This window comes from Pituophis catenifer, unplaced genomic scaffold (assembly GCF_029215685.1).
Source record: "Pituophis catenifer annectens isolate HBS135680 unplaced genomic scaffold, rPitCat1.0.hap2 SCAF_3, whole genome shotgun sequence".
Taxonomy (NCBI): domain Eukaryota; kingdom Metazoa; phylum Chordata; class Lepidosauria; order Squamata; family Colubridae; genus Pituophis; species Pituophis catenifer.
This window is the reverse complement of record NW_027256883.1, coordinates 210,504,609-210,569,800: the sequence shown is the minus strand read 5'-3', so window position 1 is coordinate 210,569,800 and position 65,192 is coordinate 210,504,609. Positions and strand designations below refer to the sequence as shown.

Genomic DNA, 65,192 nt, shown 5'->3' with positions numbered 1-65,192 from the left:
TTAACCCAATGAGCAGGCTCAACCTTGTGTAACCGAGGTTTGGGAAAATAACACACGATTTGCGTTCAGTTGAATATGAGGCAATACAATCGGCAGTTCTAAGGTGATTTGTCGCCTCAGCTGAACATGGTTTGAAATGTCCCAACGGGAGGATCTGAAACCATGAGTGAGAGGGAGAAGGCCAGGATGGAGCCCTTGTGTGCTGCCTCATTTTAAGCCAATGTTTTTTAAACTTGGCCACTTTTAAGATGGTTGGACTTCAACTCCCAGAATTCCCTAGCTGGCAACCAGCCGAAAGCCAGACTGACATGGCCAGCTGGGGCATTCTGGGAGTTGAAGTCCACCCATCTTAAAGTGGCCAAGTTTGAAAAAACGCCATTTTAAGCCATCAGATATGAGGAATGTATGAAGAGAGCTAAAATAATGTTTTCCTAGAGTTATATTTTCTTGTAGAATTTTTTTCCCTCTGACTTTTTTGACCCAGCTGCCATGTCAACGTAGCAGTTTGGCGGTTGTAAAAATCCCTCTTTCGGAAGCCAAGTCGAATATCAAAACATGCCTAGAAAAAGGAAAACGGATGGCTAGATTCACCCAATGTATCCATTTAATCCAATAGGAGCGCAGTGGCTCACATGGCTATGATGCTGGGCTGCCAATTGGCGTTCGAGACCCGGTTGCTGCCATGTGGCGGACGAGCTCCCATTACTCGCTCCAACTCCCGCCAACCCAGCAGTTCAAAAGCAGGCAACCTCAAGAAAAACAGATGGGTGCCACTTTGTTGGGCCGCCCTGAGTCTCCAGAGAAAGGCGGCATATAAATTGAACTAATTAAATTAAATTAAATTAAACTTAACGGGGACATGAAAGGAGCCCCCGTCTTGGTGTCCCCCAGAGAGTGATGTCACCAGCAAATTCTTTCAACCCGAAATTCTTCAATGCTCCCGACACAAATCTAGTAGTAATATCCAGTTCAATGAAGTAATTTACGCCAAAAACTAATTTAATGAGCAGCGGTGGTGCAGTGGTTAGAGTGCAGTACTGCAGGCTACTTCTGCTGATCACTGGCTACCAGCAGTTTGGCAGTTCGAATCTCACCAGGCTCAAGGTTGACTCGGGCTTCCATCCTTCCGAGGTCAGTAAAATGAGGACCCAGATTGTTGGGGGCAAGATGTTGACTCTAGAGAGAGAGAGGGCTATAAAGTCCTATGAAGCGGTATGTAAGTGCTATTGCTATTGCTATTAATTAAGGTGAATCTCGGTTAGATTTTGGGGGATTTAGTGTGTTATTCCCACACAGACTGTTTGATTAGTCACCAGTGAATATATTATGTGGGTCAAGGAAATAATTTAACTCGGTACAGGAAGTCCTTAACTTACAACCATTCAGTGATCCAGGTTATAACAAGAAAGTAATTTATATCCATTTTCTACACTTACAACCATTGCAGTATCCCCATAGTCACGTGATCATGTATTTATGACGGTTGCACAATCCCACGGTCATGTGACCTTATGACAAGCAAAGTTCCATGAGGGAAGACAGATTCATTTAACAACCGTGTCACTGACCTAACAACTGCAGTGATTCACTTTCCAAATGTAGCCAGAAAGGTCATAAAATGGGGCAAAGCTCAGGTAGCAGCTGTCGCGCTTAGCAACCGAAATTTTGGGTTCAATTAGGGTCATAAGTTGAGGACTGCCTGTATATTCAAACCTTCCCTTGCCTAGAGTTTCAGTGGTGAAATGAAAAGCCATGGGAAATATACAAGAAACGTACTTTTCCCAAGATAATTTTCAACTCAAAACTACAATGGATGCTCCATTTGTTTGAGTGGAAAAACTCTTAAAAAAAAAAAAAAGCTGAAATCTTTGCAGAAGGAAATATTAGGGAGGAAAGGATTTGATATTACGAATGTCCACACACAAATTAATCAGTAGAACAACTTGTCTCCAGAAGTTGTGAATGCTCCAACACTGGAAGTTTTTAAGAAGATGTTGGATAACCATTTATCTGAAGTGTTATAGTGTTTCCTGCCTAAGCAGGGGGTTGGACTAGAAGACCTCCAAGGTCCCTTCCAACTCTCTTATTCTAAATCACCAGGGCCACTGTTGGATGTGTATGTGGCCAGATTTTGCTAGCTATTTGGTCTCTGCGCCAACGTGAGAAAATGCCGAATATGGCTATTCCAACATTTCAGTCTGCAGCAGATCCACTCTCAAATTCACTGTTTTATATATTTTGCAAATTAAATAAAAAAATATATTTACTGTATCCAGAAGCATTCTCATTCTTACCGGAGCTATTCAAGACGGGGAACTGGTAGTAAATTTTTTTGAATCCTACTACTGGCCCGTGGGGTGCTTAAATCTGACCTACGAGGCCGGCCTGGAAATAGCAAAGGACTGGCCCACATGTGCCTCTGGCAGCCAAAACAGGGCAGCCTCCCCACACCCATTTTCGGCCTGGACGGCCTCCTGCAGCACTGGGCTGGCTAAAATGGGGCAGGGGGGGGGCATTTGAGCCCCTCACGCCCCATTTTGGCCGGCAGGGTGCTACAGGAGGCTTCGGTCCTATTTCTCTCCCTCCCCCACCCCGGCTGGCTGAATTTTATTTATTTGTTTATTTATTTGTTTAAATTTCTATACCGCCCTTCTCCAAATAGGACTCAGGGCGGTGCACAGCCTAAGTAAAAACAAAGCATACAAAATTTAAAAAACAGTATTAAAATAATTAAATATTCTGGCCGTAAATTAAAACAACCCAATTTAAAATCAATTTAAAATTAGCTCAAGCCAGCCCAGCTAGTTGAAATAAATAGGTTTTCAGGGCCCGACGAAAAATCCGGAGGTCTGTTATTATACGTAACTCTGGGGGAAGGTTATTCCAGAGGGTGGGCGCCGTCACAGAGAAGGCTCTCCCCCTGGGGGTCGCCAGCCGACATTGTCTGGCGGACGGCACCCTGAGGAGGCCCACTCTGTGCGAGCGTACTGGCCGGTGGGAGGCTATTGGTGGCAGTAGGCGGTCTCGTAAGTACCCCGGCCCTAAGCCATGGAGCGCTTTAAAGGTGGTCACCAACACCTTGAAGCGCACCCGGAAGACCACCGGGAGCCAGTGCAGCTCGCGCAGGAGAGGTGTCACATGGGAGCGCCTCGTCGCCCCCATAATCCCCCGCGCGGCCGCGTTCTGGACCAGCTGGAGCCTCCGGGTGCACCCCAGGGGGAGCCCCATGTAGAGAGCGTTGCAGAATTGACTGAATTGTGAAAATACCCTGTATCTGTAAACTGTATTCCCCACCATCTTTGCAGCATTAAGGAAGCTGGTCAAATTGCTGCAGTCAATATTCTAGAGAAGGGTTTCTCAACTTTAGCTTAAACCTTTTTAAGATTTGTGTAAGATCAAAGCGTTGGTTTTCCCAGTCGTGATATTTGGCTGCCAGAGTTGGATTATAAGGAAGGTTGAAAGCCGAAGAATCGGTGCTTTCCAATTGTGGCGTTGGGAGAAGACTCTTGAGAGTCCCTTGGACTGCAAGGAGATCCAATCAGTCGATCCTAAAGGAAATCAACCCTGGAAGGACAGATGCTGAAGCTGAAATATTTTAGCCACCAAATGAGGACTCCTTTTAGAAGACCCTGATGTTGGAGAAGATGGGAGGCAAAAGATGGGAACAGTAGAGGAAGAGATGATTAGATAAGAGTCATTGACGCAATGAACATGAATTTTGGCAAACTCTGGGAGAAAGTGTACCGGGGGCCTGGCGTTCTCTGGTTCATGGGGTCAGATGCAACTTAAATTTGTGGACTCCCAACTCCCAGAATTCTCCAGCCAGAGGAATTCTGGGAATTGATATCTACACTTCTTAAAAGTTTCCCACGGTGGGAAACACTGTTCCAGAGCATGAATTTTCAAACTTTTTAAAGCTATAGAGCCAGTTTTATTTTAAAAATTCCCAGAATCCCAAATTACGAGGGGTGGGGCTCCAGAATGTCAGCTGATGAGCCCTACCCTTTCTGCTCAAGTTTACAGAAAAATGCAATGGAAATCCCTGTAGCTTCAAAGCAGGAACTTAAAAAGCTGAGTGTATTCAGTGTTGTTGTTTTTAATGCTTAAGCCCCTTGCAAAGTTTCTGATTCCCACAAAACCCTGTCAAATCCTTTCAGAGGAGTTTGCAAAACCCCGTATAAAGAAACAACAACTCTATTTTTACAGCATGCCTGTCGATATTCCTATCATCTTGGTAGATGTAAACAAAAATGCTTTTGATTTTACTCAATTGGCCCTTTATTCCTTCCGGAGGCAGAGAGCTTCCACAAAGTCATAAAAAGTATGTTTAAAATAAAAACACCTCAGCCCTGTGGATCCACCTCTTTATGTAATTCAAAAGCAGTTTTCCAAACTATAGGAATGCAGTAGTATCTCAGTATTCAACTGTTTTGAAATTTATCAAATTTGATGCCCAACACATTTTGATGTGAAAATTTTGTCCTGGTACTCATTGATACTCAACACATTTTGATGTGAAAATTTTGTCCCGGTACTCATCGTTCGTTTGGTACTAAACACACCAGCTAGAACTTGTCAGTGTCGGCTGCCCTGTGACTCATTACGTTATTCCTCATGGGAAAAAAATGTTTGGTATTCATCATTTTTGGTACTCATTGCGCCTCCTGGAACCAATTAACGATGAGTATTCAGTTACACCTGCATGGGAATTAAGAAGGTATCGGGCAAAGTTTCCATATTTTACTGGCCACAAAACACACGAGTTTCTAGAGACAAAAAAAAAAAAAGTTTTACTAGGCAGGCCAGGAAGATTTATTGGGGTGACCAGTTTTTTGAAAAGTGCTTTCTATAACTCATAGAAACCCCTTTAGAAAAATGCAAGAGGGGGGAGGGGCTGAGATGGCTTGAGGTCCCTCCCTCCTGAGCAAAGGAACACTAACCCTGAGATTTATCCTGTCCTTAGCACCTCCTACCATGTTTTCCTGAAAATAAGACCCTGTCTTATATTTTTTTGAACCCCGAAATAAGTGCTTGGCCTTATTTCTTATTATTTTGGGGCGTGCGGAGCAAGACGGGGATCCTCTTGCTGTCTTACCTGATTTCCAGCTCTGTCTCCCTAACCCTAACCAGAGGAAATGGCGGGGACTGGCTGTGCATGCCCTTAAATATTTCCGTGGAGGGCTTATTTTCAGGGGAGGTCTTATTTTCGGGGAAACACGGTTATCATTTTAGCCTTCAAAACCAGACAGCAGAGAAGCATTATGAAAAGAGGAAAGACGCCCCACCATCCCGATGGCACTCTTATAGAAGACGAGACAGGGAAACCTTAACATTCAAGAGCGAGGGAATTCGTCGAGAGCATTGGCCCAGTGGGCAGCGGCTGAGAAATAACATGGTTTTGGGTGACAACCTCAAAAGCAGAATAGGGTGGACTTTGCACCATCCAGGGATGTCCTATCGTTTTGCCTATTGTTGGAACAAAGGATTTGGAGAGAGCATATAAACAGGGAGACCTCTTAACAGGAATCCAAACTATAACTACAATGGAGTCAGTGATGGTATTCAGCCGGTTCAGACGAATCCGTAGTAGCGACTACCCCTGCCCAGGTGCTATGCCGTCCTATTTAGCCACGTTTTCTAAGCTGCACGCATGCATGCAAGAAAGCACGCATGCATGCGAAGGTGTGTGCATGAGTGAAGCGAGCATGCGTGGGAGCTCACACTGTTGGTGCTGGGCGAACTGGTAGGTACATTATATGAATCCCACCTCTGAATGGAATGTAATGGTTCTGGAGGCCAGGCTGTCCACCAGATCCAGCTACCCATTCTTAGGCCATCTTTTCCTTAGGATTATCAATAGAAGATTAGTAACAGAGGGTGGAACTGTGGTTTTTTGCTGTTGTTCTGAGCTTGGCTGTTTTCTCGTAGACATTTCATCACCCAACTAGGTAACATTGTCAGTGCAATAAGGAGTGGGGTTTATGGAGAGGAAGAGGGCAACAATGACTATGGTGTCCTCGGCGCTCTCTGAATTTGGTTGTTTTCTTGCAAACATTTCATGACCCAACTAGGTAACATCATCAGTGCTTGAAGGGAAGGGGTTTTTCTCTCTTTTATTTACCAGTTTTTTTCCCTGTCAGTGTTGGTGGGAATGTCTTTGGTGACTCCTTGATTAGACTATTATTTATTGTTGGGTGGTTGTTGTTGGTAATTCCTTGACGTCACTCCCTTTTAGCACTGATGGGGTTACCTACTTGGGTAATGAAATGTCTGCAAAAGAACAACCAAGCTTAGAGAGCATCAAGGACCCCACAGTCCTTCTGTTCTGTAACGCATCACTCTCCCAATATGCTGGCACTGGCAGTTGGAACTACAGAACATCTGGGACAGCTATCCAAAACTTATGGGAAGCAACCAAGTGCTCACGCCTTCCACAGGATCATAGATTTCTCTGGAGATTCTCAGTCATCCAGGTCATGGTTGTTCCAAAGGCGCTTTTTCAAAAAGGACTTTCTTTGTTTTTGCTTGAAGACGTTTCGCTTCTCATCCAAGAAGCTTCTTCAGTTCTTCGGAAGCAGCTTCTTGGATGAGAAGCGAAACGTCTTCAGGCAAAACAAAATCCAGTTGCCCTTTGAAAAAGCACCTTTGGGGCACAGGATGAGAGTGTTGTGGCCTGTCGGATGCCAGTTCGCCCAACAGCCACTCAGAGGAGGAGACAGTATGGGAATTAGGGTCAGCATCAAGGCAACCTGAGAGCTGAGGGGGAAGAGAAAATGGAGCTGTCAGAGAGAGAGAGAGAGAGGTGGAGCTTGGACTGTCCATCAGCCCTCAGATGGAGAGTCAACAGCCCCCAGGTCTGGAGGTGGCTGATGAGGAAGAGGAGGAACAGCTGGGTCCAGTGCCTGACGTGCGGATGCGCAGAAGGCAGTGGAGAGGAGAGCAGTGGAAATCTATGGGCCAGTCCTTGGGACAGAAGAACCACCGCTGCTAGCAAAGCCCCACCCTAGCTCTGGGGATAAAAGGCAGGGGGTGGAGATGAATAGGTGTGGCAGACAACTATTCATCTCCCTGCCGGACAAACTTGTTAAGCCTGCGTTGAGAAACTTTTTGCCGGGGCTGCTGGCGCTCCTAATAAGGGAATAATTGATTTAAACAGAGGGATTGTTGTGTTTGGGGAGCTGGGTCAGAACAGTTTCCAGCGGAGAAGGGACGAAACGTGCATCACGGGCCAACTCCACTCCGTACGTACTTCCAGGGCGATGTCACAACTCTTTAATAATTTGGGCATGGATGGGACCACAATGGGAAGGATCCACACTTCTCCAGTGAGTCGGTAAGAGAAAAAGCTGCTTTGGGCGTATCCATTCGATTCTGGCAGCTCATTTAAGGGAAAAGTTGTTCAGTCAGACTAATGGTCCACCTAGAACAGAACGATCAAAGAGATGCTTCCGATAATCTCACCAACAGATTATGAAGTACAGGTAATCCTCGACTTATAACAGTCCACTTAGTGACCGTTCGAGATTTCAAGGGCACTGAAAACAGTGACTTATGACCGTTTTTTCACACTTACGACCGTTGTAACATCCTCGCGGTCACATGATCAAAATTCAGAGGTTTGGCAACTTGCTCGTATTTATGACGGTTGCAGTGTCTCGGGGTCATGTGATCCCTTTTTGCGACTTTCTGACAAGCTGAGTCAATATGGGGAAGCCGGATTCACTTAACAACCATGTTACCGTGTTTTCCCGAAAATAAGACCCTGTCTTATATTTTTTGGAATCCTGAAATAAGTGCTTGGCCTTATTGCCATGCGCTCAAAAGCCCGACAGGGCTTATTATCAGAGAAGGTCTTATTTTGGGGGAAACAGGGTAGTAATTTAACAATTGCAGTGATTCACTTAACAAGTGTGGCCAGAAAGGTCATAAAACGGGACAAAACTCACTTAATGAATGTCTCATTCAGCAACAGACATTTTGGGCTCAATTGTGACTGTACCTCAAGGGCTACCTTTAACATCAACTGAGTGAAGAAGGCCTCATTCTGGTTCCTAAGACATGAAGATTATGGATCCTACTAGTGCCCAATAGGAACTGGAGAACCTACAATCAGATCTATCAGAATAGAACTGGAAGGGGCCTTGGAGGTCTTCTAGTCCAATCCCCTGCACCTTCTCCGCCCAGTTCTCCTCCCTCCTGGGAAGAGAAGTCCAAAGCTCAGCCTGCCTAAATTAGGAGACCCCATCCACTTCTTGAGTTGGAAGACTAGTCATTGCTCTTGGGTGTTCTTTCCCATGTTCCTGCTAACTAGAGACATCATAGCTGTAACCTATCTTCTCTCTTCATCAGTGGGTACCATTCTTAGCGACATCTCTTGGAGATGTCCTTCAAAGCATCTGGGGTAAAAGGGATACAGTGGTTGCTGGTGGAAGGTAGATACCATTGCTACCACCATAGGGCAGCCAAAACTGTAAACTATTCCAGAGAGCCACAATACAGGTAGTCCTTGACTTACAAACAGTTCATTTAGTGACCGTTTGAAGTTATAACGGCACTGGAAAAAAGGGAATTAGGACCATTTTTGGCAATTACAGCTTTTTGCCGCATCCCCATGGTCGTGTGATCAAAATTCAGACGCTTGGCAGTTGTTTCATACTTATGGCCATTTTATACTTATGGCATGGGCTTCCGTCCCATGGGGAAGCCAGATTCACCTGGCAACCGGGTTACTTAACTTATCAACTGTGGCGATTCACTTAACAACCGAGGCAAGAAAAGTGGTAAAAAGGAGGCAAACCTCACTTAACGTCTCACTTAATAACAGAAATCTTGGGCTCAATTATGGTTGTAAGTCGAGAACTATCTGCAGAGCAGTTGCTCCAGATGGGGGCTGCTACATTGTGCCTAACGGCAGGGTCATTCATTCATTCTTCTCTACAGAAGCCTGGTAGACCCACAATTCCATCTGCAAAAGAGCCCCTTAGCTTTTAAAGAAAGGAAGAAAACTGGAATTCAATCTGAAATCCACAGCATGGCAGTCTTGAAGGACCCTCTTGGTCATTTAAACCCCTGTAATCCACACACAGTCATATTTTGGCACCCAGCTGCTTTAAAATGCGTCGAATTCGGTATCCGACATGTTTTGAAGCAGAAATCTTGTCCCGGCACTCATCTTTCTCCTGGTAGCCAATGTGTAAGAACCTGCCAACGTTGGCTACCTCGTGTCTAGTTCTTGAATAGTTGGTCACGTGGTTTTCTCAGTACCTGTCAATTTTCGTGTCTCTGGAACGGATTACCAACAAGTACCGAGGAACCACTGTACATTGGAGATGGGTGGACAATGTGACCTACAACGATGGGGAGATTTTTGGCCTAATTAATATTCAAGTTGGCTTTCTCACAGAGCTTCCACATCAGAGCTAAGTACCAGCTATCTTCTCTTTCCCTTGAAGAGCTCCCTGCTTCTTCTCAAACTGAGGTGAGGGAACCCTACCTAGAATAAACTGTGAACGGAAAGCATTCGAGATGCAGGAAACCTGAACGTACTTTTTATAACATCTGAACTTTTCTTAATTCCATTAACATTGGCCTAACCTCAGTTTCCACTCCAACCATCTGAGATCGTTGTGTCTACAAGAACACCATGGAAATAATTCTTAATAAACATGGAAGGAATTTAAAAAAACAAACTAAACACAAATCCGTGAGGGAGAGATCAAATCGTCCAGGAGATGTGGAGCTTTGGCCTGGTTTCTTCTGCCACGTGGCCCCAGAGGTCTAACCTCCCAATCCGTTGCTGGTTGGTTGCTCCGTTCTGCATTCTCCATCTCTAGGCTGGGGGCTAATCCAGATTCTGTAATGGAAGTAGAAGCCTGAGTCCTTGATGGCGGCTGGCATAGGCCCTTTTCTGAGGGAAGAAAAACCGGGCAGGAAGTTGTGGAGTGACCTTTCCAACGACTGGACTATTGTCTGTGATCAGAACTCAGCTGGGTTATGTCTTCAGTCTATTTTGTTCTGTAAGCTCATGTGGGAGTTGTTTTTTTTTAAAGAAGAAGAGGGGGGGGGGGAAACCAGTAACACCTGTTTGTAGGAAAGGAAATCCTTCACTTGGTGTCTCTTATCAATGGTACAGAAGGGCTTAAGACTCCGAAGATGACCGAGAGACACTCTGGATCAGAGCTTTGTATATGGCAGAGTTCAGGAAACGGGGGTAGGAGTCTCTGTGCATAAGCGTGTAAATCTGTAGCTGCGCATCGTCGAAGGTGTGCGAGGAGGGCTCCTGCATCTTGCGGTTGATGCCCTCACGGACACGGGAGTCCAAGCTGACCTGAGAAAAAGGGAGGATGGGCAAAACACAAGAAGGAAGATGATTTCGGTGGACTGTCAATCAAGGGAGAGTCAGTTGGGTCTAGAGGTTAGGGTTAAGAAGCCAGGAGATGGTGAATTCTAGTTCAGCCTTAGACATGGAAGCTGGCTGGGTGACTTTGGACCAATCACCAGGAGACTGGGAGTTCTAATCCTGCCATAGACATGAAAGCTGGCTGGGTGATTTTGGACCAATCACCAGGAAACTGGGAGTTCTAGTCCCACCTTAGGCATGAAAGCTGGCTGGGAGATTTTGGACCAATCACCAGGAGACTGGGCGTTCTAGTCCCGCCTTAGGCATGAAAGCTGGCTGGGTGATTTTGGACCAATCACCAGGAGACCGGGCGTTCTAGTCCCGCCTTAGGCATGAAAGCTGGCTGGGTGACTTTGAACCAATCACCAGGAGACTGGGAGTTCTACTCCCACCTTAGGCTTAAAAGCTGGCTGGGTGGCTTTAGGCCATTCCCTCTTTTTCAGCCCATCACAACTCCTAAGGTAGTTGTTGTGTTAAAAATAGAGGAAGAAATTTGTCAAGAATTTTCTGCTTGGTCCTAGGTTAGATCTCTATTTAATGACCTTCCACCTATAAGTTCTTGTTCTGCCCTCAGGTGCTTTGGAGAATTAAGTCTATCCCCTCTTCTTTATAATAGCCACTCAAATATTGTATGACAGCTATCATGTCACCCCTAATTCTTCCCTTCATGTCCAGTTCCCTCAATTGTTCATCATACAATTTGTTTCTGGATCCTTTATCATTCTTGCTGCTCTTCTCTGCACTCTTTCTAGAGTCTCAACATCTTTTCTCTATTACAGAGACCAGAACTGGAGGCAGTATTTATCTCGCTGTTGATGCAGCCTAGGACTGCATTGGCTCTTTGAGATAAACAGATTTAGCCTTATGGTGACCGAAAATGTGTACCCACTAAATTAATAAGTGATTGTACGATCAAACGTGAAGGAATTTACACTGTGTGCACAATTATTAGGCAGTTGTATTTTTGAGGATTAATTTTTATTATTGAACAACTACAGTGCTCTCGGTCAATCCAAAATATTAATAAACCCCAAACCTGAATATTTAAGAAAGTAAAAGCGAGGTTTTGGCTTCCTTAATCTACGTGCGCCCAATGATTGGGCAACTATTAGTGTGCAGAATTATTATGCAACTAAATGAAAATGTTCCCATCTCACTCGTTTATTTTCATCTGTTTAAAGTGAGGATAATAAACAAACAACTAAAAATTTACAGATAAACATTTCTGACATTTCAAAAAAAGCCATCCCTGTTGACTATTTGCAACAAAACGTTTTGATGGTTCTGGGATCACGCCCCAATATTTTAGCAATTTCAAGGGTGCTGCATCCCTCTGAAAGACGTTTTACAATGTTTGACTTTTCAGAGTCAGTTAAATCTCTTTTTTTTTGGCCCATTTTGCCTGAGGAAAAGAAGCTGCCTGATAATTATGCACACCTTGATAAAGGGTGTTGATTTCCTTAGGCCACACCCTTCCTCATTACACAAACACACATCAACTGATCTGTTTATATCCACTACGCATTCCACTTTGGGAAAAACAGAATAACAGAGTTGGAAGGGACCTTGGAGGTCTTCTAGTCCAACCCCCTGCTTAGGCAGGAAACACTACACCACTTCAGACAAATGGGTATCTAATTTCTTCTTAAAAACTTCCAGTGTTGGAGCATTCACAACTTCTGGAGGCAAGTTGTTCCACTGGTTAATTGTTCTCACTGTCAGGAAATTTCTCCTTAGTTCTAAGTTGCTTCTCTCCTTGATTAGTTTCCACCCATTGCTTCTTGTTCTGCCCTCAGGTGCTTTGGAAAATAACTCGACTTCCTCTTCTTTGTGGCAGCCCCTGAGATACTGGAACACTGCTATCATGTCACCCTCGTCCTTCTTTTCATTTATACAGTTTATACAGCTTGGAGGTGGAAAATATGCATAAAAATTATGATATGGTCAAAATACTCACTTGCCTAATAATTGCACACACAATAAGTCTTCAGGTAGAATGAGAAAACATTGGAAAAGTTTCTGGACTGCTAAGGTAAGAGAAAAAGAGCCCAGGCACTATCATTTACCAATTGAATGAAAACTGGAATCTGAATTTGGTTATCTGAAACATTTTGGGGTGCTGGAATAAAATAGGAAAAGATATACCTCCTTGGGAGAAAGGATGGAGATGTAATCTTCATAGATCATCCGTGCTTTCTCGTCGATGGCACGCTTGTTGCATTCGCTTTTGAGCTCCTCGCAAGCTAACCAAAAGAGCATATTTTCCTCGCTGTATTCAGTCCGTAAGAATTCCCGAAACACGTTCCTGCCAGCTGGGTTTTTCATCAACTTGTCAAACGACTGAGACCAGACCTTAATTTCTTCGGTGGTGGGTTTGGTGCTGAAGGCACAGGAGCCGCGATCCAGCAGAAACAAAGCAAGGTAGAGTGAGTCACAGTGGGAAAAAAGAGGAAGAGGAGGAGAAGGAAATGTGTTATTGGAATGAGATCTTGGTAATTCTTGCACACCTTCTAAAGCAGTGTTTCTCAGCCTTGGCAACTTTTAAGTCCTGCGGACTTCAACTCAACCAGTTGAAGTCAACTTCAACAGGTGAAGTCATCTCATCTCATCCCATCTCAACTCAACCAGTTCAACTCAACAGTTAAAGTCAGTTTCAACTACTGAAGATCACACAACTCAATTCAACTCAACCAGTTCAATTCAACAACACAACTCAACCAGTTCAAGTCAACAATTGAAGTCAGCTTCAACAATTCAAGACCATACAACTCAATTCAACTCAACAGATGATCCCATCCGTTTGGTTTTAATTTGAAATTGGTTTTAACTGGGTTGTTTTAAATTGTGGGCCGAAATTATTTAATTACCTTTTAAACTGTTTTTTAAATTTTGTATGCTCTGTTTTATCTCGGCTGTTCACCGCCCTGAGTCCTGCTGGAGAAGGGCGGTATAAAAATCAAATCAAATCAATAAATAAATAAACGAGTTCAAGTCAACAGTTGAAGTCAGCTTTAACAACTGAAGACCACACAACCCAACTCAACCAGTTCAATTCAACAACACAACTCAACCAATTCAACTCAATAGTTGAAGTCAACTTCAACAACTGAAGATCACACAACTCAACTAGTTCAATTCAACAACACAACTCAACTCGACCAGTTCATCTCAACAGTTGAAGTCAACTAACCCACAATTCACCACCACTGTCAAGCTTGCAAGTAGTAAGTCCCCAGAATGAGTAATCCAAGGCAGTCATATTCAATCAAAGTCCGTCTATTAGGAACATATGAACAGTTCAACAACACAACTCACCTCATCTCACCCAGTTGATTTCAACAGTTAAAGTCAACTTTCATAATTGAAGCTCACATGTCTTAAAGCTGACAAGGTTGTGAAGCAGCGCTCTAGAGCTTTCACGCTCCTTTACTGGAGGCTTTCAAAAACAACTTACAGGTAGTCCTCAATTTACAGCTATTCATTTAGCGACCACTCGAAGCTACAATGGCACTGTAAAAAGTAGTTTACGGTTGGTCCTCACCCAATCATCACAGTATCCCCACAGTCATATGATCAAAATTCAAATGCTGAGCAACCAGCCTGTAATTCATAGTGACTGCAGAGTCTTAGGGTCATGTGATCACCATTTGTGATCTTCCCAGCTGGTTTCTGACAAGCAAAGTCAATGGGGAAGCCAGATTCACTTACAGCAGTGGCCAAAATTGTGAAAACCTTTTGGGAAAAGTGTATTTTCTAAAACTAGCTAACAACACCACTTTTTTGGGGAGTAGTACCATAAAATTATATATGAATGGGAAGATCATTTAATCAAGGATGCAATGCAATAGCTTTTATGAAGGATTTGCTATTAGAATAACAGGTACAGGATAAGAAGAAAAGTGAAACACGTAGACAAAATGAGATAGACAAAAATTATCACCGTAGAAAAAAATGAGATATACAAAAATGATCACCATGTCAGTTAATAGTTAGTTGGGTAACCTTTAGCATGAATGACTGCCTTACAACGTCTTCCCATGGAGTGAACCAAGTCTTTGAGTTCTGCAGCTGCTATCATGTGAAACCAAAATTGAAGGACTGCTTCTATTAACTGGGTTTTATTGCTGGGCCGCTTCTGACTAACAAGTTTCTTTAGTCGGTTCCATAGATTTTCAATTGGGTTAAGAACGTCTGGGCTATTTCCAGGCCATTCCAGCAGTGGAATAGGAATATCTTGAAACTCCAAAAAAAAAAAAAAAGTGGTGGCCAATGAAACCTCAAAAATAGACTTTTCCCCAAAGGTTTCCACAATTTTGGCCACTGCTGTTAACAAATGCAGTGATTCGCTTAACAACTGTGGCAAGAAAGGTCACAGAATGGACCTTAGCAACAGGGTCCAACTTAGCAACAGGGTCAATTGTGGCTGGAAGTTAAAGACGACTGTATCTCCTTAGCTTTTAGTAATACAAGATTCACACCATACAATGAAATAAGGAAGAGAATATCACGAGTGGAAACCCACCCACCCACCCTGTTTCTCTCCTTTCCATGATGTCCTCCCAACCCTAAGCTATCTCTTCCCAAAAATTAGCACACCTTCCTTTTTTGGAGCGTGAATGAAAATTGATTAGATCAGGGGTGAAATGCTCCTGGTTCGGACCGGATCGCCCGATCCGGTAGCGATGGTGGCGGGTGGTTCGGAGAACCAGTAGCAAAACTCCCTGTGCCCCCCCCACCATGCCCAGCTGAGCTGCGCGATCACCAGAGGCTTTTTTTTACTTTTAAAAGCATTTTTTCTACAACCTCTTCTGCCGAAAAAAATGCTTTAAAAAAAAAAAAGCCTCTGATGATCGCGCAGCTCAGCTGGGATCGTCAGAGGCTTTTAAAAGCATTTTTTCTACAACCTCTTCAGCCGAAGAGATTGTAGAAACAATGCTTTTAAAAGGAAAAAAAGCCTTTGCCGATCAGGCAACTCAGCTGGGATCGTCAGAGCTTTTTAAAAGCCTATTTTTTACAGAAAATATGGCAGAAGGCAGAAGGTGGCAGAAGACGGTCTCGAAGGTACTCAGGCCCAATGCCATGGAGCGCTTTAAAGGTGGTAACCCAACACCTTGAATCGCACCCGGAAGACCACTGGGAGCCAGTGCAGCTCTCGCAGGAGGGGTGTCACGTGGGCACAACGAGTTGCACCCATAACCACCTGTGCGGCCGCATTCTGGACCAGTTGGAGCCTCCGGGTGCTTTTCAAGGGGAGCCCCACGTAGAGACCATTACAGTAGTCCAGCCGGGAGGTGACAAGGGCGTGAGTGACCATGCGCAAGGCGTCACGATCCAGAAAGGGCTGCAACTGGCGAATCAAGCGAACCTGATAGAAAACCCCCCTGGCCACGGCTGTCATATGTCAGATGCACGTCAAGTACTTTGAAGTTCCGTTGAGGTCAACGATGAAATTTAGAGTTGGTTTTGAAAGCTCAGCTCTTGGTTTAGGTCTCAAATGGATGATATATCCTTTCTTTATGAGACTGAATTCTCTTCTACAGCACTCCAAAGGAGTCCTTTGAGCAGAGAACAACAGAAAACGGCAATCCATCAAGGGGTCCAAAAACACGCTCCTTAAACAGTGCAGCTAAGTTCAACCTAATTGTTCTGGGTTTGTAGTCCCAATGGTGCTTTTTCTCAAGAGGCAACTGGACTTTCTGCTTTTTTCTTTGAAGACGTTTCACTTCTCCTCCGTGAAGCTTCTTCGGCTCTGATTGGATGGTGAGAAATGGAAGGATCCAGATCAGATCTGAAGAAGCTTTCTTGGATGAGAAGCGAAACGTCTTCAAAGAAAAAAAAAAACAGTTTGCCTCCTGAAAAAAGCACCTTTGGGACAACCTGGATGACTGAGTATCTCCGTAGACATTCTGGGTTTGCACAACACATTTCTGTTGTGACCTAGGCTTCCTGAGTCATTAAAACACACGAGTAGTTCCAAAAACCTCTTTTATTGCAACAGCTGTGAATTACGTTCATTCACAGCTGAGTCCCAATTAGTTGCAAAAAGTCTTTCGGGACAATCACCAACTTTTATCTCCCTTGACACTCTGCCAAAGACCTACTTGGCAAAGCCACAAAGAGTCAAGAATCAAACAGAGATGCCGACTGGGAACAGAATTAACAATGTTGCTTTCCTGCAAAGGGCCCATGTGTCTTTGCTCCTCTTTTAAGCCTTAAGGGAGGGGCCAATCATCTCCAAGCCTTCCTCCCGAGTTGTCCCTTTAGTTTTAACTGTTCTTGCTTTCTGGCAGCTCTGCGCATGTGTGCACTAGGAACAGGCTCCTTCTGTTCCTCTGCCTCTCTGATGTCGACTCTGGAGGCTCCGGAGTCCGCGCTTAACTCCCAGACGCCCTGACTCCATCTCTGCCTCCGACGCAGAGCCCTCGTCCGAGCCTTCCCCAGACTCCAGGACTGGCCCATGTTCCTCCCCAGCCTCCTCACTGTCCGACTCCACTGCCAGTTCTGCAGGCTGCCGGCAGACCACAACAATTTCAACCCACCAAACAAGCTGAGTTCACACAGCACAAGAGGCCACCTTAAACCTCGAACCCTGAGTCAAACCAACCAAGCTTCTTGTTTAGTTGTACGCCGCCCCACAAAAAGACTCACAAAATCAAACCCCAGTAAAAGCTTAGCATGTCGTGCAAACCCCCATCTGGCCAAGATCTTCAACTGGCCTGGTTAGGATTGCAGTGTGAATGCAGCCCTGATCTGCAGCCAGATTCAAGCAGGTTTGTGCGAATGCCCATCGGCCAAGCAGAAAAAGAGTCTCACCAGGATTCACAGTTTGGAATGGTCTCCAATTTCGTTTCGCGAGATGCTCTCCAGGCCCTTTCTCGGTCTTCATTCCTATCGATAGAAAAAAAATAAATAAAGAGAGAGAGAGAGAGAGAATAAGATGAGAAACAAAACATCTTCAAAAGAAAAAAAACAGAAAGTCCAGTTGCCTCGTGAAAAAAGCATTTTTGGGACAACCATGACCTGGATGACTGAGAATCTCTACAGACTTTTCAGAGAAAATAAGAATTTTTGAAGAAGATCTGAATCAAACACCGTTGCTTTATCAATTACAGGTAGTCCTTGATTTACAACCTTTCACTTAGTGACTGTTCGAAGTTACAATGGCACCGAAACAAGTGACTTTTGCACACTTAAAAAACCATTGTAAAATTCCCAGGGTCAGGTGATCAAAAGTCAAGACACTTGGCCACTGATTCATATTTATGACAGCTGCGATCTTCATGACAAACCAAGTCAACGGAGAAAGCCGGATTCACTTAACAACCGGGTTACTAACTTTATAACTGTAGCGATTCACTTATCAACGGTGGCAAGAAAGGTCGTAACATTGGACGAAACTCGCTGAACCACTGTCGTGCTTAGCAATTGAAGTTGTGGACTCCATTGTGGTCATAAGTTGAGGACTAACTGTATGGCTATATTTTAAAGCATTCAAGCAAGGCAGTTTGGTGTAGTGATTAAAGCCTCAAATTGGAAACCAGGAGACTGTGAGTTCTAGTCCGGCTTTAGGCTGGTTGCTGGCTGGGGAATTCTGGGAGTTGAAGTCCCAAACATCTTCAAAGTTGCCAAGTTTGAAAAACACTGGCCTAAGCGAAGGATTTCTCAAGCAATTGCGGACCTCAGGAAAGAGAAAACAATGTTGTCACTGGCACTTCAATTTTCTCGGGTTGATTAATAGCAAGATCAACCACAAATGTTGAGTCTGTGCACATGTCATCCTTAGTGAAGTGTGCAAACCAGCGTCTGCATTTTCTGCGTCGGATGAGGAGAGCAAGCTCTCTCCTTCTGTCCTGGTCACTTTTTACAGAGGCGCATTTGAGAGTGTTTTAACAAAGTGCATCACTGTTTGGTTTGGGGGCAGCAGAGCCTCAGATAGAAAGTCCATACAGAGAGTGGTGAGGACAGCGGAGAAGATTATAGGAATTATAGGAAGTTCGCTTCCTGTCATTCAGATTACTGCTTATAATATATAAGAAACAGACTGCGAAGTGGGTGTGTGGTGGGGAGGTATATATACATCCGAACTAGATTGTGCTGTTTCTCCGTGTCATATAATATATGTGGGTACATGCATAATTTTGTATTTATTTATCTTGTCCTGTTTGTGTTTATATAAACAGGTGGAGACCCTTTGAGAGTTGTATGCAATGAAATTTCATTTTAATGTATGCCGATTAGTGTACATTCAAAGTGACAATAAATATTCTATTCTATTCTATTCTATTCTATTCTATTCTATTCTATTCTATTCTATTCTATTCTATTCTATTCTATTCTATTCTATTCTATTCTACTCTATTCTATTCTACTCTACTCTATTCTATTCTAGTTGCAGAACCAGTTGAAAATGAGAGCATCAAATTCAACGGAGGCCATAAGAAGTTGCTCAATTACCAAAGAGAAACCAAACCTACAGTCATAGCCTTGATTATACCCAGATCCCCAGATTGCTAATTGGACCGATGAAAACGAACTGCAAATAATTAATTGTCTACAAATGGAATCCGAATTAACAAGATGATGATGTGGCTCCTGGGTTTTCTGCCTGAATATTTGAGTCTGGTCTGGTTTGATTTGGCCAGTAGATGTCAGGTTACCCTCAATGTTTAGCCAGCCAGAAGAGGAATCAGAAGTTGAAAGTCTAGAGATAGGACGACATTTCCATTTGCATTGTCAAGTATAGGTAGCCCTCAACGTTTAATGATCATTCGAAGTTAGCAATACCGCTTTATAAAGCCTTATAAAGCTTATAAACTCCTACCCTCAAAACGATGCTCTAGAGCACTGCACACCAGAACAACTAGACACAAGGACAGGTTTTCCCCAACGCCATCACTCTGCTAAACAACTAATTCCCTCAACATTGTCAAACTATTTACTATGTCTTCACTACTATTAATCTTCTCAAAGGTCCCACCACCTATCTCCTTCCACTTATGACTGTATGATTTTAACTTTGTTGCTTGTATCCTTACGATTTATATTGATATGGTTTCCGGATTGTTTATTTGTACCCTATGACTATCATTAAGTGTTGTATCTTATGATTCTTGATGAATGTATCTTTTCTTTTATGTACACTGAGAGCCTATGCACCAAGACAAATTCCTTGTGTGTCCAATCACACTTGGCCAATAAAAAATTCTAATTCTTAGTAAGACCACACTTCGAATACTGAACTCAGTTTTGGTTGATGTAAAAAAGATGTGGAGACTCTGGAAAGGGTGCAGAGAAGAGCAACAAAGATGATTAGGGGAATGGTGGTTAAAACATATGAAGAACGGTTGCAGGAACTGGGTATGTCTAGTTTAATGAAGAGAAGGAGTAGGGGAGACTTGATAGCAGTCTTCCAATATCTCAGGGGCTGCCACAAAGAAGAGGGAGTCAAGCTATTCTCCAAAGCACCTGAAGGCAGGACAAGAAGCAATGGGTGGAAACTACTCAAGGAGAGAAGCAACTTAGAACAAAGGAGAAATTTCCTGACAGTTAAAACAATTAATCAGTGGAACAACTTGCCTCCAGAAGTTGTAAATGCTCCAACACTGGAAGTTTTTAAGAAGATGTTGGATAACCGTTTGTCTGAAGTGGTGTAGAGACCTCCAAGGTCCCTTCCAACTCTGTTTTTTCTTTATTAAAGCAGTATACTATTTTTCTCCTGGGCACCTAAGTGACGTGATATTTTTGGAAGGGTTGAGAATTCTTCAGGATAGATCCCTCACACACCCTGGTCATCTCTTGGTAGATTACCTGCCCTATATGGCTCAGGGCCAGGTTATCTTCGAGACTGCCTTGTGCCGCATAGCTCCCAGCGACCGGTAAGATCCCAGAGAGTTGGTCTCCTCTGGGTCCCGTCAGCTAAACAATGCCGGCTGGCGGGCCCGCGGGGGAGGGCCTTCTCTGTGGCTGCCCCAGCTCTCTGGAACCAGTTACCTCCTGAGGTCTGGACCATCCCCACCCTACTGGCCTTCCGAAAAGCGGTGAAGACCTGGCTTTTCCAGCAGGCCTGGGGCCGTTGATCTTGCTTTGCGATCCGACGAAATCTGGCCATGAATGGTGTCAATGGGTTTTAATGTTTTTAATGTTTTTAATTTTTAAGTGTTTTTATAGTGATTTTTTGAGTGTATTGTGAGCCGCCCTGGGTCTTCGGAGAGGGGCGGTATATAAATTGAATGAATGAATGAATGAATGAATGAATGAATGAATGAATGAATGAATAAATCTTTTAAAGTTTTTAAGAAGAGACAGCCACGTGTCTGAAATGGTATAGGATTTCCTGCTTGAGCAGGAGGTTGGACTACATAACCTCCAAGGTCCCTTCCAATTGCTATTCTGGAAAAAAAATAAAAATTATTACCGTTTTTCACACTTATGACCGTTGTAGCATCTCCAGAGTCACGTGATCAAAATTGAAAGGTCGTAAAATGGGGCAAAACTCGCTTAAAAACTGTCTTTACCTTGACTATTATAGATTTAAGAGACACTGCAATGCCTGAACTGGATGATTCCTGTAACCAGGATGAACACCAATAAAGGAGAATATTTGTAGCTCAGGGTTGACATGAGGGGTCCTTGGTGCTCTCTGAGCTTGCTTGTTTTCTTGCAGACGTTTCATGACCCAACTAGGTAACATCATCAGTGCTAGTAAGGAGTGGGGTTTGCTCTCAGTTTATATTCTGGTAACTTGTGGGTGGGAGCGGTCTTAAAAGATTCTTTGGTTGGGCTATTTGCTGATGGCTCCTTTGGCAATTTCTCGATTGGGGTATTGTTTGCTTGATTGTTGGTCTGACATTAACCTTGACGATGTTACCTAGTTAGGTCATGAAACGTCTGTTTTCCTTTACACCAGGGTAAGATCATCTCTGGCCTTGTCCGTTTTGGCAACTTAAGAGCTCCGGCCATTTATGGTTGCTGGGGATTCCATTCTAGCATTCCTCTGCTGCGGAAAAAAAATCCTCGCTATTTATGAGTATTGAGTCTTAAAAGCCAGGGACGGATTAAATGCACACTGAGCTAGGAAATGAGGGCATTTCTTAGAAAAACCCTCGGACAAATTAGCCAGTAGGGAATAACTCTTAAATTTAAAACACTTAAGACCCGGGAGCACGCAGAGAACGGGACGCGTTTCGCAGAGTGCAAATAGGAGACGCCATCTGTGCGCGACATTGTTTAGAATCACTCTGAGAAATGCTCCAAGCGAATAAACGCCCCTTAAGCCCAAGGTAGATGACAGAGGAGAATAGAGGGACAAGTTATAATAGAGGAACAGAACTGAGCTTTTATTTATGGCCAGCCTTGGGCCGAAGCTAAACTAAGAGCCATTCAGAGGTGGTATTCAGCCGGTTCAGGTGAAGGGATAGTGGCGACCTGCGGGTGGGAGTGCAATCCCGTCCTATATCACTGTGTTGTTTGACGCTGCGTGCAAGTGTGGATGGCGTGTGCGAGCGAATTGCCATGTTGTTTGAAGTTGCACGTATGTGGACGGTGTGAGCGAGCAAATTGCCGTGTTTTGTGACGCTGCACACATGCTCACATTTCCGGTGTTGGACGAACCGGTTGTAACAGTATGTGACTCCCATTTCTGGAGCCGTTCCTTGCAGCTTGTATTTTGTGCTATGCACATCAGGTGTGCAATGCTCCCGGTTCAGACCGGATCACCTGAACCGGTAGCGATGGGGACGGGTGGTTCGGAGAACCGGTAGCAAAAATCCCTGCCGCCCCCCCCCCCCCCGATGCCCAGCTGAGCCACGCAATCATCAGAGGCGCTTTTTTTTTTTTAAAGCATTTTTTCTACAACCTCTTCGGCAGAAAAAATGCTTTTAAAAGTAAAAAAAAAAAGCTTCTGATGATCGCGCAACTCAGATGGGATCGTCAGAGGCTTTTAAAAGCATTTTTTCGACAACCTCTTCGGCCGATATGGATAGTTAGATAGCGATGGATAGAGATAGATGGATAGATAAATAAATAGATAAGATAGATAGATAGATAGATAGATAGATAGATAGATAGAGAGATAGGAAAATAGAGATAGAGATGGACAGAGATAGATATAGATAAATAGATAGAAATGGATAGAGATGGATGGATAGATAAATAGATAAGATACATAGATAGATAGATAGATAGATAGATAGATAGATAGATAGATAGATAGAAATGGATGGATAGATAGATAGAAAAATAGAGATAGATAGATAGATAAGATAGATAGATAGACAGACAGACAGAAAAATAGAGATAGAGATGGACAGAGATAGATATAGATAAATAGATAGAAATGGATAGAGATGGATGGATAAATAGATAAGATAGATAGATAGATAGATATAGAGATAGATAGAAATGGATGGATAGATAGAAAAATAGAGATAGAGATAGATAGATAAATAGATAGATAGATAGATAGGAAAATAGAGATAGAGATGGACAGAGATAGATAGAAATGGATAGAGATGGATGGATAGATAAATAGATAAGATACATAGATAGATAGATAGATAGATAGAAATGGATGGATAGATAGATAGAAAAATAGAGATAGATAGATAGATAGATAGATAGATAAATAGATTAGATAGATAGATAGATAGATAGATAGATAGATAGATAGACAGACAGACAGAAAAATAGAGATAGAGATGGACAGAGATAGATATAGATAAATAGATAGAAATGGATAGAGATGGATGGATAGATAAATAGATAGATAGATAGATAGACAGATAGATAGATAGAGATTCTGGCCATCAGAATCACATCGTAAGTACCCCCAGAGAGGGTTCACTAAGTGACCGTTATAAGCCGAGGACTACTTGCAAAGCCCGCAGAGCCCTGGTGGAGTTGTAAAGCCGTGCACGTGGGCACGTCTCCAACTATAGAAGAGCAGGCCAGATGCTAGGAAACAGCAGAAACCCCTCCCCCCCGCCACAACCGCCACCTGCGGGAGGCACCTACCAGGAGCAGCTGCAACAGCAGCACCAGCACAAGCAGCAGGGGTTGCCCCGTCGGTGGTTGCTGGCCCTCCGCAGTGCAGCCGGAGAAGTCTCATGCTGGGACATTGGAAGGGGTCTGTCCGGGTACGGCGGCTCTGGGTACTGCAAAGGAGAGGAGCCAAACAGAGAGGGTGAGGAACACGGCGTCTCTGGCTAGGAAACTCCTCGGGAGGCCCTGCACAGAACATTCAATCCTTCCTTCCTTCCTCACTCACTCACCGATTCATTCCCTCGCTCATTGACTGATGGATGGATTCATTCATTCAACCAGAGGTGGGTTTCAGCAGGTTCGGACCTGTTCTGGCGAACCGGTTGCGGAAATTTTGAGTAGTTCGGAGAACCGGTAGTAAAAATTCTGACTGGCCCCGCCCCCATCTATTCTCTGCCTCCCGAGTCCCAGCTGACCGGGAGGAAATGGGAGATTTTGCAGTAACCTTCCCCTGGAATGGGGAGGGAATGGAGATTTTACAGTATCCTTCCCCTGCCACGCCCACCAAGCCATGCCACGCCCACCAAGCCACACCCACAGAACCGGTAGTAAAAAATTTTGAAACCCACCACTGCATTCAACCCATCAATAGATGTTGAGCCGTGGTGGCGCAGTGCTTACAATGCGGTATTGCAGGCTGACTCTGCCCACAGTTGGGAGTTCGATTCTGACCGGCTCAAGGTTAGACTCAGCCTTCCAGTAACAAGCCTGCATTGTTCCTATTATGGCAGTGAATTCAATACTAAACCGGTGACTTGTTAAGAATAAAATAGTTATAAAATATAAGGTCCGCTTTGTCAGAGTTTGTTGTGCAAAAATCAAATCCGGAAAGCACACACTGCCTGATTGATGCAGCAGGATTCATTAACTTCTTTATATACATAATAAAACATGAAGTACATTTACAATACCAATAGCAGATTCTTCCAATGTAGCAGTTACAAGCAAAACACATGGCAGGAGAGAACAGTTAGTTTAATTTCAACAGAGCAGGCTAGTTTCAGTTCCTCTGCACAGACTCAGAAGCTGCAGACTAAGACATGCCCTGGCTCCAATCTGTCTCAGCTCCCAAACAGCCCTCATTGGCTGACTTAGTTGCTATGCCTATGCATTGGGTGACACCTTGTTACCACGTCTTCCCAATCATGAATATTCTGACACATTTTTTTTCTTTTCCTTCTTCATTTGTATTTTTAATTTGTACTTTTCATTTTCTTTTAAAAAAATATTTTAAAAACTGTCTTGCTAATTGTGCATAACTAACCACCTAAGTACAGGTAGTCCTCGACTTACAATCATTCGTTTAGCGACCACTTACAGCAGCACTGAAAAACACGACCATTGCAACATCCCCATGATCAAAATTCAGATGCTTGGCAACTGACTTGAACTTATGACGGTTACAGTGTCCCTGGGTCACATGATCACCATCTGTAACCTTCCCAGCCAGCTTCCCGCAAACAAAATCAAAGGGAGAAGCCAGATTCACGGAATGACCGCATGATTCGTTTAATGACTGCAGTGATTCGCTTAAGAACCGTGGCAAAAAATTATCTTAAACCGAGCTGAAAGTCACTTAACAACTGCCTTGCTTAGCAATGGAAATTTTGGGGTCAATTGTGGCCGTTAAGTCGAGGACTAACTGTAACTAGAGTCTTTTCTTGGGTCAATGTGAGTTGATGTCCTACAACCCCCTCCCTCCCCCTGGGTCCATGAACTGGTCCCAGTCTGTGGCCTGTTGGAACTGGGTCATGCAGCGGGCGAGTGAAGCTTCTTTTACATAAATAAACCAGGAGACTGTGAGTTCTAGTCCTGCCTTATGTATGAAAGCCAATTGGGTGACTTTGGGCCAATCACCAGGAGACTGTGAGTTCTAGTCCCGCCTTAGGCATGAAAGCTGGCTGGGTGACTTTGCACCAATCACCAGGAGACGGTGAGTTCTAGTCCCGCCTTAGGCACGAAAGTCAATTGGGTGACTTTGGACCAATCATAGGAGATCTGAGTTCTAGTCCTGCCTTAGGTATGAAAGCCAATTGGGTGACTTTGGACCAATCACTAGGAGACCTTCTAGTCCCGCCTTAGGCATGAAAGCCAATTGGGTGACTTTGGTCAATCACCAGGAGATTGTGAGTTCGAGTTCTTCCTTAGGCATGAAAGCTGGCTAGGTGACTTTGCACCAATCAGCAGGAGACGGTGAGTTCTAGTCCCGCCTTAAGCACGAAAGTCAATTGGGTGACTTTGGACCAATCACTAGGAGACCTGAGTTCTAGTCCTGCCTTAGGCATGAAAGTCAATTGGGTGACTTTGGGCCAATCACCAGGAGACTGTGAGTTCTAGTTCTGCCTTAGGCATGAAAGCTAGGTTGCATGTGTGAAACCATTCCCCTCCTCCCTTCACCCCCTACTGCCACTGGGCTATGGGGCCAGAAAGGTTGGGCACCACTGCCCTACAAAGGGACCATTTGAAACGCTAACCTGGTTTTGTGACTGACCGGAGTTCAGATCAGCAACTTACCTGCTTCCCCACTTCGCAAACGGTCGGCATGGGAAGCCCTCTTCAGCCCTTCTGGCCCACGCTGGGTACTTATTCTGAGCCCAAAGGCCAGCCAGACGTCCCCGTGGCCCCTGCCCGGCCTAGGGGAACTGCAGCTTAGGGAACAGCCCCTGCAGAAAGCAAAAAATATTGTGGTGGTTACAAGGAAAACTCCCTGTGCTGGTTTTCCAAGCCTCCATATCCAAATTAAGCCTCGCATTAGAAAATTAGAATAAATTGGAAGGGACCTTGGAGGTCTTCTGGTCCAACCCCCTGCTTAGGCAGGAAACCCTACACCACTTCAGACAAATGGCTTCCAATCTCTTCTTAAAAACTTCCAATGTTGGAGCATTTACAACTTCTGGTGGCAAGTCGTTCCACTGACTAATTGTTCTCACTATCAGGAAATTTCTCCTTAGTTCTAGGTTGCTTCTCTCCTTGGTTAGTTTCCATCCATTGCTTCTTGTCCTGCCCTCAGGTGCTTTGGAGAATAGCTTGACTCAGGGGTGGGTTCTAAATTTTTTTACTACCGGTTCTGTGGGCGTGGCTTATTTTGTGGGCGTGGCTTGGAGGTCATGTGACTAGGTGGGCGTGGCTAGCTGGTCAGAGTCATTTCTGGAAGGTCCTCGCACTTACGACCAGTCCTCGCACTTACGACCTGACTCATTTGTTTGCTTTTAACACTGATCAGCTGTAGGGTGGTCCTTTGAAGCCCCAAGTTTAAACAGTTTTTTTCCCTCTAGTCATCAGCTGGGACTCAGGAGGCAGCAATAGATTGGGGGTGGGACCAAATAAAAGGTAGGAATAACGTGGGGTGGGGGGTCGGGGGGAGGGCAGGGGTGGAGAACCAGTTTGGTGATGTCATATCGTCACCGCTACCGGCTCGGCCGAACTGGACCGAACCGGGAGGAACCCACCACTGGCTTGACTCCCTCTTCTTTGTGGCAGCCTCTGAGATATTGGAAGACTGCTATCATGTCTCCCCTAGTCCTTCTTTTCATCAAACTAGACCAATGATGGAGAACCTTTTAGACACTGAGTGCCAACCTGCGTATGCACGTATGCCCAAACTGAAAGGCGCTTGTGCGTGTGCATGAATATGCACAGATGTGCGCATGCGTGGACATGCGCGCATGCGCAGCAGAGACCCGAAGACCAGCTGACTGGCAGGAGGCCGGGCATCCCAACAGTGGCAGCGCGGCAAGAGGTAACATCTTTTTCTTTCGTGAGCTTCTGTTTCGTCGTTTGCAGTGAAACAGTAGCTCACGAAAGAAACGCCACGGAGATCTGACCGGGGCGATGGCGCGTGTGCCAGCAGAGAAGGCTCTGCATGCCACCTCTGGCACACATGCCATCACGGAGCTAGACATACTCAATTCCAGCAACCGTTCTTCATATGTTTTAGCCTCCAGTCCCCTAATCATCTTTGTTGCTCTTCTCTGCACTTTTTTTACTGTCTCAATATCTTTTTTACATTGTGGCGACCAAAAATCAATTCACTGTATTTTAAAGCAGGGATTCCTCAACCGACAGTTTGTGAACTAGCACCATGCCACGGCATGCCAGAAACCGGGCCACGCAAACAAGCAAAGCCCCATCCACGGGATGCAGGTAGCATGCAAAACCACGCTCCCTTCTGCCTGCTGCAGGCTATATATGTCTTCATAGCTGCTGTGTTATATACAGCGGCTGGTCCTCTCAGAGCTGGTGAGACTGTTCTTTGTAGCTCCTTGATTAAGGAAAGCCAGCTGTATAGAAAGAGAGAGCAAACCCAACTCCCTTCTGGCTACTGATGACGTTACCTAGTTGGGTCATGAAATGTCTGCAAGGAAAACAACCAAGCTCAGGGAGCACAAAGCAGGGGTGAAATTCGCCCGAACTGTTGCGAACCAGTAGCAGCGGAGGGTGGTTTGGAGAACTGGTAGTAGCGGAGGGTGGTTCGGAGAACTGGTAGCAGCGGAGGGTGGTTCGGAGAACCGGTAGCAGCGGAGCGTGCTTCAGAGAACCGGTAGCAGCGGAGGGTGGTTCGGAGAACTGGTAGCGGCGGTGGCGCGAGGCTCCGCCCTCCCGCCCGGACATCGTTACGTCCTGCTTTTAACCAGGAAGTAACCTGTTTTTGACCCTCTGCGCATGCACAGAGTCCAAAATCGCACATGACACGCAAATGCACGCACTTCCGAACCGTTAGGGAAGGTAAGTAGATTTCACCCCTGGCACAAAGGACCCCACTCGCTTCACTCAACACTTCCTGAGTCCTTAACAACGTTTAGACAAGTGGAGACCACCCCTCTTACACCACCAAAGCTGCAAGGTTCAAATCTGAGCATCCACAGACGATCTGCCCAGATTTCATGTACTCTCTAACATCCCCAGAGTTCAATGAGGCCTCCAGAAACCGTCAAAAAAGTCTCCCTAAAAATTTAATCCTTGATGACATTACCTAGTGGGATAATGAAACATCTACAAGAAAACCACCCAAATTAAGAGAGCACCAAGGATCCCTAATTTAAGCATAATTGGAACATCAATCCGTTCCATTTAGCTATTGACTGTCTTCTTAAATTTTGTCAAAGGAGATATTTTCAGCTGCCAATGCAGCTGTGAAGATCGAACTTTAAGTCCTAATACTTTTTAATGTTGCATTGTAGTACTCTGTGTTCTGCACCTTCCCTTTCCTGCAAGATTCGAACACAGAGGCAAGAAATGACACGTTCAGCGGTGACGCTGAAGGATCCCAGGCTGCTATCCTTCCTGTTCCTTCCGTCCTTTGTCAAGGACAGAGGAAGTTATGGAAAGAGAAGACACCTGATTATCGTGTTCATTTCCTGAGACTGCCGCAATCAGGAACGATTCACCCAAAGATTAGAAAATTTGATTGTAAAATAGTTCAGCAAGGACCACAATGGAGAAGTGATGCTGAAGAAGTTGCCACAAAGAAGAAGGAACCAACCTATTCTCCAAAAGCACCGGAAGGCAAGACGAGAAGGGATGGATGGAAACTAATCAAGGAGAGAAGCAACCTAGAACTAAGGAGGAATTTCCTGACAGTGAGAACAATTAACCAGTGGAACAACTTGCCTCCAGGAGTTGTGGATGTTTTTAAGAAGAGATTAGACAACCATTTGTCTGAAATGGTATAGGGTAGGGATGGCTAACCTTTTTGCCGTTGCGTGCCAAAAGCGGGGTGAGCGGGGGAGAGCATGTCTGCGTGCCGACACCCATAATCCAATGCCCCCCCTGCGCCCTGCCCTTCCGCGCATGTGCGCACGATCTCCTCCCGCTCCTCCTGCTTTTGGCATGCAATGGCACGGTGAGCCTGGCAGGCCCGTTTTTTGCTCTCCCCAGGCTCCAGAGGCTTTCTAGGAGCCTGGGGAGGGCAAAAACGACCCAGAGGCTGAAAACGGACCATTTCCCGACTTCCGGTGGGACCAGAAGGCCCAAAAATCAGCTGGCCGGCGTGCGCATGTGCACTGTGTCAGGTTTCGATGTCGTCTCAAATAAATTGCATTTCCAAACAAATAGTCTTTGATGAAATCTTTCATTTATTAAGCACGACAATCTGTCCCCGATTATGTCGTAGCCAACAGTGACTTCCTGACCCCAAACCTTCCCTTTCCGTTCCCCAATTCTCTGCGTCTCATTGGCCATCTTCCAAATTACTCTCCCCATATCTACTACTTCAGCTCCCAGGAATGTCCCCACTCCCAACCCATCTCCTAGGGGATATTATCTTCAGGGAAAATAAGTAGGTGAGAAGTCAAGCGTCCTCTTGCCAGCTGCCCCCTCTTCTCCTTATGTCAGCACTGGAACGAATGTAGTTTGAAGTGCTGACACACTGGAGCTGAGCTAGAGCAATGCTTGTGGGTCCACAGATACGGCTCTGCGTGCCACCCGTGGCACTTGTGCCATAGGTTTCCCATCATAGGTATAGGGTCCCTTGCTTGAGCAGGGGGTTGGACAAGAAGACCTCCAAGGTCCCTTCCAACTCTGTTATTTTATTAAACTGGAATGGCAGATCTTTGGCCTCTTTAGGCAAAGGATGATTGACTCTGGAGTAGAACATCTTCAGATCAATGTTTCTCAACCGTGGCAACTTTAAGATGGGTGGACTTCAACTCCCAGAATCCTCCCACCAGTAAAGCTGGCTGAGGAATTCTGGGAGTTGAAGCCCACCCATCTTAAAGTTGCCAAGGTTAAGAAACATTGATCTAAACCAGGGCTGTCAAACTCCATTTCACTGAGGGCCGCATCAGGGTTGTGTTTGACCTCGGAAGGTCGGGGTGGGTGGGCCGTGGCCAGGGAATGGGCATGGCCATGGTGGGCGTGACACAGGACTTGTGTCGGGGCAGGGGTGAAATGCTACTGGTTCGGGCCAGTTCGGCCGGACCGGTAGTAAAAAATGATTTAAAAAAGTAAAAAAAAAGGTTCTGACGATCAAGTGTGACAATCAGCTGTGCCGCATGATCTTTGGAACCTTTTTTTTTTTTGCTTTTTTAAAGCATTTTTTTGGGCGAATAGGTAGTAAATGGTTAAAAAAGTAAAAAAAAAAGTTGGTCACGCCCACCCAGTCACATGACCCCAACCAAGCGACGCCCACCAAGCCACACCCACAGAACTGGTAGGGGGAAAAAATGAATTTCGCCACTGTGTCGGGGGCACATGTGGTGGCCAAGTCCTAAGGCAGGACTTCCCTGAGACCCTCCCTCCCTCTCATTATAATCTTCTTCCTTCTTTTTCCTTCTCTCTTCGTTCTAATTTCTTCTTGCTTCCCCTTTTTTCTTTTTCCTTCCTTGCTCTCTTCCCATCTTCCTTCCTTTTCTTCTTTTTCCTTCCCTCTTCATTCACCTTTCTTTTTCCTTCCCCTCTTGCCTTCTTTTCCCTTCCTTGCTATCTTCCCATATTCCCTTCTTTTTCTTTGTCTTTCCCTTTCTCCTTTCCTGTCCCTTCTTGCATGCTCAAATGCAAAAGAGGAAACATTTCTCTTTTTGTTTTTAATTTATTTTGATAGCCGCTCGCCCGGTTTTCAGCCTGGATGGCCTCCTGCAGCCCTCTGCCAGCGAAAATGGAGCCCAGAGGGCCCTGTGTGCGCCTCTCCCAACTCCATTTTCGTTGGCAGGAGCACTGCAGGCTGGTCCTTTACTGTTTCCAGGCAGGCCCCTTGGACCAGATCTAAGCACCCCGCATGGCTCGCGGGCCTGGACACCCCTGATTTAATAGGTAGTCCTCGACTTACAATCATTTGTTTAGCATGTGTTGCAAGTTACACCACCACTGAAAAAGTCACTTACAACCAGTCCTCACATTTACGACCATGGCAGCATCCCCATGGTCACACACGACCAAAATTGGGCAGTACGTTATTTATCTCGGTTGCAGCATCCTGCAGTAGGGTGATCTCAATTTGCGACCATCCCAGCCGGCTTCTAACAAGCAAAGCTAAAGGAGGAAGCCAGATTCGCTTAGTGACCGCACGATTCCCCTAACAACGGCAGCGATTCGCTTAACAACCGTGGCCAAAAAGGTCGTAAAATTGGGTAAAACAACTGAACCACTGTCTCATTTAGTAAAATCTTGGGCTCAACTGCGCTCCTAAGTCAAGGGCTAGTGTTATTTCTTTTGCCTGTTTCAAACATAATAAATACAATCTGACATTTAATAAAATATAATTCCACTGCAGCCAGGAAGAAAAACAGATGGGTTTTGCATCAGCCGTTGCTCAATTTTATTCAACGGGTTCCATTCAGCCATTTTGGGAACGGTTCCCAGATCTTGAGGTAGCAAAGCTAGCCAAGTAAAGAGGTCAGTGTGGCTCTACGCTCAAAAACAGGTTGCTTGGAATCTTTTTGGCTTTTCAAAACGATGAATACGAGGGCAACAACAATAAGAAAATCCAAAGGAAGTTTTTTCAAAAGAAAAAACAAGAAAAACCAGTTGCCTCTTGAAAAAAAGCACCTTTGGGACAACCTGGATGACTGAGAATCTCTACAGACTTTTAGCTATACAATTTGGGATCAACACCCTTTGAATGGTGCGAGAGTAGGAATGGATTTTCTGAGGAAAAATTGCAAACTACAGGAACCAGGAGCACCACTCAGGTCACCCTGAGGACACAGATAAACCTCCAAGTGGCCTCAACGACTCTCTAAAAGGATGCAAATGACCAACTGACTGCAAGGAGTAGCAATCCTTCCATTTCTCCCATCATTCAGTCAGAGCTGAAGAAGCTTCTTGGATAAGAAGCGAAATGTCTTCAAAGAAAAAAACCAGAAAGTGCAGTTGACTCATGAAAAAGCACCTTTGGGACAACCATGACCTGGATGACTGAGAATCTCTACAGACTTTTAACAATAAGAAAGTTTCTTTAACATCCCAGAGCAGATTTCAACTCTCTGAGGTTTCCTAATAGTCTTTCATGCATATATATATAGTCTCTGCCAGCAAAATGCTGGTTTGATGTCTGATAAAGCCTAGAAACTAGTGAATGGGATTTCACTGAACTATGGCTGTATAAAGATCTTGATTTACGTCGGAAAAAACCTGGCTGAGAGAAAAATACATACATATTTTTGAGCACATGCGCTAAAATAAGCCTCCCCCCGAAAATAAGCCCTCCCCGAAAATACTGAAACATAGTTGGAAATCAGGTAAGATGGTAAGAGGAACCCCATCTTGTTCCACACACCCCAAAATAATAGGACTTCCCCAAAATTAAGGCCAAGCGCTTATTTCAGGGTTCAAAAAATATAAGACAGGGTCTTATTTTCGGGGAAAACACAGGTATATATAATCGGATCCATTCCTGCTGAGTCTTTCAAGCTCCAACAGCTGCCAATCTACCCAGGTGTTCCTGACAGGAAACACGACGAGATGAGGGAATTCTACTTTATTGTCAACAACGAAATCTTGCCCGTCTGAAAGTACGAAGTTAAAGCCAAGAAATTTTGGAGTAAAATATATATTTTAATACAGAAAAAAATCTTAAAGCAAAGATAAAGATGAAACGAGAAAGTTTTCTTTTGGGTTTTAACGGAAAAAGACTTGGAGGGGGGAAAAAAAGGAACTTTGATCTTATATATGTTGACAGCAGCAAGACGATGGCCAAAAATGGAAGGACGTTTCGATTCCCACCGAGGACGAATGGCCGCAGAAGCTGATGGGAGTTGGCAGAAATGGCTAAACCGACCGTTTTTTGATTAAAGAAAAGAATATAAGTATCTTTGTTGTCACCACTTCTGAACTTTGTGCTTGAGGTAGAAAAAAAAAAAGAAACTTGGATTTTGGGTTGTTGTTGAGGGGAAAATTAGTGAAGGAAAAAATACTAGGCATGTTCACCGCCTCGAGTTATTTGTTAACACAACAAAGGTGGAATTCAAATCAATCAATAAATAACAACCATAGCAAACAATGGGTTCACTTAAAAGACTCTTGGGGAAAAAACAGGTTGTAAAATCAGGTCAGTCATGGGGGTGACCTCCATTACGATCATCCTGACTTACAACGGTAATGGACAGGCTCCATTATGGTCATAAAGTCGAGGACTACCTATACCAGGGATGGCTAACCTTTTTGCCATCGCATGCCAAAAGTGGGGGAGTGTGGGATGGTTGCGTGCATGCGTGCCCACGCCGATAATTCTATGCGCCCTGCCTCCCCGCGCATGTGCGCGATACCCCCCCCCGTGCTCCCCCCACTTTTGGCATGTGATGGCACGGTGGACCTGGTAGGCCTATTTTTCGCCCTCCCCAGGCTCCAGAGACTTTCTAGGAGCCTGGGGAGGGTGAAAACAGCCTTCCCCACCACCCCTGGAGGCCCTCCAGAGGCCAGAAACAACCCGTTTGCTGATTTCCGGTGGGCCCAGAAGGCCCGAAAATTAGTTGGCCAGTGCATTCATGCGTGCTGGAGCTGAACTAGGGCAACGCTCGTGTGCCCACCAATGTGGCTCCGTGTGCCACCTGTGGCACGCGTGCCATACGTTCGCCATCACGGACCTATACAGTCAAGATTTAAAACTCGATTTGTGAGAAAGCTCTAAAGATAGTCCTCGACTTACAACAATTCATTTAGTGACCGTTCAAAGTTAATGGCACTGAACAAAATGACTTAGGACCGTTTTTCACACTTATGACCGTTGCAGCCTCCCCAGGGTCACGTGATCAAAATTCAGACGCTGAGCAACTGGCTCATACTTATGACCGTTGCTGTGTCCCTGGGGGGAGGGGGGTGTCACATGATCCCATTTTGCGACCTTCTGACAAGCAAGGTCAATGGGGGAAGCCAGATTCACTGAATAACCATGTTCCTATCTTATCAACTGCAGCCATTCACTTAACAACCGTGGCGAGAAAGGCCGTAAAATTGGGCAAAACTGGTCTTGCTTAACAACAGAAATTTTGGGCTCAACTGTAGTTGTACGTCGGTTCAGGCTACCTGTATTTGCACCTTGTGTTGTTGTCTACAACATTTTGGAGAAGTGGTGGGATGGAAAAATTTTCAATGGGGAGAAGAAATCTTCCGTTTCTCCAGATGGCTGGGTGAAAAAAAAGCTTCGCTTGTATTTTTGTATTTTAACTCTCGAATAAATAAATAAATCAATAAAATTTTCTTGGAATCCTTTTCTCCAAACCAGCTGGTGTCTGCCAAGGCCCTGCTGATTTCCTCCAGGGACTGTGTGAATATTACAGCCAGATCCTTGTTTCGATCAGATGCCGGTTGCACAGATTGACCCCTCGACAGACACAGGAAGAATGTGTGAAGTGGGAAAAAGTCTCAGAGCCCACCCAGGAAGAAACAGATGACAACAATGAAGTAACAGCACAAAACAGCTGTGATGAAAAACTGCAATGATAAGAGCAGCAATAACACTTAGACCAGTGGTGGGATTCAAGTAATTTAACAACCGGTTCTCTGCCCTAATGATTTCTTCCAACAACCAGTTTGCCAAACTACTCAGAAAGTTAACAATTGGTTCTCCCGAATGGTGCGAACTGGCTGAATCCCACCAGTGACTTAGACTTAGTTGTTGTGGTCCGCCAGCAGTCTGCGGAGCTGGCAGCGGATTCGGACAGTGAGGAGGCTGGGGAGGAACATGGGCCAGTCCTGGAGGCTGGGGAAGGCCCGGATGAGGGCTCTGCGTCGGAGGCAGAGATGGGGCCAGGGCCATCGAGGAGTGAGGTGCGGACTCCGGAGCCTCCAGAGACTGATAGGAGTGAGGCAGAGGAACAGGAGGAGCCTGTTCCTAATGCACGCATGAGAAGAGCTGCCAGAAGGCAAGAGCAGCTCAAGCAAAGAGGACAACTCAGGAGTAGGGCCAAGAAACAGGCACTCGTCACTTCCCACCTGGACTACTGCAATGCTCTCTACATGGGGCTCTCCCTGGGGTGCACCCGGAGGCTCCAGCTGGTCCAGAATGCGGCCGCGCGGGGGATTATGGGGGCGACGAGGCGCTCCCATGTGACACCTCTCCTGCGCGAGCTGCACTGGCTCCCGGTGGTCTTCCGGGTGCGCTTCAAGGTGTTGGTGACCACCTTTAAAGCGCTCCATGGCTCAGGGCCGGGGTATTTACGAGACCGCCTTCTGCCACCAATAGCCTCCCACAGGCCAGTACGCTCACACAGAGTGGGCCTCCTCAGGGCGCCGTCCGCCAGACAATGTCGGCTGGCGACCCCCAGGGGGAGAGCCTTCTCTGTGGTGGCGCCCACCCTCTGGAACAACCTCCCCCCAGAGATACGTACAATAACAGACCTCTGGATTTTTCATCGGGCCCTGAAAACCCATTTATTTCAACTAGCTGGGCTGGCTTGAGTTAAATTTTAAACTGATTTTAAATTGGAATTGTTTTAATTACGGCCAAAATATTTAATTATTTTAAATAGTTTTTAGATTTTGTATGTCTTGTTTTTACTTTGGCTGTTCACCGCCCTGAGTCCTATATTGGAGAAGGGCGGTATAGAAATTTAAACAAACAAACAAACAAACAAACAAACAAACAAATAAGAAATGATTGCCCCCCCCCCCCCAATAAGGCTTAAAACAGACCAGCAACAGCGTTTGGGCTTGGCTGGAAAACAACATTGGTAACTTCGTCGTCTTCTTCGTCTACATCTTGTATTTATTTTTTGTATCTGTGACTTCTGAACGTTTGCTAAGAAAGGCATTTGGCAGTTTGCCTAATTGGACCAAGGTTTGCGATAGGACTGAGGAATTTGTGTTGGGAGGAATTTGCTTTAATTTAGTTGAACGACGCTGGGAATGAAGTAATTCTCAGTTGTTCCAATAAAGTTTGTTTGTTTTTTCACTGACTGTTTTTCCTACTACTTACTTGGGCCTGGGTCAAAACAGTGGTTTACAGAGTCAGCCTGTTGCCGCCAACAATCTGGGTCTTCATTTTACCCACCTCAGAAGGCTGACTCAACCTTGAGCCTGGTGAGATTTGAACTGCCAAATTGCAGGCAGCCGGCAGTCAGCAGAAGTATAGCCTGCAGTACTACACTCTAACCACTGCACCACCGCGTTCACAAACCCTAAAACCGTGATGGCGAACCTGCGGCACACAGCGCCCTCTCTGATGGCACACGAGCCGTCATCCCAGTTCAGTTCTGCTGTGCATGCGTGCACGGCTCCTGCCAGCCAACTGGTCTTTGGGTCTCTGCCGCGCATCCCTGGGGCCGTGATGCATGCATGTGTGGGGCAAGTGCAAGGGGTGTGTGCATGCGCAGGGGGCAGGGCACATGCAGGGGGTCACACATGCATGTGTGGGGCACATGCATGGGGGCCGCACACGCATTGCATTTTGGGGGTTCGCACACATGTGCATGCGTGCGCGTTGGGAACTCGGTCCGGAAAAGTTTAGCCATCACTGCCCTAAAACAACCGGACAACGCAGAGATGATGACCTCCACTCTGCATCAGATGCCCTGGTGAACATCTTGTCAACTTTCAAAGATGGCCGCCTTAGCAACCGTGTTACTAACTTAACCGCTGCAGTGATTCGCTTAACAAGTGTGGCAAGTATGGCTGCAAAACTGTCGTGGAGGAAATAAATCAATGTACCGTAAATCTTTATTAAGATCTACTTTAACAAATGAGCTTCTGAAGCAGCTCACAAGAAATGTTTTTTATTTATATAATAATAAAACAATATCTATTCAAATACTAAATAGTATTTCATTACTTTGCTTCAATATACTGTCATTATATATATATATATATATGCGATGTTAATTCTAGCTATTCTTCCTCAGAAGAAATATTATTGTAAACCATCAGAACTGCATCAGAACTGCCCTTCTAACTGACTTCCAAACTGCCCACAGTTTTCTAACAGAAGAGCTCGGTTTTCTGTCAAGAATCTCCTTTTATACCGTCAACTGTGACAGTTAGGGGAGGGAATATAAAAGCCCGGGAGATTCAAACCTATTAGCTGCTTTCTGATTGGCTTATTTACTTGTCCATTCCAAAAGCCATTAATAGGCCCAGCAATTGAGAAATAACTTTTCTCTCACAAAAACTCGCTGAACAACTGTCTCACGTAGCAACACAAATGTTGGGCTCAAATTGTGGTCGTTAAGTCAAGGACGACCTTGTCTGTGGAGATTCTCAAGTCACGGTTGTCCCAAAGGTGCTTTTTTTTTTTTTTTCAAGAGGCAACTGGACTTCCTTTGTTTTTCTTTGAAGATGTTTCGCTTCTCCTCCAAGAAGCTTCTTCAGCTCTGACTGGATGGTGGGGAATGGAAGGATTTATACTCCTTGCAGACAGCTGGTCATTTGCATTCTTTTTAGAGAGCCGTTGAGGCCACTTGGAGATTTATCTGTGTCCTCAGGGTGACCTGAGTAGTGCAAATGGGTGTGGAACTGCTAAAAGGACTGTGTTGTAAATTGGAGATAGATGATGTTGCATCCCTCCGCCTCTGTGGAAAGAGGGCTGTTCAATTTTGGCATAGATGGTCTCTTTGGCCCCTCTTTCAAACCAGCGGCCCTCTCTGTCCAAAATGTGGACTTTACTGTCATCAAAAGAGTGGCCTGTGTCTTTTAAATGCAGATGGACTGCTTAATCTTGTCCTGATGGGCTTGTTAACTATTCAGGGGGTACCCTGAGGACACAGATGAACCTCCAAGTGGCCTCAACAACTCCCCAAAAGAATGCAAATGACCAGCTGTCGGCAAGGAATATAAATCCTTCCATTCCCCACCATCCCGTCAGAGCCGAGGAAGCTTCTTGGATGAGAAGCGAAACGTCTTCAAAGAAAAAACAAGGAAGTCGAGTTGCCTCCTGAAAAAGCACCTTTGGGTAAAGGATTACCTGTATGTAATTACATATCCTTTTTGCATAATGATGTCATGACTTGGGTCAGGTCCCTTGACCTCGGTCTCTTCAGATGTCCATGCTTATATCTTCTGATCAGGCCTGGCTCAAGGTTGGCTCGACCTTCCATCTTTCCAAGGTCGGTAAAATGAGGAGCCAGATTGTTGGGAGCAATATGCTGACTCTGTAAACTGCTTAAGAGAGGGCTATAAAGCACTGTAAAGCAGTACAGGTAGTCCTCGACTTACAACAGTTCATTTAGTGACCGTGCAAAGCTATAACAGCACTGAACAAAAGTGACTTATGATCGTTTTCCACACTTACAACCGCTGCAGCATTCCCAGAGTCACAGGATCAAAATTCAGACTCTTGGCAACTGACTCACACTTACGACGGATGCAGTGTCCCAGGGTCACCTGATTCCCTTTTGTGACCTTCTGACAAGCAAAGTCAATAGGGGAAGCTGGATTCACTTAACAACCGTGTCACTAATGGCATGAACAACTGCGGTAATTCACTTAACAATTACGACCAGGAAGGTCGTAAAATGGGGCAAAGTTGACTTAACAAATGTCTCAGAAAAGCAAGGGAAATAAGAGTAGGAGAGAAGGTTAGATGGGGGAAGAAAGGAGGAGGGGGAGAAAGGAAGGGGATGTAACTTTTATATTTATGTATTTGATCTTGGCTGTTCACCGCCCTGAGTCCTTCGGGAGAAGGGCGGTATATAAATATAATAAATAAATAAATAAATAAATAAATAAATAAATAAATAAAGTAGAGAAGGAGTAGGAGAGGAGGGAAGAAGAAGGTAGGAAGGATAAAAGAAGGGAGTGAGAGGAGGAGAAAGAGAGGAAAGATTGCTGTAAAACAATAAAGATGAAATGGAAGAAAGGCATCCCCGAACATGTTTTAATATATTAGGATAAAGAATGAATTATTAAACATTAAAAGAGAGTATATATGATTAAAAACGGAGAAAACAGAATTTGAGGGCGAAAGAAGATACTGTTTATAGAAATAAGAATAGAAATATTAAGATTTGATTAACAAGATGGAAAAAGAACACTTTGGCAGAAATTGCAACTAAGTAAAATATATTTGGATATGATAAGTTGTATATGATATGATATGGTCAATACTCTGTTTCATAAAATATGTGGGTGTGTATTGGGGGGGAACCAATAAAACTTGATTTAAAAAAACAACAAACCCTCCCCCCCCAAATGTCTCACTTAGCAACAGAAACTTTGGGCTCAATTGTGGTCATAAGTCGAGGACTACCTACATTTAAGTTTAACTGCTATTGATTAGATTAGATTAGATTAGATTAGCAGAGTCGGAAGGGACCTTGTAGGTCATCTAGTCCAACCCCCCGCCCAAGCAGGAGACCCTACACCATTTCTGACAAATGGCAGTCCAGTCTCTTCTTGAAAGCCTCCAGCGATGAAGCTCCCACAACTTCCGAAGGCAACTCCTGTTCCATTGGTGGATTGCTATTACTATTGACCATAGCGAAGGGGTCACCAACCTTTCGGACCTCAGGGACCACTAAATTCATAATTTTAAATCCCGCGGACCACTAATATGATCTGCCTAATGACCTGCTGGGTGAGCCTGGCTAGGTGGTCATGTGACTGGATGGGCGTGGCCAACTCGATGTCACTTATGTTGAGGGGCGCCTCACCGGCCTCTACTCACCCCTCCCCTCCCCACCCGGGCTCCTTAGGGCCCCCACAGGAAGCAGTTGTTGGAGCTAAGCAGCTACCACGAGAAAGAGTTGGCTCAGTTCAAATTGGTTCTGGCCGAGAAGGAGGCTCAGCAGAAGCACCTCACTGAGGACTAGGAGCATAGGCTTTCCAAGCAGAGGAAAGGCCTGTGGGAGTACAAGGCCAGGTACCGGCGCCTGGAGGCTCAGCGGGCTGAGATGGTCAGCCAGTTCCAGGCCATGATGCAGTCCCACTGGAACGAGGCTCTCCAGCTCGCCACCAGTGACGCTTCCCTCCAGCCTTCGCCCAAAACGGCGCACCAGGAGGCCGAAGCAGACCCCAAGTCAGAATTTCTGCCCCCCTCCGACCCACACAAAAAGACCCCGAAGGGGGAGACTCTCTGCAGCAACACAAATGTTCATTGCACGCTCGCTTCCTGCGCGACTTCTGCATACGCACCCGGCCTCAAACACGTGTCTAAATAGGAACAGCATAGAGCCGGGGTGGGTGGGTGAGTCCACCTGTGATTTCCACTACCAGTTTTCCTGAACCGGCTGAATACCACCTCTGGTAAAGATGCTATGCGGCTGTTTTTCTGTAAAACTTCCTGACCTCTTCGTTTCCACCCACGTAGCCGGCTTTAGAAAAATAAGGCTTATTATGCAAGGCAGGCAAAATGAAAGGAAAAACTCTTTGAGTAATACAAAATTGCCCGTCACACCTAATCCCGTTGCTAAGTCACAGCCATCTCTTCTTATCTCCCTCTTGGAAAAAAAAAACAAATGGGTGTGTTCCTGACCTCGTCTAAACTCCTAAAATACTAACAACCTGTCCTCTCTTTCATCCCCCTCCTTCCTCCTTTAATTTTCCAGCCAGCTAATGCTGAATTTTAACTTCTGCAATCTCCAGCTAGATGTTAAATGCATCGCTCCATTGCAGTCAAAAGTGTGTGTGTGTGATTTCACACTGAAGATGTTCAGAACTGGCTCTTACTTCCAGCCCGAAATGTTTACCGACACCTTTTCTTCACAACAATGTGGATTTGATAGAAGAGAATTATTTCTACTCAGAGTTGAACTGTGAGGTCCTTGGTGCTCTCTCAGCTGGGTTGTTGTTGTTGTTTTTTTAATTTGATTTATATGCCGCCCTTCTCCGGAGACTCAGGGCGGCTTACAATGCGTTAAGCAATAGCCTTCATACTTTGGTATATTTATACAAAGTCAGTTTATTGCCCCCATAATCTGGGTCCTCATTTTACCGACCTTATAAAGGATGGAAGGCTGAGTCAACCTTGAGCCTGGTGAGATTCGAACTTGCAGTAATTGCAGGCAGCAGATGTAAGTGGATGTTAATTAGTCTGCTGAGTCACCAAAGCTCTTTTCTTGTAGACGTTTCATGACCCAAATAGGTAACATCATCAGTGCTAGAAGGGAGTGGGGTTTATGAGGAGGAGGAGGAGGAGTGGGGTCCTTGGTGCTCTCTAAACTGGGTTGTTTTCTTGAGAAGAGATTGGACTGAAATTCGTCAGAAATGGTGTAGGGCAGTGATGGCTAACCTTTTTGCCATCGCATGCCAGAAGTGGGGGTGGGGGGTGGGGGGAGGATTGCATGCGCGCATGCCCACACCCATAATTTAATGCGCTCCGTCCCCCCACGCATGCAAGCATGACCCCCCGCTCTCCCCCCGCTTTTGGCACGCGATGCACGGTGGGCCTGGGAGGCCTATTTTTTGCCCTCCCCAGGCTCCAGAGCCTTTCTAGGAACCCTGGGGAAGGCGAAAACAGCCTCCTCCACCCCCCCACCCCCCAAGGCCCTCCGGAGGCCTGGAAACAGCCCATTTCCCGACTTGTAGTGGGCCCGGAAGGCCCAAAAAAATCAGCTGGCCACACGCACATGCGTGCTGGACTGAGGTAGGGCAATGCTCGCGTGCCCACAGATATGGGTCTGTGTGCCACCTGTGGCACCCGTGCCATAGGTTCGCCATTATGGGTGTAGGGTTTCCTGCTTGGGCGGGGGGGTTGGACTAGATGACCTACAAGGTCCCTTCCAACTCTGTTAATCTGTAAATACAACTCTGTAAAAAACATCATCAGTGCTAGAAGGGAGTGGTATGTATGGAGAAGAGGAGGAGGAGGAGGACTGTGGGGTCCCTGGTGCTCTCTGAGCTGGGTTGTTTTCTTCCAGACATTTCATTACCCAACTAGGTAATGTCATCAGTACTAGAAGGGAGTACGGTTTGTGGAGAGGAATAGGAGGAAAGTCAATGGGAAAAGCCAGATTCACTTAACAACCCATGTTACTAGTTTAACAACTGCAGGGATTCACTTTACAACTGTGACAAGAAAGGTCGTAAAATGAGGGAGAACTTGCTTAGCAACAGAAATTTTGGTCTCAATTGTGATCAAGGACGAGCTGTAGTCTAGTGTCAGACCAACTCTAATCGCACAATGCTGTTTGGTTCTTAGTCTTCCAGGATGTAGCTTATTCCAGTTTGCTCTAAAGCTTGGGATTATCATCCTTAGATTTAACAACAGAGCTGGAAGGGGCCCTGGAGGTCTTCTAGTCCAACCCCCTGCTCAAGCAAGAGACTTTATCTCATCCAAGGATTAACTAGGGTCAATCCTACTTAGCTTCTCTGACGAGCTAAGGTTGCTTTGGACTCATCCGGTTCTTTCATCGTGGCAAGGAAATCCAGGCTGAACTACTGATTACTCTTTCCTCATGTACAACAAGCTATCTCACTGTTCAAGCCCCAACTTTCTATTTTGTGTTTCTCATCCTTGGCCGCTTGAAGAGGCGTGGACTTCAACTCCCAGAATTCCAGAGCTAGCATGGCTGGCTGTGAAATGGTCGCTTGAAGAGGCGTGGACTTCAACTCCCAGAATTCCAGAGCTACCATGGCTGGCTGTAGAATGGCCGCTTGAAGACGCATGGACTTCAACTCCCAGAATTCCAGAGCTATCATGGCTGGCTGTGGAATGGCCGCTTGAAGACACATGGACTTCAACTCCCAGAATTCCAGAGCTACCATGGCTGGCTGTAGAATGGCCGCTTGAAGACGCATGGACATCAACTCCCAGAATTCCAGAGTTACCATGGCTGGCTGTAGAATGGCCGCTTGAAGATGCATGGACTTCAACTCCCAGAATTCCAGAGCTACCATGGCTGGCTGTGAAATGGCCGCTTGAAAACGCATGGACTTCAACTCCCAGAATTCCAGAGCTACCATGGCTGGCTGTGAAATGGCCGCTTGAAGACGCATGGACTTCAACTCCCAGAATTCCAGAGCCACCATGGCTGGCTGTGGAATGGCCGCTTGAAGACGCATGGACTTCAACTCCCAGAATTCCAGAGTTACCATGGCTGGCTGTAGAATGGCCACTTGAAGACGCATGGACTTCAACTCCCAGAATTCCAGAGCCACCATGGCTGGCTCTGGAATTCTGGGAGTTGAAGTCCACCCATCTTCAGGCAACTGAAGTTGAGAAATGCTGCTCTATTTGGTAATACCGCCGAGTGCTAGTCTCCTGTTGTATGCAACTGCTAACTTCCCAGAACAAAAACACTTTAAACCTTTTTTTAAAAAGCAAGATCCTATTTTCTCTTCTTGGGAAATATCCGCCTTTTCATCGTTTTGTTCCTCTTCGGGGTTAGCACATCCTTTCTTCTTCCTCTTTTAAGAGGGTGTTTCAGATGGCATGTCGCTACCCAAAATGAACTTCCGTTTTTCTTTTTTTTGGGGGGGGGCAAGGGGGCTTTTCCTGGGCCGATTCTCTCTGTGGCTCAAACGGACTTTGAAAAACCTCGGGACCCATCATCCTGAGCCCGCTACCCACCGTACGTTTGAACAGCTTCCCGTTTGGAACGGGCGCTGGGTTATCGATTTAGCTATCTGGGGAAGACTTATCAAACCCGAATGGCTGCTTCCTCATTTAGTTGGTTTTGCCGGCCTGATTGCAAAAGTTGCGTAGGCCTATTCAGCGGAACAAAATCACAGTTGTGTGAGATGTGGTGCAAATCGCCAATGCAGAAGGACTTTAAAGCAGGGGTCTCCAACCCTGGCAACTTTAAGACTTGCCAAGGTTGGAGACCCCTGCTTTAAACAAGCAGCCAATGATTCATTTTCAATGGCTTTTGTTAGCTCCAAAACTGGGTCTGGATTTCTACAACGTCCCTGAATAAAAACAAATAATTGCACATCTGCCCATGTCTTCATCCGTCGGATATCATGTAACACAACAACTGGATAGGCTGTTGGGCTGCCTTCAAACATTTATCCTTCCAAAGTCTCCAACTACTTTCTTGGCAGAAGTACCTAGGTTGTTACATGATTTATCTTCCATTGAGACGGGTTTTTCAACAGAATAACAAAGAGCTGGAAGGGATCTTGGAGGTCTTCTAGTCCAACCCCCTTCTTAGGCAGGAAACTGCATACCATTTCAGATAAATGGTTGTCCAATCTCTTCTTAAAATCTTCCAGTGTTTGGAGCATTCACAACTTCTGGAGGCAAGTCGTTCCACTGGTTAATTGTCCTCATTGTCAGGAAGTTTCTCCTTAGTTCTAGGTTGCTTCTCTCCTTGATTAGTTTCCATCCATTTCTTCTCCTGCCTTCAGGTGCTTTGGAGAATAGGTTGACCCCCTCTCTTCTTTGGGGCAGCCCCTCAAATATTGGAAGACCGCTATCATGTCACCCCTAGTCTTTCTTTTCAGTAGACTAGACATACCCAATTCCTGCAACTGTTTAGCCTCCAATCCCCTCATCATCTTTGTTGCCCTTCTCTGCACTCTTTCTAGACTAGAATCTCAACATCTTTTTAAAAAAATATATTATGGTGACCAAAATTGAAACTTTAGCTCTTTCCTAGGGTGGAGAAAAAGGGTTGGGCTGGGTTCACGGCTGAGACGGGATTAGAACTCAGTCTCTGGGTGAATGGCCCAATGTCACCCAGACAGTTTTGATACCTAAGGCAGGTGTAGAAATGGGTCTCCTGGTGATTGGCCCAAAGTCACCCAACTGGTTTTTAGGCCTAAGGTGGGAGTAGAACTCACAGTCACCTGGTGACCGACCCAAAGCCACCCAAGAGGCATTCCTGCTTAAAGCAGAACTATAACTCACTGTCTCCCAGTGATTGCTCAAAAGTCACCCAGCTGGCTTTCATGGCTAAAGTGGGACTAGAACTCAAGAATCTCCTTGTGATTGGCCCAATGTTACCCAAGAGCCTTGATAGTACAGTGGTTTAGTGCACTCTGTTATTAACACAGCTGCCTGCAATTTCTGCTGGTTCGAATCTCTCCAAGGCTCAAGGTTGACTCAGCCTTCCATCCTTTCTAAGGTAGGTGAACTGAGGACCCAGTTTGTGGGGGCAATAAGCTGACTTTGTATAAAATATACAAAAAGAATGAAGACTATTGCTTAACGCATTGTAAGCCGCCCTGAGTCTCCGGAGAAGGGCGGCATATAAATCAAATTTAAAAAAAAAATTAAAAAAAAAATTTGGTCTTCATGCCCAAGGCGGAACTATAACTCACTGTCTCCTAGTGATTGCTCAAAAGTCACCCAGCTGGCTTTCATAGCTAAGGTGGGATTAGAACTCAAGAATCTCCTTGTGATTGGCCCAATGTCACCCATTTGGTCTTCATGCCCAAGGCGGAACTATAACTCACTGTGTCCTGTTGATTGATCCAAAGTTACCCAGCTGGCTTTCATGCCTAAGGCGGGACTAGAACTCACAGTCTCCACATTTCTAGTCTAATACTTTCACCTCTACATCACAGGGTCTCCATTTGTCACTGACCGGTGGAGAAATTCTCTTATTTCTATTTGCCATTGGAAACTCCACATTTGTCTTGACATTTTGCAAAATCATTTAAAGAGTTTAAGGATGTGCATGTATTTTTAGGTAGCTTCCTCTTCCTCCTTTTTTTTTCTTCAAGCTTTTCACCAAATCTATCGTTCATATACATTTTCCCGACACAGGATAGTTTAGCAGAGAATTTTCATTAACAAATGCACTTAAAGAGTCTTTCCTCTCCGATACACATAGTCCTCGACTTACGACCACAATTGAGTGCAAAATGTCTGTTCCTAAGCGAGACGGTTGTTAAGTGAATTTCACCCCATTTTACGACCTTTCTGGCCACAATTGCACTTAAAGAGTCTTTCCTCTCCGATACACATAGTCCTCAATTTACGACCACAATTGAGTGCAAAATGTCTGTTCCTAAACAAGACGCTTGTTAAGTGAATTTTGCCCCATTTTACGACCTTTCTGGTCACAATTGTTATGTGGATCACTGCAGGTGTTAAGTAACACGGTCGTTAAACGGATCTGGCTTCCCCATTGTCTTTGTCAAAAAGGGATCACGTGACCCCCAGACACTGCAGCCGTCATAAAGACGAACTGGTTGCTGAGCGTCTGAATTTTGATGACATGACCACGGGAATGCCCTGAGTGAAAACTGGTTGTAATTTTTTTCAATGCCGTTATAACTTTGAATAGTCACTAAACTGTTGTAAGTTAAGGAACTATCTGTATACATTTTTTGTACCTATAAAAAAAAAATTCTCAGGAAGGACCGAAGTGTGAAAATCAAACTAAAGCTAAAAGATGGCTTGGAAGGTCTGAAAAACCTAAATTTGAAAGAATAGCGCTAAAATACCAATTGTTTTCTCTCCTGCCTCACTGCATCCAATATATTCACATTCTTATGTTTCTCAACGTTAGCAGCTTTAAGATGGGTGGACTTCAACTCCCAGAATTCCCCAGCCAGCATATGCTGGCTGGGGAATTCTGGGAGTTCACGTCCACCTATCTTAAAGATACCAAGGTCCAGAAATACTGTGCCAAAGCATAATGAAACAGTGGCTAAAACACACAAGAAACGATATGTTAATCTAAATTTTAAAGACCACTCTGCTTATATTCCTAATGGCAGAGTTTGAATAAAACCAATGAGTTTTCAATAATTCCCCACAGATAGCCACCCACTTCCCGAATTCCAAGATGGCACTTAACCTGGTTACTGAATTAACCCATGTTCCGGATTTGCATTCGAATACTGAACCCTTCGCTAACCAAAGCAGTTGGCTGTTTGCACGACAGGCTCAACCCCAGAAAACTAAAATGCAGATGAATCAAATTTTAGTCAGGAGTTCCTAAAACCCAAATTGCAAACTTTCAGAGGAACACAAGGGGGCAGCAACGGGTTAGAAGTCTGCTTCTCTTTCTTGCCCTCTGGTGGTTAGTCGGAGTTTTGCAGCCACTGCATTTTGCAACTGCAGCCACCAAGACTTGATATGAGGCCAGTATCTTGTCTCTCCCACACAAATATAATGGCGGTCACAACAGAATTCAAGGTAAGAGAGGACAATGCGAATCACACTGCCTCCTACATAAATATCCTTTGAATATGCCCTGCAAAAATCCCAGAATTAACCTTAAAACATGATGGAGGAAAAGATTAAATGCAGGGAGGGGGTGGAGATTGCCCCAACCATATAGGAAATGAATGAAATGAGACACGCATAGAAAGGATTAATTTAGCTTTAGGCCTCGATCACATCTGCATTCTGGAGCCCAGCTCCTCAAGCAAGATGAGTTTAAAGCCATCTGTATCTCTGGCTCTCGGCGTGGAAAATGTGAGTATGGACCCTAGGGGTATCCAAAAAATACGAAAATGGCAGCCAGCAACGTGAGATCAGATTTTCACTTAAAACAGAGAGTATTTCAGGTGCACCATTTTAGTCACCATCTTGATTTTTAAAGATCCTTTTGGGCTCCAGGGACCGGTTCTGTGGAAAAAAGGTTTTTCCACGGACCCGAGGGGATGCAGTTTTGCACGCTGCCTGTATCTCGCAAATGGGGCTATAAAAAAGATACTGAGACTCTAGAACAGGGGTCTGCAACCTTAAGCACTCAAAGAGCCATTTGGACCCGTTTCCCACAGAAAAGAAAACACCGGGAGCCACAAAACCTGGGTGGGCGTGGCCAACTCAATGTCGCTCACTTCCACCAGTCACATGACACCCCCCTAGCCACGCCTACCTACCCAGTCATTAGGGCAGAGAACCAGTTGTTAAAAAACACCGGGAACCACAAAACCCTTTTGACATCTCTCTCTCTCTCTCCCCTTCCCCGTACCCCCTCCCTTCCTCTCTCTCTATCTCTCTCTTTTCCCCTCTCTCTATATCTCTCTTTCTCTGCCCTGGCCGCTTCTCCATCCCCTGCCGTCACCCTTACCTTCTCAGGCCAGGCAAGGAGTGACGGGGAGAGGAGGGTGAGGGATGGGGCCAGCCAGTGGTGGGATCACCTGACAGGGAGCCACAGCTTAGGGCCCAAAGAGCCGCATGCGGCTTCCAAGCCACAAGTTGCTGATCCCTGCTCTAGAAAGAGTTCAGAAAAGAGCAACCAAGATGATTAGGGGACTGGAGGCTAAAACATACGATGAACGGTTGCAGGAACTGGGCCTGGCTAGTCTAGTGAAGAGAAGGATCAGGGGAGACAGGATAACAGTCTTCCAATATTTGAGGGGCTGCCATAGAGAGGAGGAAGAGGGTCAAGTTGTTTTCCAAAGCACCTGAAGGCCAGAAAAGAAACAATGGATGGAAACTGATCAAGGAGAGATTCAACCTGGAAATAAGGAGAAATTTTCTGAAAGTGAGAACAACCAACCAAAGGAACAAAAGTTGCCTTTGGAAGTTGTGGGAGCTTCATCACTGGAGGCTTTAAAGAAGAGACTGGACTGCCATCTGTCGGAAATGGTGTAGGGCAGTGATCGCTAACCAAGGGGAGTGGGGGGGAGGGTGTCGCGTGCGTGCGTGGCCACACTCATAGTTCTATGCGTCCCGCCCCACCGTGCATACGCGCGCAAACCCCCCCCGCGTTCCCTCCGCTTTTGGCCCGTGAGAGCACAGTGGGCCCGGTAGGCCCGATTTTTGCCCTCCCCAGACTCCAGAGGCTTTCTAGGAGCCTGGGGAGGGCAAAAACAGTCTGTTTGCCGACTTCCAGTGGGACTGAAAGGCCCAAAAATCAGTTGGCTGGTGAGCGTGTGCGCGCCGGAGCTGAGCTCACGTGCCCACGGATATGGCTCTGCGTGCCACCTGTGGCACGCGTGCCATAGGTTCGTCATCACGGTTGTAGGGTCTCCTGGTTGGGTGGAGGGTTGGACTAGATGATCACCAAGGTCCCTTCCCACTCTGTTGTTCTGTTCTGTTCTTTGCGCGGCCTGGTTTCTGGCATGCCGTAGCCCGGTGCGAGTGCACCGCCCAGGGGTTGGGAATCCCTGTTTTAGATTGTAAACCCAGGATGCTCCTGCTTAAATCCAAATACAGGAAGTCCTCAACTTACAACTATTTATTTAGTGACCATCTGGAGTTACCATGACACTGAAAAAAAAAAAGATTTATGATCGTTGCAGCATTGACATGTGTTCTGCCCCAGCTACGGACCCCAAAGAATGCAGCACACACAAAGTCTGTAGAAACCTTAGTTTACTAAATTAAATCAGTCTTTTTCAAACAAAGGCTGTTAATTAACTTTCTTAACAGCCTACAAGAATCCAAAGAATAAATAATTGTAATCTTACTATGGTTGGCAGAAAGCCCAGAAGCAATTTGCAGAGAACTAAGATCCAGACGCGAAGGAGAATGAACTAAAGTTGTTCCTTACAACTTGCTTCAGTCAGTGTTCCTCCTTAAATAGGCTAAGGGAGTGGCCAATTAGCCCCAAGCCTTACTCTTGAGGAGACCTCCTCCTGAGGAGCCACTCCTGCCTTTTGGCAGCTCTGCGCGCCCGTGCATCGAGAAGAGGCTCCTCCTCTTCGTCCTCTTCACTTAAAGGAGCTTCTGGAGGTTCTGAAGGCCCTGGCTGAATCCCCGCCTCTGGCACCACATCTTCTCCAGCCTCCTCATTGTCCGACTCGAGTGCCAGCTGCACAGGCAGCACCACACCAGCCTCCTCGCTGTCGGAATCAGCTACTGTGATCAGAATTCAGATTCTTGGCAACTGCCATGTATTTATGAGTTGCTTTATCCTGGGGTCATGGGACCCCCATAGGTAAACCTTCCCAGCCTGCTTCCAACAGGCAAAGTCAACGGGGGAAGCCAGATTTGCTTAACGACCGCACAATTCACTTAATAACTGCAGTTATTCGTTCACAATTGTGGCAAAAAGGCCATAGAATGGGACAAAACTCACTTAACAACTGCCTGAAGATTTCTGTGGTCGCAGGTCGAGGACTATCTTAGGAGCATTACTCAAGAATAGTCACACGGGGTGTCTAATCTGGGTGGGCGAGAAAGGTACACAGGTAGTCCTCGACGTACAACAGTTCATTTAGTGACTGTACAAAGTTACAACGGCACTGAAAAAAGTGACTTATGACCGTTTTTTCACACTAACAACCTTTGCAGCATCCCCGTCGTCACGTGATCAAAATTCAGATGCTTGGCAATTTGGTTCATACTTATGACCGTTGTAGTGTCCCGGGGTCACGAGATCCCCTTTTGCGACCTTCTGACAAGCAAAGTCAATGGAGATGCCGGATTCACTTAACAACCGTGTAACTAACTTATCAACTGTGGTGATTCGCTTAACAACTGTGGCAAGAAAGGGCGTAAAATGGGGCAAAACTCATTTAAGCGATGTCTCACCTAGCAACAGGAATGTTGGGACTCAATGGCGGTCGTAAGTCGAGGACTGCCTGTACTGAACTAATGGCTTGAAAGTCTACCTTGCTATTTTCCCAGCTGCTCAGCAAGTCCCAATCCACACAGCTAAGATGGGTTTGTGTAGGTGTGAACTGCACAAAATGCAAGGTTTTGAAGACTTCACAGTAACAGAGTTGGAAGGGGCCTTGGGAGGTCATCTAGTCCAACCCCCTGCTCGCGCAGGAGACCTGTGCTAGAGATTCGAACCGCCGAACTGCCGACCTTTCTGATTGACAAGCTCAGTGTCTGAGCCACTGAGCCAGGGGTGGGTTCTATTTTTTTTACTACGGGTTCTGTGGGCGTGGCTTGATGGTCATGTGACAATTCTTTAGGATTTAGCAGAGGTACTGGTCTACCAGGCTTTTAACTGCTTGCAGAGATGTACTGGTACTCAATTGTTTTTTGGAGGCACTGGTCTACCCATTTGTTTTTGCGGGCACCGGTCTACTCATTTGTTTTGGGAGGCACTGGTCTACCGATTTATTTTTGCAGGCACCGGTCTACTCATTTGTTTTGGGAGGCACTGGTCTACCCATTTATTTTTGCAGGCACCGGTCTACTCATTTGTTTTGGGAGGCACTGGTCTACCCATTTATTTTTGCAGGCACCGGTCTACTCATTTGTTTTTTGGAGGCACTGGTCTACCCATTTATTTTTGCGGGCACCAGTCTACTCATTTGTTTTTTGGAGGCACTGGTCTACCCATTTATTTTTGCGGGCACCGGTCTACTCATTTGTTTTGGGAGGCACTGGTCTACTGATTTATTTTTGCAGGCAAAAATGGTCTACTCATTTGTTTTGGGAGGCACTGGTCTACCCATTTATTTTTGCGGGCACCAGTCTACTCATTTGTTTTGGGAGGCACTGGTCTATCGATTTATTTTTGCAGGCACCGGTCTACTCATTTGTTTTGGGAGGCACTGGTCTACCGATTTATTTTTGCAGGCACCGGTCTACTCATTTGTTTTGGGAGGCACTGGTCTACCCATTTATTTTTGCAGGCACCGGTCTACTCATTTGTTTTTGGAGTCACTGGTTTACCCATTTATTTTTGCAGGCACCGGTCTACTCATTTGTTTTTGCAGGCACTGGCCCTTTGTAGCCCCACAACAAGAGTTTAAACAGTTTTTTTCCTTCTAGCCGATCAGCTGGGACTCAGAAGGCAGCAATAGATTGGGGGTGGGGCCAAATAAAAGGTAAGAATAACGTGGGGAAGGGGCGGGGGGTGGGGGTGGTGGGGGCAGAACCGGTTCAGTGATGTCATATCGTCACCGCTACTGGCTCAGTGGAACAAGGCCGAACCAGGAGGAACCAGGCCGAAACGGGAGGAACCAGGCCGAACCAGGAGGAACCAAGCCGAACCGGGAGGAACCAGGCCGAACCGGGAGGAACCGGGCTGAACTGGGAGGAACCCACCACTGCACTGAGCCACCAAGTCAGACTGAGCAACAAGTTCCCAGCCTCCATCCCTGTGAGCAAAGCAGTTAGTCCAGCCTTCCACAACTGGATGCCAGATGTTTGGGATTTTGGTCATGGAGACATTGCTGGTTGATAATGATCAGAGCTAAAGTGCAGCTTATCTGGAGTGTTTTGAGGATGGGAACACTGTCTTAATGTATCTTGGAAGCTCTTTATAAAGACTTAACTTTCCTTGATGTCTACAGAGATTCTCAGTCATCCAGGTCATGGTTGTCCCAAAGGGGCTTTTTCAAAAGGCAACTGGACTTTTGTTTTTCCTTGAAGACCTTTTTCCCTTCTCATCCAAGAAGCTTCTTCAGTTCTTCAAAGAAAAACCAAGTTTTCAAGGAAAAGTCTCTTCAAGGAAAACCAAAGCCCAAGCTGCCTTTTGCAAAAGCACCTTCGGGATTAACTTTGCCTCTTGGGAGAAAGAAAGATCTAATTTTCCATTTTATGGAAAAAAAATGGATTCACATTGGAAAGCTGGAGATTTGCAGGGCACCAAATGGACTTTCCCAACTGAGCTGTGTTGGGGGTTTGAGCTCTGAGGGTGCAGGAAAATTGAACGCAGCACCTGTCTGCAACCACCACAAAGTCGTTGTGCAAGGGTACAAACCACGATGGTTGAAAATGCGTCTCTGTTGGCTCCAAGTTGGGTAAGGAACATAAACTATGGCTCTTCCTCAAACCTTGAAAGAGCAGACTGCTGGCTAAAAAAGGGGAAACCCTCAAACACACACACACACCCAATTTCAAAATTGCCAAGAAGGAAGACAGCTGTGCATCTCCCTTTCTAGCGTTATCACAAGGACTGAAGAATTCACACAACATTGCTCTCCTATCCTGAACTGCATTCATGCAGCAGGCTAACCTAGCCAGAATTAAAACTCTCTTTTGCCTTGGCACAGGACCAGGGTGGATTTGATTTAAATCGAGTTGATTTAAATCACAATTTCAATCATGATTTAAATCACTAGTAAAAAGGCTTGATTTAAATCAACTCGATTTAAATCATAATTTTTAAAGAGCAAATGTCATCTCTGCTACTCCTTTGACCCGCTGTGGACTCATCGATAGTCCCAGTGTTGCAGAATATACAGCCTCAGGCTACATAACTAAGCTCCATTTCATGCTGAATAAACTAAATTATTTATGTATCTTAAACAGAAAACTATCTTACGATAGATTTTTACCCCAAAAGTTTTTTATTAAAATAAATTCGATAAAAATAAAAAAAAATCTGATTTAAATAAAAAAAAATCTAGATTTTTTGATTTTTTAAAAAGAATCATTGATTTTTATCCACCCTGCACAGGACTTCCCACGCCAAGGTGCCAAAAGGGCTGCATTCACACACACACCCCAAAAAAAACAAACAAACCAAGGTCAATGAAGGTTTTGTGAATCAGGGTTTGAACTGGTGCTGTTATAAAAGGTGTTGTGTCAACACACTAAAGTAAGAGGCACAGCAAGCTCTAATTCAGTGGTGAAAATTCAAATTTTTTTTACTACCAGTTCTGTGGGCGTGGCTTGGTGAGCATGGTGTGGCTTGGTGGGCGTGGCAGGGGAAGGATATTGCAAAATCCCCATTCCCACCCCCCTCCAGGGGAAGGATATTGCAAAATCTCCATTCCCTCCCAACTCTGGGGCCAGCCAGAGGTGGCATTTGCCGGTTCTCCGAACTACTCGAAATTTCCTCTACCGGTTCTCCAGAACCTGTGCTGGATTTCACCCCTGCTCTAATTCCTTCCTGAACGAACAGCTTTATTCAATTTGAGATCTTCTAAATACTTGCAGGATTTCCTTAGCTCACCAAAGCCAAGTTGGCCAGGGAATTTTGCTAAAAGCAAAATAAGAAGAGAAATCAAAATGAGATGCCCTTACTTTGCAAAAAGACAAAGAGAAGGGCAAGGAAACATCTTAAATCCGGATTCTTCTTTGACTGGGAGGGAATACAGAAACTGATTTTAATGACTTTTTGAAAATTTTAATGGCGTTTTTTATCTCGCCCAATTCTACTCTCCTGGTTGCATAGAACAGGACCGAGTTGATTAGCGTATCGAAAAGCTTCCGGCAGTGAAAAGATGTTTGCTGAAAAAGCAGTAATTGATCCCAGGCTCAAAAGATAAAACTTTCAAAGAAATGGGTGTTTTATAAATCTCAAGCCTTTAGGTGCTGCTTAGCTATATAAGATCTCAGCTAGCAAAAGCATCACAAGCCAGGATGTCTAATAGGGAGATTATAGTTTAAAATGAGTCCTCAGCCATGCCTATCAAGTTCCACAAAATTAAAAAAAAAAAAAAGAGATTTGATGATATCTTCACGGCTGACGTACGTTGTACATCAAAGCAATTTCCGCATTCTATCTGCATCCGACCATGTGTGCAAAAACTTTAAAATCTGATTTTTATCTCCTGGACAAATCTGACATAAGCCATTTCAATAATGGTGGAGACCCCAGGATGGAGATGGGGAAGAGAGGAATCCAATTCAGGGTGTCGTTGCAATTAAGATTATGACACATGTCATGTCAACTGCAGCCTTTAAGACCGGCTGATAATCCAAATCCCAAACCCAGGGAGTCCTCAACTTACGACCACAATTGAGTGCAAAATTTATGTCCCTTAGCGAGGCAGTTAAGTGAATTTTCCCCCTTGTTACGACCTTTCTTGCCACAGTTATGTGAATCACTGCCGTTGTTAAATGAGTCGCACGGTTGTTAAGTGAATCTGGCTTGACTTATACTTGTCAGAAGGTCGCAAAAGGGGATCACTGCAACCGTCATAAATACGAATCAGTTGCTAAGAGTCTGAATTTTGATCATGGGGATACAGCAACAGTCATTAAGTATGAAAAAACAGTCATAAGTCCCTTTTTTTTCGGTGCCGTTGTAACTTCAAATGGTCACTAAATGAACTGTTGTAAGTGGAGGACTACCTATATAAAACAAAAATCCAATATGCAGAGAGAGAGATTATCAAATGAGGCCCAGCTAAGCTGACAAACTAGTGCCTGAATTCGCACAACTAAAATGAAAATCTAACTGCAATCTCTGGAAATCCTTTCAGATAAGGAGAGTTCACAAAACAGCAAAACCAAACGAGAGTTTGTGACCTGCTAAAAACTCCCTTTATCACACATTTGTTATTTTCCTTCTTCAACCTGTGGTGGGCCACCAACAAAGACATGGAAATAGGAAGAAGAAACATACAGCCGGCCTGTTGGTGCATTATTAACATTTGGTTTATGTGCAAAAAGCTATATTAATCCTCACTCGCCCTCCGTCATAAATCATAAATATAAATTAAGTATACCTATAAAAAGGAACAAGTAGTCCATTCTGCAAAGCTACAGTGGAATTCACCCAAGCTGTTCTCCAACATCGATTAGAAAGAGGTATAATTACGTTGAGAACACGAAATACAGAATTTGAGAGTTTTGAAAGGGGCCTTGGAGGTCTTCTAGTCCAACCCCAAAAAAGAAGATCCTATATACCATTCTGGACAAATGGCTATCCAGTATTTTCTTGAAAACCTCCAGTGATGGAGCACCCACAACTTCTGAAGGCAAGCCATTCTAACTGGATATAGGTTGACTTTCTCACGTTCTTTCGATTCCACCCCTTCTCCAACCCTCATCATCTTGGTAGGAAACCCAATGTAGACCTTCAAAAACCCAAGGGGAAGAATTACGAGTTGGAAGACCTCACCCATACCTGCTCCATGGCCGAGAGACCATCCCATCTAGCCATCCTGGAAGCTTCTCCAAGACCTCTGGAGCTCTCTTCCCGAGCTTGTCATAATACGTTTGGAAGAAAAGAAGAAGACGAAGAAGAAGAAGAAGGAGAAGGAGAAGAAGAAGAGAGGCGCCCAAATGCGGTAGAAAACAAGAGGAGAGGGAAGCAAGCAAGCAAGCAAGCACTTACTTAACAGGAAAGGGAGTGACAGCGGAAATGGCGTAACCAAATGCAAGACCCAAGGCCTTTTTGGGGAAAGCTGCATCCTCTGGCGGAGAGCTCGCAAGAAGGGTTCCTAGACATAAGGAAGGCAGTGACCACACTGAGGAAGTGGTTGAGAAGCGTGGCAGTGTGCAGAAGAGCGAAGGGTGGGGACCGAAAGAGTTCCCATCTTCCCATCCTCTTGTTAAGGCTGTATGACTTTCGGGGCCGACATGTTGTGACTCAAGATGCGGGAGGGTTTTGGAGGCCTCCTGCGTCTTGGGGCTGGGGGGAAGATCCGATGGAACCATTTATGGACGTTCGAAGGACAGAAGAGACTAGACCACGGGTGTCAAACTCAAGGCTGGATTTGGTCAGTGGGGTGGTTAGATCTGTCTCACGGAGCTGGCCTGGAAATAGCAAACGACCGGTGCCTCTGGCAGCCAAAACAGGGCGCAGGGGAGGGAGCACGACCTCATGTGGGCCCCCCCATAGCCCATTTTGGACCTGGACAGCCTCTTGCAGCACTCTGGCAGCCAAAATGGGGCACCGGGTGGGGTGGGGCTCGTGCGCCCTCCCGCCACCCCCGTTTTGGCCAGCAGAGTGTTGCAGGAGGTGTCCATCCCATCTCCTCTCCACCAACACCAGCCGGCCTGGAGGTCTTCTAATCCAACCCCCTTCTCATGCAGGAAACCCTGTCCCTGTGACTTCAAAATGGTCCTTCAACAAATGGTTGTAAATCCAGGACTACCTGCCTCAACAAACTTCACCCGGCCCGTGTCATTGTTCTGATTTGCTTTTCCTTTTCTCTTTCTCTCTTCTTTTTCCTTTTCTTCTTTTTTTTTAGGTAGGTGACACGACCAGAAGTTAGGTAGGATCGAAAGAAAATATTCTTCAGTAAAAGGTGACATGATTAAAAGTTAGAGTAAGTGATAGAAATAAGAGAAGGGAGAATGTGAGTTTAGACACTTTTATATAATAAAATAAAGAAAACATGGAATAACTGAACGATGATAAGATTTGCAGCTTATTATAATTGTGTATCATTATTAGAAATATATAAGTTGATTGAATGTATATATACATGAATATAAATAAATAAATAAATAAATAAATAAATAAATAAATAAATAAATAAATAAATAAATAAATTTTATTTCTATACCACCCTTCTCCCGAAGGACTCAGGGCAGTGTTCAGCCTATTAAAAGCACAAAGACAGACATCAGTTAAAAATAATTAAAAATATTAAATAATTTCGGCTCAGATTTAAAACTCCAAAAATTTAAAACGCCCAATTTAAAAATCATTACATTGATAGCCCGGCTTGGCGGAACAGCAGGGTCTTGAGGGCACAGCGAAATACATGGAGGTCGGAGATCTTACGCATTTCCGGGGGCAGTTCATTCCACAGGGCAGGGGCTCCCACAGAGAAGGCCCTCCCCCTGGGTGTCGCCAGCCGACATAACTTGGCTGATGGCACCCTGAGGAGACCCTCTCTGTGGGAGCGAACTGGCCGGTGGGAGGCTGTTGGTGGCAGAAGTCGGTCTTGAAGGTACCCGGGTCCTATGCCATGGAGCGCTTTAAAGGTGGTGACCAACACCTTGAATCGCACCCGGAAGACCACTGGGAGCCAGTGCAGCTCGCACAGGAGGGGTGTCACGTGGGCACAATGGGTTGCACCCATAACCACCCGTGCGGCCGCATTCTAGACCAGCTGGAGCCTCCGAGTGCTCTTCAAGAGGAGCCCCATGTAGAGAGCATTACAATAGTCCAGCCGGGAGGTGACAAGGGTGTGAGTGACCGTGCGCAAGGCGTCCCGGTCCAGAAAGGGCTGCAACTGGCGAATCAGGCGAACCTGATAAAAGGCCCCCCTGGCCACAGCCGTCATATGCTCTTCAAAAGACAGCCATGCGTCCAGGAGGACACCCAGATTGCGAGCCCTCTCTGTGGGGGGCAGAGATTCACCCCCAATAGTCAGCGATGGCACCATATAATAAAATAAAGAAAATATGGAACAATTGAATGATGATAAGATTTGCAGCTTATTATTAGTTCAATTTATATTATTATTATTTCAATTTATATACCGCCTTTCTCCGGAGACTCAGGGCGGCGACAATTAATGATAATTGTCTTTCATTATTAGAAATATATAAGTTGATTGAAAGTAATAACTATGATTAAATTTACTAGCTTTATTTGTATTAGAATTTATGACACTCAGGTGCCACTGTTCACACATTGATTTGTTTGTAAAAAAAATAAAAATAAAATAAAATAAAAAACTTAAAAAAAAAAAAAAACTTCACCCAGCCCTCACAGAATATTTTGGAAGCAGGAATGGTAAAAGCCTGCATTGGTGCCATGGGCGACATTTCCATAAAATTTATTCATATTATTAGCTTTTTTATTAAGAGAGAAAGGGAGGGAGGCGTGCTCAATCCTTTTAAGTTCTTCTTTGCTTTCTTTGGAAACCAAGTTGACGCAGTCGAGGAGATGATGCACTGCAAATAAACCAATTTTGCATAAGACGGGGCCTCTCACATCCTCTTCCTTGACATCCTATCCGCTAGTGCTGCTTCCGTTTTTCTCAACGGTTGCAACTTTAAGAAAGGCGGACTTCAATTCCCAGAGTTCCCCAGCCAGCCACAGGAACTCAACACAAGAGCCTTGGTGGCGCAGCAGACTAAAGCGCTGTTAACTAGCACCAGCTGCCTGCAATTACTGCAAGTTCAAATCTCACCAGGCTCAAGGTTGACTCAGCCTTCCATCCTTTCGAGGTAGGTAAAATGAGGACCCGGATTGTGGGGGCAATAAGCTGACTTTGTATAAAAAAAAAGAACACCGCTTGGGGGGGGCGAAAGCCCTACTAAGCAGGTATATACGAAAAGTATGAAGGCTATTGCATAACGCATTGTAAACCGCCCTGAGTCTCCGGAGAAGGGCGGCATATAAATCGAACCAATAAATAAATAATAAATAAACAAATAAACTCTGGGAATTGAAGTCCGCCTTTCTTAAAAGTTCCAACCATTGAGAAACACTCATAATCATAATCGTAAGTTTATTTCTCAAGCATATATTGAGATAACAGGTGAAAGTATAGATATAATTTGAATACATGAAAAGAGTAAGAGTAAAAAGGAATATTAGGACAGGGACGGTAGGCACGCTGGTGCACTTATGCACGCCCCTTACAGACCTCTTAGGAATGGGGTAGTTGGCATTTTGCAAGAGGGATAGGACACCCTTTGCAAAAGAGAAGGGGGCTGGGATAGATAGATCAGGGGTCTTCAACTCAGGTGATCGGGAAGGTTTCGTGAGGACTAGCTGCTTAGCTCAAGAGACACAACACCGAGGCTTTCGCGCACACAGATGCAAACGTCTCTGGCGAACCAAACACGAAAGCTATCATTTTATTTCTCGAAACATGCAATTATTAAATCAGAATTCTGCCAAACCAAGCTCTAAAAACAGCTGTTTTGTTTTGGCCTCCTCTCTGCCAGCTTCTCTTGTCATAAGCTGCCAGTACCCTGCTTGTTTGCTTCTACCGGAAGTCTTTTATTCAGAATTTTTGCTCATTCAGGTGGGGCCCATTAGAGAGACGTTTCCTGTCCTTTTTGACCGGTTCCTCCTCCTTTCTATGGGGCATCCCTGGCTTCCCAATCCATCTTTCAGATCAGTTATCAGATCCCCAATGTCTGGAGACTTGGCATTGCCTCGGACAGGGTGGATTTGATTTAAATCGAGTTGATTTAAATCACAATTTCAATCATGATTTAAATCACTAGTAAAAAGGCTTGATTTAAATCAACTCGATTTAAATCATAATTGTTAAAGAGCAACTTGTCATCTCTGCTACTCCTTTGACCCGCTGTTGACTCACCGATAGTCCCCGTGTTGCAGAATATACAGCCTCATGCTACATAACTAAGCTCCATTTCATGTTGAATAAACTAAATGATTTATGTATCTTAAATAGAAAACTATCTTACGATAGATTTTTACCCCCCAAAAGTTTTTTATTAAAATAAATTCAATAAAAATCAAAAAAATCCGATTTAAATTAAAAAAAATCTGATTTTTTTGATTTTTTTTAAAAAATCATTGATTTTTATCCACCCTGGCCTCGGAAGAGTTGAAAGGAATCTTGGGAGTCCTAGAGGACAACCATTTAAATATGAGCCAGCCGTGTGCAGCAGCTGCCAAAAAAGCCAACACAGTTCTAGGCTGCATAAACAAAGAGATAGAATCAAGATCATGTGAAGTGTTAATACCACTTTATAAGGCCTTGGTAAGGCCACACTTGGAATATTGCATTCAGTTTTGGTTGCCACGATGTAAAAAAGATGTTGAGACTCTAGAAAGAGTGCAGAGAAGAGCAACAAAGATGATTAGGAGACTGGAGGCTAAAACAGATGAAGAACGGTTGCAGGAATTGGGTATGCCTAGTTTAATGAAAAGAAGGATTAGGGAAGACATGATAGCAGCGTTCCGGTATCTCAGGGGTTGCCGTAAAGAAGAGGAGGTCAACCTATTCTCCAAAGCAGGGGTCTGCAAGCTTATATACTCAAAGAGCCATTTGAACCCGTTTCCCACAGAAAAGAAAACACCGGGAGCCACAAAACCTAGGTGGGCGTGGCCAACTCGATGTCACTCACTTCCACCAGTCACATGACACCCCCCCTAACCACACCTACCCAGCCGGTCATTAGGGCAGAGAACCAGTTGTTAAAAAACACCAGGAACCACAAAATCCTTTTGACATATCTCTCTCCCCTCCCTCCCTCCTTCTCTCTCTGTATCTCTCTCTGTCTCTCTCTCTCCCCCCCTCTCTCTGTATCTCTCTAGGTCTCTCTGTCTCTCTCTCTCTAACCTGACCGATTCTCCATCCCCCACCGTTGCGCTTACCTTCTCAGGCCAGGTGAGGAGTGATTGGGAGTGGAAGGCGAGTGGCGGAGCGGGGCCAGCCAGTGTTGGGATCACCTGACAGGGAGCCACAGCAGAGGGCCCAAAGAGCCACATGCGGCTCCGGAGCCGCAGGTTGCTGACCCCTGCTCTAAAACGTCTGAAGGCAGGACAAGAAACAATGAATGGAACCTAATCAAGGAGAGATCCAACTAAGGAGAAATTTCCTGACAGTTAGAACAATTAACCAGTGGAACAACTTGCCTCCAGAAGTTGTGGGGGCTCCAACACCGGAGGTTTTAAAGAAGAGATTGGACAACCATTTGTCTGAAGTAGTATGGGGTTTCTGGCTTGAGAAGACGACCTCTAAGGACCCCTCCAACTCTGTTGTCCAGTTATTCTACAGATCGTCCTCGAGTTCATTTAGTGACCGTTCAAAAGTTACCACGGGATTGAAAAAAGTGAGCTATGACTGTTTTTCCACACTTACGACCGTTGCACCATCCCCGCAGTCACATGATCAAAATTCAGACGCTTGGCAACTGGTTCCTATTTACGGCTTTTCTGGCCACATTTGTTAAGCGAATTGCTGCAGTTCTTAACATTTGTAACATGGTTGTTAAGTGAATCTGGCTTCCCCCATTGGCTTTGCTTGTCAGAAGGTCGCAAAAAGGGATCACGTGACCCCGGGATCACTGCACCCGTCATAAAGGTGAGTCAGTTGTCAAGCATCCAAATGTAAATCACGTTGTCCATGGGGATGCTGCAACGGTCATAAGTATGAACTATGATCACAGGTCCCTTTTTTCGCTGCCGTTGTAACTTAGGTCACTAAGTTAACTGTTATAAGTAGAGACTACATATATAGCAAATAGTAACCCCTTTGCTATATATGTAGTCCTCTACTTGTAACAGTTCACTCAGTGACCGCTTGAAGTTATAACAGCAGCGAAACCGATATTCCACCGATGTGCCTATTATTATTCTCAAGAGCCAAGAAACATTTCTTTGTCATCCTTTTTTTTTTTTTTAAACAAATTGGCTTGTTTTTGCTACCAGCATTAATTGCTCTGCATTTACCCAGAGACCATCTGGGAGCCTCTCATTACGAGTCATTCTTCCTGTTAGCAAAAGCAGCTTTGCAAATAAAAGACCATAAAAAATGATTATCCCACAAAAATACGCCAACTCACCAACTATCTATATTTGTCATAGATGCGCCACCGAAAACGGGTGGTGTTTTTTTTATTATTTTTTTTCACCCTTTCTTCTCGACACCATTGGCCGAGATTTTTATGAATTACCCATTCGAGCAGCTTTTATGAATGAACGCGGGGAGTAATTTTCACTTGGCAACTGTTTTGTTTACAGGGATGAATAGAGCTTGGTGCCGAAAGGAAGGCTCAAATTATATCCATAGGAAATTAAGGCCTTTTCTCAATTCCTTTTAAATAAGCAGGAAGGCTTTCTGAGATTTTAACCCACTGGAAAGAGTGCAGAGAAGAGCAACGAGGATGATTAGGGGGCTGGAGGCTAAAAGTTATGAAGGAAGTCCACAGGAGTTGGGTATGTCTCATCTAGTGGATAAGGGATGTGGTGTCTCAGTGGCTAAGATGCTGAGCTTGTCGATCAAAAGGCCGGCAGTTCAGCGGTTCGAATCCCTGGTGCCGCATAACGGGGCGAGCTCCCGTTACTTGTCCCAGCTTCTGCCAACTTAGCAGTTCGAAAGCACGTAAAAAAAATGCGAGTAGAAAAATAGGGACTACCTTTGGTGGGAAGTAACAGCGTTTCGTACGCCTTTGGCATTGAGTCATGCCGGCCACATGACCACGGAGACGTCTTCGGACAGCGCTGGCTCTTCGGCTTTGAAATGGAGATGAGCACCGACCCCTAGAGTCGGGAACGACTAGCACATATGTGCGAGGGGAACCTTTATGTTTACCTTATGGAAAGAGTGCAGAGAAGAGCAATAAGGATGATGAGGGGGCTGGAGGCTAAAAGTTATAAAGGAATCCCACAGGAATTGGGTATGTCTAGTCTAGTGAATAGAAGTCCAGCGAATAGAAGGCCTAGTGGGGGAAATGATAGCTATCTTCCAATATTTGAGGGGCTACCGAAAAGAAGAGGGGGTCATCCTATTTTCCAAAGCACCTGAAGGCAAGACAAGAAACCATGGATGGAAACTAACCAAGGAGAGAAGCAACCTGGAATTAAGGAGAAATTTCCTAACCGTGAGGACAATTAACCATTGGAACAGCTTGCCACCAGAAATTGTGGGTGCTTCACCACTGGAGGTTTTTAAGAGACTGGACAGCCACTTAAGTTTGAAACACTATAGGTCTCTCTGCTTGAGCAGGGGGTTGGACTAGAAGACCTCCAAGGTCCCTTCCAGCTCTATTCTGATTCATTGACTTCCAAGGTTCCCTCCAACTTTCTCTATGTTTTCGATAACAGCTTGATGGTTTCGTTCGTCTTTAAAAAAAAAAAAAAAGGCAGATTCAGGAGGCAAGGAAATTGCTCAGAAGTTTAAGCTAGGCTAGGGCAATTTTGGCGGCCCAAACATGCAGGCTACAACTGTTCCCATTCACCAGAGCTGGGGAAGATGGGTGTTGTAGTCCAACACGCTCTTCAGGCTGCCAGGAAAATTGGGAGATTCTTATTTACTCGATAGGGAAGCTTTGTTTTGAAGCTTAGAAAATGTCCTCTTCTTCTAACTTGCGGGGTTGTGATTTTTTATTTTTTCAATTTCAAGCATGCTGATGTTTTTTTTACAATTCAAATGGATCACCTAAAACAGAGGTGTCAAACTGGATTTCTTCGAGGGCCAGATCAGGTTGCACGTTGGCCAGGGGGAAGGGGGGCGGGACAGATGCCACCTGCAGCACCCTGCCGGCCAAAATGGGGCATGGAGGGGCACGTGCCCTCCCTCCTGCGCCTCATTTTTCAGCCTGGACCGCCTGCTGCAGCATTGTTGGCCAAAACGGGGCATAGGCCCATTTTGGCCGGCAGGCTGCTGCAGGAGGCCGTCCAGGCTGAAAACGAGGCACGGCGTAGCCACGGGCACTCCCCCCACCCCTTTTTGGCCGGCAAAGTGCTGCAGGAGGCCATCAGGGCCAAAAACGGGACCCCCCCCACCCCGTTTTGGCTGCCAGAGGCACCACAGGCCAATCCTTTGCTATTTCCAGGCAGATCCCACGGGCCATGTTTAAGTACCCTGTAGGCCGGATCCAGTCCGCAGGCCTTGAGCTTGACGCCCATGACCTAAAATATTCTTCCCCTTTTGGAAGAGGGAAAATTGTTCCTTGGGAATCAGGAATGGTCCCCCATTATGGATGCAACCTACGCAGGGGTGAAATGCTTCCGGTTTGGACCGGATCGCCCGATCCGGTAGCGATGGCAGCGGGTGGTTCGGAGAACCGGTAGCAAAAATCCCTGCCCCTCCCCCATGCCCAACTGAGCCGCGCGATCATCAGAGGCTTTTTTTTTCTTTTAAAAGCATTTTTTCTACAACCTCTTCGGCCGAAACACACACACACGAACGGATTGCCATTTGTCAGAAATGGTGTAGGGCTGTGATGGAGAACCTATCACGCGGAGCCATATTGGTGGACACCCGAATGTTGCCCTAGCTCAGCTCCAGCGCACATGTGCGCTCCGGCCAGTTGATTTTTGGGCCTTTCAGGCCCACCAGAAGTCGGGAAACAGGCTATTTCCGGCCTCCGCGGGCATGGGGAAGGTTGTTTTTGCCCTCCTCAGGCTCCAAGAAAGCCTCTGGAGCCTGGGGAGGGCGAAAAAACGGGCCTAGTGGGCCCACCGTGACAAAATTGGGGGGAGCGTGGGGGGGGGTCACGTTCGCATGCGTGGGAGGCGCATTGAATTATGGGTGTGGGCACGCACGCACACGACTCCCCCCGCTACCCCCACTTTTGGCACGCGACGGCAAAAAGGTTAGCCATCACTGGTGTAGGGTCTCCTGCTTAAGCGGGGGGTTGGACTAGATGACCTATAAGGTCCTTTCTAACTCTGTTAATCTGTTAAAAGATTCTCAGTCCCATTAATCAGAAAAAGAAAAAAAAAAACTACAGAATTTTGGAGACTGCATTCAGGTAGTCCTCAACTTGTAACCGTTTTAGTACCGATTTCACGTTACAAGGGCACTGAAAAAAATGACCGTTTTTCACACTTATGACCACCACGCAGCG

The 65,192-nt window shown here is 45.4% G+C and overlaps 1 protein-coding gene across 1 annotated transcript; it reads right to left on the bottom strand.

The window, feature by feature from the left end:
* Positions 1-9,565: 9,565 nt before the first annotated feature.
* RGS19 (regulator of G protein signaling 19) lies at positions 9,566-55,965 on the bottom strand. The gene is made up of 6 exons (XM_070940152.1): positions 55,858-55,965; positions 25,952-26,100; positions 23,411-23,550; positions 17,213-17,287; positions 12,545-12,779; positions 9,566-10,327 (listed from the first exon to the last, which is right to left on the bottom strand). The coding sequence occupies exons 2-6, from the start codon at positions 25,979-25,981 to the stop codon at positions 10,139-10,141; spliced, it is 669 nt and encodes a 222-aa protein (XP_070796253.1). The 5' UTR covers positions 25,982-26,100; positions 55,858-55,965; the 3' UTR covers positions 9,566-10,138.
* Between the last annotated feature and the right edge of the window lie 9,227 nt (positions 55,966-65,192).

Coding starts and splice junctions, on each gene's coding strand:
- RGS19 (XM_070940152.1), bottom strand. CDS start 25,981: ATGCCGACCGTTTGCGAAGTGGGGAAGCAG. Junction 17,288..23,410: donor TGCTGTTGCAGCTGCTCCTG/GTAGGTGCCTCC, acceptor TTCTATCGATAG/GAATGAAGACCGAGAAAGGG. Junction 12,780..17,212: donor ATTCCAAACTGTGAATCCTG/GTGAGACTCTTT, acceptor CTGTGCCTTCAG/CACCAAACCCACCACCGAAG.